This window comes from Lygodium microphyllum, chromosome 17 (genome assembly GCF_053477565.2).
Source record: "Lygodium microphyllum isolate KBCC chromosome 17, Lygodium_microphyllum_v1.1.10, whole genome shotgun sequence".
Taxonomy (NCBI): domain Eukaryota; kingdom Viridiplantae; phylum Streptophyta; class Polypodiopsida; order Schizaeales; family Lygodiaceae; genus Lygodium; species Lygodium microphyllum.
The window spans coordinates 78,968,537-79,040,625 of record NC_141151.1 but is presented as its reverse complement, the minus strand read 5'-3'; the positions used below and the strand labels follow the sequence as shown (position 1 = coordinate 79,040,625).

At 40.6% G+C, this 72,089-nt stretch overlaps 1 protein-coding gene across 1 annotated transcript; it reads right to left on the bottom strand.

The window, feature by feature from the left end:
• Positions 1 to 22,836: 22,836 nt before the first annotated feature.
• Positions 22,837 to 46,815, bottom strand: LOC148022074 (C18orf8). The gene is made up of 15 exons (XM_087697685.1): positions 46,694 to 46,815; positions 46,436 to 46,537; positions 29,161 to 29,256; positions 28,829 to 29,028; positions 28,471 to 28,730; positions 28,231 to 28,384; positions 25,873 to 25,982; positions 25,699 to 25,786; positions 25,257 to 25,595; positions 25,081 to 25,155; positions 24,600 to 24,962; positions 24,272 to 24,507; positions 23,666 to 23,774; positions 23,384 to 23,563; positions 22,837 to 23,264 (listed from the first exon to the last, which is right to left on the bottom strand). Exons 4-15 carry the CDS (start codon positions 29,000 to 29,002, stop codon positions 23,088 to 23,090), a joined length of 2,265 nt encoding a protein of 754 aa, XP_087553811.1. The 5' UTR covers positions 29,003 to 29,028; positions 29,161 to 29,256; positions 46,436 to 46,537; positions 46,694 to 46,815; the 3' UTR covers positions 22,837 to 23,087.
• Positions 46,816 to 72,089: the final 25,274 nt, after the last annotated feature.

Below are 72,089 nucleotides of genomic sequence, written 5' to 3'. Positions count from 1 at the left end.
TTCACCACTCTTTTCCAAAGTGCTATGTGCTTTAAAATTATACACATAAGTGGAACTTTTTGTTTCTTACTTAACCTAGCTTTGGTGGGAAATTTGTATGCAATCATTCATGATAGTTTCACATTCAACTTATAGGGTGTATTCAAAATCTATTGAGCATTGGGTTCTTCAAAGCCACTCTTCTTCAAAGCAACCCTTGATTTGCCACTCCATTTTCTTCCTACTCATCACCAACTGCAACCATTCTCTTTCTTTGGCATTCAGTGTTTCTTGTGGTGAAAATTGACCAGAAAGCCTCGAAACCAATTTTCCCCTTGGTTTGCTTGGGGATTGGCTTTCACCCTACTCCTTGAAAGACAAATTTAGCCCCAAATCTGATATTGGTTGTCTAGCCTCTTAAATCTCCCTGAAATTCCTCAATTTTAGCTATTGGAATTTAAGTCCTCGGCCCTCAAATCTGAGCATGCATCCTAAGGTGGCAGTCAAACCCTAATTTTTTCTATAAATTAGAGTTTGCAGTAGAGATTTTCCAATATCTCCACCTCTGATGACTCAAATGGCTAGATTTTGCTTAGATAACTTTAAAATGGCTCGGGGGTGAGAGAGAATCTTATAGAGAGAGGAAATTCAGAGTTTCATTGCAAGAAATGTTGAAAAAATGTTGTTGTCTTGCTTAAACAGCCATAGAAGCTGTCACCTATAGCTTAGGACCACTAGAAAGACTGCTACCCCATCCTATATGTTGTCATCTGCACTAGGAGGACCTTGGGTTGCTATCACCTGCTCCTAGAGGGCTCCAAATTGCTATCACATACTAAAGGACTGATCCTTGGTGGCTGTAAATCACATCACAGCCACTCCTTGTTCTCAAATAGCCTCCTTCTCTCTCACAATGGCTAGAATAGCCTCCTTCCCTCTCACAATGGTTGGAATAGACTTCCACCAGCCCCTAAAAACGTTTTCTCCTCTTGCATGGGCAAGTTTTACCAAGTGGCAACCTTCTAATTCTATTTTCAAGTATTATGCAGCTTATTAAATTAATTTTTTAATATTATTTTTAAAAATCAATTTAATAATTATTATAGTATTCAAAATTTTAATTTCACTAGCCAATTTGTCTTCCGAGTATCCATGAACAGTTATTAGCCCTTAGATCGGTATTAATTAATTATTTAATACCTAGTCTCTCTAATATCACCACCAACATTAGTGGCCAATAAATTGGTCTAGGCCAAAATTTGACACTGGGTACCACCTATTAATTGACATGCATAACTTATTTCAACTTTTTCCTTTGACACCCACTACATCGTTGGGGTCCTTGGCCTGTTACCATCATGAAATAACTACCATGTGCATCACATGTGCTAAACAAACTTGCACATTTGATTAATATCTTAATCAAATGTTATCGACAAGATTAGAGCATCTCAGAATTTCGCGTCCTTGTGATAGACCTCCCCCTTGAAATCCTTGCACAATCATCCTGGATTGAACCACATTGTGCCAAGGGAAAAGCATACTGCATTGGAATTTCCATAAGGCTTCATAGTCACAATATTGGGCATTGTTGTCCAACCATATCATATGTCCCAAACCTACTAAAAATTTCTAGCTAGCATATAAATAACATAAAACTAAAAATTAGCCTAGAATTATTGCTAGAGAACCATTGGATGCATGCATAACTCATGTTTCTTAACTATTCTGACTTCAAAACCATAGTAAAGCATATTCTCAACATAAATCATGGCTGAAATTGTCAATGGTATTTACTAACATGTTGTTGTCCATGGAACCAGCTGTAAACTAAGTATCAATTGATCATAAATTGATCACTTTCTGATCTAAGAACTGATCACAAACTAATTGCAAAAATGGATCAATAACTAATGCCAAAACTGATGCAAAACTAATCCCAAAGTGACCATAAACAGTTCTCAAACTAATATAAAACTGAGCTGAAACTAATCAAATTTTTTGTCTCAAAAATGAGGCAAAAACTCATACCAAATTGATCATAATCTAATGCAAAAGTATAGTTTTAGTACATGGGTAAAACATACTCATCTGCATACATCTCATTGTGACTAGTACACTGAGTAGTGACCTCATGGCAGACATACTGTCTCAACATAGTACCTTTGATGCATATTGAATACATCTGAGATCCACTACATTGAAAGTTATCCACAATTGGAGGAGTGGAAGTGCCACCTCCCCCTTGAGCATCAGGCAATACTTTGGAACCCTACTCTACTCAACCTAACTGAGAGTGAGCAACCCGACTGTAGGTCTAAACGGTGGGTCAAAGGGGATGGATAAGTGCATTCTTGGAACGTTAAATATATTGGCACTAAGAGGGGAGTTTGTTTTGAATGTGTCTATGTGTGGAAGCAGTGCATTGAGGGGCCAATCCACAAGATGTAGGAGAGCTGCAGTAGGGTCACGACAATCAGTCGGTGGGGTGCCCTTGTGTGTGTAATGTGTGGCACTTAATGCCGATATATGTATAATATCCCTCTGAGAAGATGGAAAAGGGAACATCCACTGGATTACAGACTATAAACGTGCAATAATTAGTGTTTAGGATAGTGTATTCCTCGACAGACGCTCTTGATCCGCGAGGCCGTGTGGTGGGGTTGTCTGTTGAGAGCATGAGGTCCGGCTAGTGCCTTAGCCAGTGTCGGCCCATTTTAGGTCCCATCATCATATCACCATTACCCGCAATATATCCCAAACTATCAGGTGCTCACACATTCACCCTCCAAGATCATAGACCAAAATGATAGACATTAGCATCATTATGTAAATTGAAAGGCGTCTAGGTAAAGCTACAACAACTGAGGATCATCTGCCAAGTCATCCTCTTCCATTCACTTTGCATATATTGGTGAAATAATGTTGAAGCTTCACCAAGAAGTATATGGAAACTTTACCTCTAAATTTACCCGCCTTGAAACCCCCACTAGGTTGCATATTTCTTCCCCTTAAGCATTGCAATGCTTTGCACTTTCACATTGTTGCAATTCCAACTTAACTATATATGCAACATTGCATCTAGTTGACTGGCCCCTCATGTGTACTTGACATGCTAGGAGCACCTGATGCATTAGGAAACATTATTTTTTGCATACTTTGGACCATTACAATGTGAATGTGCATGGGAATTTGCATATTACCAACCATACCAAGATACATTTTCCCATACATTGCATGCACTACTAGCTACATTTTTCTCATGACCAGCACTATACGAAGCATTTGCATGACCAACATCGATACCATGAGTCCCGAAGATATTGGTTGTTGCATACCATGAGAAATTTGTTGAAATGCATGGATCTAGAGCATGGCTATGGCGGATTGAACACAGACAATGTTCATGATGACATAGATTAGATAGACCGACTGTTACAAGTAAATTAGGTTCCAAGATGGAAGCTTGGACTCATAAACACAATCTTGAATATGACACTAACTATGAATGAAATGACAAAGTACAATAGTATTCCACTATATTGCATACTAAATGAAAGGAAAGTGCAATGCTTTATAGCTTTAGGATAGGTCCACTTTTCTTATTTGTGCTTATGGGATTCTGGATAGCCTGCATATCCTTTACCCAAACTGCTCCATACAAAGAGGCTATAGTATGTGTGATTGCCTAAATCTCAACAAAATTGTGCCATACATCCTCATATGAGATCCCTGACCCACCATAGCATGGAAAATAGTGCCACCACCAAAGTAACCTAGCACCCCATAATTGCATGTACGCCCTGTTGTCCAAAAGGCTAAAATTCCTCAATTTCAGCTTGGAATTCAAGTTCTAGGCCCTCAATTTTGAGTACACATCCCGAGCTGGCTGTCCAATCCTAATTTCTATTGTAAATTAGAATTTACAACAAAGATTTTCCAATATCTCCACCTTTGATGACTCAAATGGCTAGATTTTGTTGAGATAACTTCAGAGATGGCTTAGGGTGAGAGATAATGTTGTAGAGAGAGAAAATTCATAGTTTCATTGCAAGAAATGCTGAAAAATTGTGGCTGCCCTTCTCAAATAGCCATGGAAGTTATCACCTACAGCTTAGGACCACCAGAAAGACTGCTACCCCATCCTATATGCAATCATTTGCACTAGAAGGACCTTGGGATGTTGTCACATACTCCTAAAGGGCTCCAAAGTGCTATCACATGCTGATGGACTGATCCCTATGGTGGCTTCAAATCACATCAGCAACCTCTCCTTGCTCTCTAGCTATCTCCTTCTCTCTCACAATGGTTGGAATAGACTTCCACCAACCCCTAAAAATATTTTTTCCACTTGCATGGGCAAGTTTTGCCAAGTGGCAGCATTCTAATCCCATTTTTCAACATTATTCAACTTATTAAATTATTTTTTTGAATATTAAATCTTAAAATTAATTCAATAATATCACCACCAACATTAGTGGCTAATAAATTAGTCTAGACCAAAATCTGACATCGGATACCACCTCCCTCGTGCGTTTGGACTCTTTTGTCTCATCGTCGCCAACACCACAATCTGCCTTCTCCAGCTTGCGTTTGGACACTCCTCCACCAGGTGACAGTTTTGGCAATGATCTCCCTCAACATCAAGCAACCTTTTGCTACTTGTGTTTGGCCCTCTTGCACCTGCAAGTGACATAGCTGGTTGTACTCTTCCTCCTCCATGTGGCCCTTCTACTACTGCATTTGTAGCTTTCTACTACCGCTCTCATCATCAACAATCATCTATAACTATGCTTCAGTTCCCTAACACTTTGGTTGATCAGTGTTTGGTGTTTTTTCCTCAACTTTTGCACTCGGACTGATGGTCACATCACTTAGGATTCATATTTTGTGGATGTCACTCTTCGAACACTGCATTGCTCTGCCCTTGGGCATTCTGTACACTCTTACATTCATTTACAATATTCATTCACTTCAAAGCTCTCTCTCTCTCTCTCTCTCTCTCTCTCTCTCTCTCTCTCTCTCTCTCTCTCTCTCTCTCTCTCTCTCTCTCTCTCTCTCTCTCTCTCTCTCTCTCTCTCTCTCATATAAGAGACGTCCTGCTGACAAGAGACTTCAACGCCTGCACAATGCAAAGCCAAGTCCCCTTCTTTGAGAGCGAAGGCCACATGTACCGAGAGCAGGCACCATAGGAGTTTGCTCCATTAAGTTCCCTTGTAATCTTTAGATCTCGTTGGTTCGCTCTGATACCAACTGTAACGTGTCCGAGACACAACTGAGTGCACAGAGTATGGAGACTATTTACTAGCACTAGGAGGGGCACATGGACTAGCCATCCTTAATGGCCTGGGTCTGATGCACTCACATGCTTTCCACTTAAGCATGCATCTAGAGGCTCGGGATGAGGCAGCACAGTGGACTACCTGTTAGGGCCGCATGCCCTGATCCCAAACATACAAGCCTTTAGCATCTCACCATTCCCACTAGCGGTAGCCACAGACCACGCATACCTCCAATTTAGCATTACATGCAGTTACAAGGGGACCCCCTAGTGAGCAGCCCTCAAAGATTCCCTAGATACCACTTCACCAGGACAACGACGAGTGCCTACTCAGATCATCTATACTGGAGCCTACATGAGATGGACCCACACACACCCTTGGAGGAGTTCATGACACAACTAGCTAGGATCCTTCACACATCAGTTGTCACGTACTTCCCCCACACATGCCCCCACTCCACCCCTCCTGGCAAGAATTCCCCACGGAATAGCTAGTACGACAAGGAATGCAAGGAAACCCGCCTCCGCCTCTCCAACAAGGGAAAGCCGAAGGAAAATACACACATCGCCAAGCTCGCACAATATTCCGTTGCCTAGTGCCAAGGAAGAAGCAGGCATATCTATCTAGGCTAGAGCATGAGTTTTATCAGCTATTCCTAAGGCAGCAGGACAGCAAGGAGGCGTGGAAGGCATTCCAAGCATCCTGAGTAGAGACACCCATTACCTCCCCATAGACGCGGCAAAGCTAGGCCACCTCACTGTACCACCTGCCAGGACAACCCCCCTACCTTGAGTGCTAGAGGACAAGCCAACTGCCTCCACCTTCTTCAGGACTGAAACGGTCTGTGATCCCATTAACAAACACCAAAATGGTCGGGCCCAAGGCCACACGGGACTAGTAGCAGAACACCTCTCATTGGCTAGAGAGAGCATTGCCCCCCTCTTAGCCCACCTATTCAACATGGCACTACATGTGAAGGTGTCCCAGTCAGTTGGTCTACTAATACAATAGTACCAATCCTAAAGGCCAAACTACCAGATGGTCATGGTTGGCCATGTGTTTGCTAAGCTCTAGGGATCCATCTTGGAGCATGAGCTAAGAAAATGGGTGGAGACACACCAATACCAGGCACGGGGGCAAGCTGGCTTTAGGAGAGGCTACTCTACACTTGACCACATCCTCACACTCCGAGCCATCATTAAAGAGATCAGGGCACAGGGAAAGCAAGTGTAATGCTACTTTGTGGACTTCTGTAAGGCCTTTGATACAGTTTCCCAAGCCAGACTCATGCAGAGACTGCAGGCACTCAAAGTCCTGACTGAGATGAGATGGGGAATCCTAGCTCTATACAAGACCGGATGGGTCCAAGCACTGGGAGGGATGTCAGAGGAGATTATTAGCACTATTGGGGTAAAGCAAGGATTCCCCCTCTCCCCCACCCTGTTTGGGCTCTACATCGACGAGATATCAGATTATGTGGACAAACTTGGAGGGGAGGGATCCTGCCTGGGGGGGACACTGATACCCATGCTACTATATGCAAATGATATAGTTCTCCTCTCTAGAACGCCGAAGGGATTGTAACGCCATGTAAGTGCATTATGCACCTTTTTCCAGGACAGGGACCTCACAATGAACCTGGGGAAAACCAAGATCATGGTATTCAACACATCCATGCAATGGATCCGTTGGCTAGTGCCCCACTTCAAATACAGAGAGGATATAGTTGAGGTGGTCCAAAAATATGTTTACCTGGGGATCACATTCTCAAGGCCGAGATTCACCCTGAGGAAGGCTGTGGCGGACAGATTGACACACGGCTACACTGTCCTAGGATCTATGGAAAGCCAATGTGCACATCTAACATTTCAGGAACCTTGGACGAAGTTATGGCTCTTTGAATACCTTGGTCACACCAGCACTTCTGTATGGGGTCTCGATATGGGGGTCTAGCCTCTACCATACATGGCAAATCACACAAGATCAGCCATTGCCCAAAGGGGAGGAGAGATACAAAGGATGGGAGCAGATGGAACTCCCCCTCGTGATGATGATCTCCCGGCTAATCAAGAGTAAACCATCAATACCACACGAGATCGTGAGGGTAGAATTGGGAGCACCACCTATAGTGGCAAAGGCCCTATCCCAGACGGTGACCTTCCTGCATAGGCTTTGGAGCCTACTGTGACATAGATACTCATGCCTCACACTAGAATCATCCAAACAACTTGCATCGCAAGGGGACACAGAATGTTGGTACGCCCGTACTCAGGCCTGCTGCAGATGCATGGGCTACACATAGACCACCTCCCGCACCTACAATATAGTCTGGACTGCCCCCACCTGAAAATTAGTTGGGAGGAGTTGAACCATGTCATCATCAGGGCAGCGGATATTATTCAGCTACACACAGCCAAGACATGGGTGTTATCAGCCGAGGATCTAGGGAAGAAGATGTCCTTCTACTGATAGCACCTCCTATGCCTCACACCTGATGGCTTCATTATACTCCCGAGATACATGGATGTACACCTATCCCACGAGGTCCAAAGTGCCATCGGGCAACTCTGTACGTCATCACACCAGCTACGAATCAAGACATGCACATATGGAGTGGACTCTCTCCTTCCAGAGGGGACAGGATCTGCCAACTCTGCCAGTTGGAGCCAAAGACAAAAGAACATTACATATGTAGATGCCCGGTGTACTAGGAGATCAGAGCCCGCTTCCACTGTGGATTCAGACCACTCTCCCAAACACTAGACTTCCCCAACCAAAAATGCATCGAGCTCTTCCTCCTGGAGCTACGCTGACATAGGGACCACCTTCTACGAGTCCGAGACCAAACAGACGAGAACATGTAGCAGCGCACCCTCCAAGAGTTCTACAGACCCTTGGCCATCCCCTCTACAATGAGGACTGCAGCCAACCAACCAATGGCCCCACCCCGAGGAGTCGCCTTGGATAGAGCTACAGAGAGAGGTAGAGCTCGCCGCACATACCCAGCAGGCCCATTCCCCTGTAGGAGACGTCACCTACAGATACAGCAGATACTACAGCGCCACCGAGGAGCCATACCTTGCCACTTCAGCCTCTCCATGTTAGACATGCCCATGCGGGACATCTTAAGATGACCACGCTCCATGAGCAATTCCACACTGCACTTGAAGTGCATCTAGATTGTATCGAGTCTGTATACCATTTTGTACCTAATCACCTAGTTCACCACAACACCAGATAGTAGCTTTACTGGGACTTAGAAAACTTCCCAGACATTTTGTATGTAACCTTTTGGTCGCATAGGCCAACTTGGCCTCTTGTAGACGTTAATATAACTTTCTTTCTTTCTCTCTCTATTTATCTCCATGTTTGAGTTTTGCTTGTCTCTGTTTGAGTCTTTGAGTTTCAATCTTGGCCATACATGTTGTGTTTCCTCAGCGCAAACCCTAGCATATCTTGACAACATGCTCACTGCTCACAAAGAATCTCAATAGCACATTTAAAAAAAGTACCTCCTAGGGAATTTCCAAATATATCTTGTACTAGGAGATCTCCCCATTAAGGTTCATCATCTATGTTGGAAGGGGTCGTCTCTCTAGTACCACGTACTTTCCAATTTGTGTGTCTACATTAACATATGGCTAAAGCAAGAGGGACTTGGAAGAGCAAGGTGGAAGTAACAAGGCTCTATCTAAGTTTATTATTAGCACCATATTCATCTTCAAGGACCCAAATCCTTTGCTTTTCTTTTCCCTAGGTGGCTTGTTGGGGTGTTGTTCCCCCAGTAGAAAGCCCACCGCAATAGAAAGGGAGAAGAAAGCTATTGAATTGGAGTAGAAGTGGGAAGATTGATCTATGAATTTCTGTTCTTCTCAACAATGTACATATCACACTCCTTTGGCTTTTTCAAATTGGTGGATTTGCTCCAAGACTTGATATTGGCATCTGACTATTATCGCATAGGTACAACTCAAACTCCATAGCTTGCTTGACAATAGGATGCAAGGGTGCAAGTAGGTCCACCTTGCACTCATATTCATGAGTGGAAATAGGACCCTCCTCACTCCAAATCTAGCGGTTTTGTCATTTTTTGGTAAGTGCTTCATATTAGCAACAAGTTCATTGGTCCAAGCATTATCCATTCATAACCACGACCATATATTGATCACAATCATTACCCTTGAATTGCACTCAATTAGCATGTGAAGGTGAGCTCAAAGTAAGTCTATAGCACTCAAGTTCCTTATGTGTATGAGCCCTAATGTGCAAGCACATTATGATTGGTTGGAATAGCAAACACAAGGTGATCTTTGAGTACTAGGGTGTCATGATCTAAGATGTGACTGGCTAATTATCTCTCATCACTCAAGTTGTTCCCAGCCAAAGTCTGTACACAATAGCAATTGCACCCATACAACATGATTGAGACTATCTCAACTCGGGAAACATCATTCACTTTTGAGCTTTCGATTGGGTATTAGAGCTGGGATCCTTGTTTTCACTAAGGGTAATGGCCTCCTCATGTGGGGACTATAGTATTTGCAATTGATTGCACAACATACCAAATTTTAGTGGTGGTGTTTTCTACCTAGTGTTGCATCCATAGGAAGTTTTAGACAAAGTCATAATATAATTTCCACATTGTGAATTCCAACAACATCACAAGCTTTCGTGAGGGGGGAACCACATACCTAGCCAGGTGAGGTTGGGGGCAAGGACCACATTGTTGTAAATTATGACAACATCATGAGCATGCTCAGGAGAGGAACTGCATACCTAGCTAGGTGTTGTTAGGGGCTAGGGGGTTGCTAGCCCAAGGTGTGGGCTAGCAGCCTGTTGCTCCCAACTGTATCGAACGAGGTATGGAGGACCTTGAGGTGTAGGACACTTTAGGAAAAAAATCACCAATAGTGCTCATTAGATAATTCGGTTAAATCACACATGCATAAATTCCAAGCAAGTATTTCGAGATTAAGTACGAAAAACAGATGTTTTTCCCACATGCAACATGGACAAATGTCAAAAACTTCTTGTAATCCTATACATAGATCAAGTCTGGGCTGCTAGAACCTTGGCTACCTATTCTTGCTCATCTTTAGCCTAAGGTTTGGTTGTTGCCTAGTGTCAAGAACCACAATTTGATCATACATCTCCTCTTTCTCCTACCTAAGTAAGCTAACTTGATTACTAAAGATAGGGATGTCTCCCATGGCATGATGATTCTAGAAGTAATTTATAAGGTATTGTCCCATCAATGTGGGCTGCATCCGCATTACATTCAAGGGAAAGAGTGATTAGAGACTTGAGAGAACTTAGTTGGTACACTCCTTGATAGAGAACCAAATAGTCGATGCATTGTAGCTACAAAAAGTGGAGAATAGACATTATTACAAGACGTGGTGAAGGGACATTACCTTTATCTCTCGAGTGCATAAATTGAGCTACAAGCTATGCATTAAGCTTGTAGGTCTTTTACCTAAGATTTATCGCATCATCAAGACTGGAGCTGTTTGATGAATGTGAATACCTCATATAATGAATATGAATGGATACCCTCTTAATTTTAAACCACATATATCCTATATGCGTAGTATCAGCCCTTATTAACAACCCCCCTTCTCCCTATCGCTTAAGGTTGTGCATTCTCGTTGGTAGGTTTGGAGTGCATTTTTTATGTATTTTTTTCTTCATAAAAGTAGTAAATACTCACTTTAACATTAAGATAGGGCTGAATTGAGGCTAAACCTCATGCTTCAGTCATATCATACATTCACAAACACAAATGTGATTTTTTTCCATTTTTTGGATGCAATATTTTTCTTTCTTTATTTATTGATAAATATTGATATTTTTGGATTTATTGATTTGGACTTATTAATCTTGCTGAGAAATCTTTTTCTATCACATTCCATCCCATGCAAACACCATACGCACAACAAAACCCCAAAACCCCATGATTTTTGTTAAAATCGCAATGTTGTGGGTTTTGCGTGTTTATAAAGAAATTATTAGATGACTAATTTTTCTTGATTTCCTTAACATTTCTGATCGATCGTAGTTTTGACAACCAAACACAACCATTTTCAACCATTCACCAATGGAATTTATCATAAAAGGATTGAATTTACGACTTATTCATAGACCGTGCCTTATATTATCGCACGCATCTCAAGGTTGGAAGCCCACTGATGCTTCCCAATAGCCACTGCTAACACTCCTTTCAACCTCGATCTATGCTCTACCATCATCCCATGATCAAAATCTCTCACCATGACCCATTCCCCTCTCTCATAGAATATGCATAAGAATAGACTGCAAAGAGGATAGAGAAACAAGAGAGAGAAAGATTAGAAATCAGCAATTTCATTTGCTACACCATATTTCATGGGAATACAGTCAAGACAAAGCTCTCTCTGTCTAGATTGGATCCATGGCATCATTCCTCGCTAATCTCCACCCATGAAGAGGCACAAATTTGAGGCAAGAAGAGGCACAAAAAATTTTGCACCCCCCGCCTTCGTGTCAGCTGATTTCTTGAGTTTTTTTAATCACTAACATTTGATTTCATGTCATTTGCATTCATTTATCAAACAACCGGTTCACTTCTTGCATGTTCACATTGTCGGCAAGTGGTTCCACCTCCATTGATGGTGCAAACGGCCTCAAAATCATGAACCAATTGGATGGCTGACTTCATAGGTCGAAATATATCAACTTGATCTCCGTTGCACACTTTCTAGCTCATGGATCACATAGCTACTTTAGAATGCCAAACCTTGTGGGGATTAAATGGGGGGTCAAATGGACTTCAATCAACGAACCAATACTTGTGTTGTGTTCTTGGCATCAAACTCTATCTAGAAAAACTCCAACTCGTCAATCCGCAACTGTTTCATTTTCCATGAAAATTGGTCTTTTAAGCCTCTCAGGTCACTTTTGCGCTTCAAAAACAAATCCTAAAATCCAGCTATCAGTCAACATTGCCTAGGCTAGTAAGTCAACTACGGCCTTTTTCTCCCATGCACAATCTAAAAGCTTTTGTGTGTTACCCAACAATTTGGAGTTGTTGGTCTCACAAACTTGTTCAAATTGCTCTACAAAGTTGTAAGGGTCATCTTCTGCCTTGTACTTTTCAACTCATTTTGTGACTATAAGGATTTTTGTTTGGGTCCTAGTATTGGGTGCTATTCCTAATCTAGCCAAGATCAAGGCAACTAATTAGATCCTCCACATTTGAACTTGAGGTTGACATGGTTTGGAACCCTAGGTCGTGTGCACTTGAATTCCCTAGGTTTGAGCCCTGGGCCATCCACGTTTGAACTCGAGGCTAACATGGTCACTTTTTCTTCTTGTGTGATTAAGGTTTCAATGGTGTGGATAAGATCAAGTAGTGTGGTAGGTGCCCTTGAAAAAGACAACTTTCCTTACTAGGTTACACTTTTTGGTTGATGAGTCTTGGGATCAAGGTAGTCACTGACTAACTATTCCTCATCAGCTAATGCAACATCCTGATGGCTAGGATCTCAATTTTTTGTTTCCCACGATTGCTTCCGAGGATCGGCTTGTGTTTCTTTATGTTTACCTTTTTGTCTTCTAGCTTCAAGGTTTTGTTTCTTTTCCACTTGGCCTCTCTCTCGTGCATATCTGTTTTGTTTTGTGGTTCAATTTTCTCATTATGTATTTCACACTTCGTTTAGTGGAAAAACAATCTCTTTCATATTTTGTGTAGTAGTTAGTGCCAAGTACACAAGGAGGCTTTCAATTTTCCACAAGCAATGTGATTGGATGCGATGCACTTTGTATGACAGTGTTGCTCAATCAGACTTTTATGTGCAATTCTCATACAAACATTGAAACAAAAAAAAACATGTGCTTTATAGTATCGAGACACTCAACATCAAACTTGAATTATTAATACACTTAAAATTATTGCATGAACCCAAGTCTTAACCCCCCCCCCCCCCCCTTTTTGGATTTAGTTGTCAACTGCATATGTTGTGGAATCGTCACACATTTCGTTTGCTCTTACTCTTGGCTCAAGTCTCTTAGAGTGATCTAATAGTGCTCACAAAGGTTGTTCTAATGAAGTTTGGCCTTTATTTGAGACTTCCTTAAGTGATTCTTTGTTGTCTTCTTTCATTGCATGTCACTTGGTTCCACCTAGAACTTTGCCATTGTAAGCAATGCCCTTGCCAACATAGTTGCTTACGTCTCTTCGTTATACAATGATACCACACATATCCCTCAAAATGTTGCTTTCAAGGTCTTAACTATGCTTCAATGGGACTACCTCTTCTCTTGAATCCTTCTTCAAGTCTCAAGATGGCTACCACTATTCCAAGGTGAGATATACACGAGGTTAAGTTTATGGCCTCAGGATCTAATCAAGAATTCAAGGATGGTTGAGTGAGTTAACAAGAACACTATGAGAGTACTAGTTCCTTTCCATGTTGTTATCTTGTTGCATCAAGGGTACTAGCTGCAATATTTATGGTAGCTCTCGGATGGCAATGGGAATAATAATCATGGTAGAGACTCAACAACTTCATGCATGGGTCCTCCTCCTAGTTCTATCTTAAGAGCCCTCTAGTAATTGTTGTATTAAGCTTGCAAGGCTTCCAGATATGGTTGATCCTTTGATCCTCCATTATAGATTGTAACTATTTCTCTTAACTAAGGAGTTTATCGATATATGATAAATAAGAGGAATGGGTGTTGTTGTATAATTTCATCCTTCATAGTAGACAATTGTAAATTTTTCTGTGTTTTTGTACAAGTTCGATTATACATACTCGTGTGCTGCAAATTCTAAATTTGGTCCTCACTTGGTTTGATAGGCCTCTTTGTTTCTAAGTTTGAAGGTAGTTACTTTCAACTTCAACCCACAAGACAAGTCATACACACATGGACAACTCAAAATATGCAGATTTTAACTATTCTTGGAATATTTTAAAGTTGCTTTTGTGTTAACCTTAAGTGTGTCAAATACAAACGATGTCATGCAATGCTTCATGCAATGATCTATAGCCAACATTCTAAGTTCTTAGTTGGAGAATTCATTATACAAAAATAAACCCATGTGTTATTTTAATCATGTTGATATAATTTGGTCTAGTTGAGGTGATGCTTTCCTTTCAGACACCTTCTAGTCACCTTCTGAATCTGTTTTTGTGATGGGTATCTCTCAAGCAAGCAAACATGAGACGGGGTCTTGTCATGTCTCACTGGACCTTGCAAATTTTGTGCACTAGAGGTGATGTTGAGTCCTAGAGGCGAGAATTTATCCACTTTTTAAACCAAGCAAGGTGATATATTACCTTTCAGATACCTTTTGGATGCTATTGAGTATATCTTCTACATGTTGCAAATATCCTCTAGATAGTTCTGCTCGCCTTTCAAATGGGGTGGAATACAATCAAGACAATGTTTGTGGGACTATGGAGGTATTCGAGTGCAATCTAGGTGATGCAATTGAGGTGAAAGAGGATCATCTTGGCTAGAAGAGGACAAGGTAATGCCAATCAAGGTGATGTTGATCACCCAAAGTGGTTTACTTTGAGGGAAAATGGTGTAATCCATTCAAGGTGACATTTACATTGAGTGGAGATGATAGGTTAACAGTGATCGATAATGGGTATCCACCTTTTGGATGGTAAGATTTAGCTTTGAGATCGTGGTGGAGCACAATTAAGATGATGATTACCTTGATTAGGTATGACCTAGTTGTAGTGGATGCAAGCAAAATGATATTCACCTTGAGTGGAGGTGATCTAGTCAAGATGAAAGGAAATGGTAGGTATGATCACCTTGAGTGGAGGTCATCTAGTCAAGGTGATGGGATGTAGTGAAGGTGAAAGGTTCAATTGAAGGTATGCCCACCTTGAGTGGAAACACTATCAATCAAGGTGATGATTAGTGAAAATGAAGACCACCTTGAGTTGATGTAAAGTCAATCAAGTTGAAGATCACATTGAGCAAGGTCATAAGTGGAATGCAATCAAGGTGATGGCCACCTTGAGTGAAAATGAAGTGTGGTGTAGTTGGTCAAGGTGATGCAGTAGAGGTGAGGCAATGGAGGTGAAGCAATGGGATGTTCCACTCTTATGAGTGAAATTACTTAAGGTGAAGCTCCATTCAACATTATGGTGAGCATAGTCAAGGGATCATTGCATATGAGTTTAGAATAGCTCATTGGTCCTTAAAGGTCCCCATTTGGTCAGCAATGCCAAGAGTATGCCTTTTATTTGTGACCCTTTACATTTGCAACTAGCTATGATTATCAAGATTTTAGGCCCCAAAGTTAGCAAACAAGGTGATCGTAGAATGCAATATTTTAGGCCCCAAAGTTAGCAAACAAGGTGATCATAGAATGCAATATAGGTGATGGTCTTTGGTTTTCATTTGGGCTCAACTAATTAAATAGTACTCTCCTAATGGAAACATAGTAGTAGTCTTTGTCTCAAACATGCCTCCTAGAGTGCTTTCATCCCCAAGTGTGATGAAGTGATTATTATAGTCAAAATACTAGTAGTTGAGGTGATGGTTACTATTAGTCATGGTGATGATATGGAACTTTCCAGTGGACAAGAAATATTTGACCCAAACCCCTCTTATATGCACAATGGTGAGAGCTAGTCCTTAGGTTTTCAATCATTTTGTTTTTGCCCCTAAATGTATGTTTTTCTAAGATTTGTGGCTGCAAAAGTAGCAATCAAGGTAATGGCTACTTTTGGTCAAGGTGATTGTGCAAAGTCTTTCCAAAGGTCAAGAGAAGCCCCTATGTTACTGATATGCAACCCTTATTCTCTATATGCTTGCAATGATGTTTCCCAATTTTAAAGCATGAATTGCATTATTTTTTAAGCATAAAATTTAATAGTCAAGGTGATGTCAAATCCAATCAAGATAATAAAGATTGCAATCACAATAGTGACCTCAACTATGCCCAACTGCTTAAACCGTTCATAGATCTTACTTTTCGAATGTCATGCATAATGTTTTTAGGCTCAAAATAAGAAAATATTTTATTTTTAGAAAAAACATGAAATAGCCAAGGTGACAAAGATTTTCGATCGAGGTGACGCAAAATTCTCCCAATTTCTCTCAAACGAATTCACAAAGCACCTAGATGAATGTCGGCATCAAGCAATCCCACTCTATTATACATCCACTTGATATGAAGCCGTTTTTGTACTATGTGATGCTCAAAGAAGCATAAACAATAGTATGCAAAGATGGTTCGATTATGTATGCTTCCATTTGTGTGCTCTAGAAAGCAAAGTATGGGATGAAATGCTTCAATCCATTTAGGCTCAGAGAAAATGCCTTTCAAGATTCTCAACCTCCTATTCCTCAACAATGGCTATCCTAAATTGGCTACATATATTTTGGATAAGCCATATCTTCCCTAACAGTATGGGACTTTGAGCAACCACTCAAGAGAGGATTCTACAATTGTCCCTGCAATTGAACCAAAAATATTGTCATTACACACAACATTTGGCAATTTGACAAACTCTTGTTCTTTCAAGAGTTCCCTTTCTTGAAGGGTTTTAAGTGACCTCTTACATGGTTGGCTCATACTCTAGCTCTAAATTGTCTATACCTCTCCACTCAATTTCATGAATGTTAGAAAGCATGAAAGACTCAAAGTTTGTCATAGACTCAACCAAACTCACCTTTCTTGTTATATTTTTGCCGCGTCAAAAGAGAGCTTGATGGTCTTATGATTTGAATGTGCCACCCCTTGAGCTCTCCAAACACCTATCTTCAACCAGTCCACTTTGCTTCAATGCTACCAAGGAAGATGAATAGTAGTAGAGAAGAACTTCCTCCTCAATCCATCTCTCTCAAGCATGTGGTGTGCAAATGGGAGGAAGAAGAAGAGGAAGAGCAGAGAAGCAAGTCCCTTATGCACACACACACACACACACACACTCTCTCTCTCTCTCTCTCTCTCTCTCTCTCTCTCTCTCTCTCTCTCTCTCTCTCTCTCTCTCTCTCTCTCTCTCTCTCTCTCTCTCTCTCTCTCTCTCTCTCTCTCTCTCTCTCTCTCTCTCTCTCTCTCTCTCTCTCTCTCTCTCTCTCTCTCTCTCTCTCTCTCTCTCTCTCTCTCTCTCTCTCTCTCTCTCTCTCTCTCTCTCTCTCTCTCTCTCTCTCTCTCTCTCAAAAGCTTGACTATGGTGAAAGCAAGAATGTAGAAAATGAAGTAAAAGTAGCTCAAAAATTGTATAGAGAATATTGAGCATTTATATCTATTTTATACATTGTTTATGTAAGTTTTCTAATGTAGGTAAACTCAATTCTTGGCCTCTCTCAAGTCTAGTCACCTCTCTTTTTATATGCTCATAACTCATAGATATGCGACACGGACTTATATTATGACAAACAAACTTATCCATGGATTTTCATGACTTATGGGCCTTTCATGCATATAGGAATAAAAATTGAAAAGAACATAAATGTGACTCTAGGAAAGATTACAATTTGCACAGGAGTAAGCCCCGCTCTCATTTATTTCAGAAAATGTATTGCAATAAGATAAAGTAAAATAATGTTATTTAAAATAAGTGTCATGCATATGGATTGCTAGTCCTAAGATCTAATAGTTCCAAAATTTACTATCACCCTTTTCGATATCCTTTTATGCTTTATCTAGGTCCATTGGTTGGCCTCTTTTGACACCTTAGCCATGTTTTGACTGTTGTAACCATCCTTGTAACTTTGGAATTTTGTCATCCTCTTACAACCTTCTCCATTTGCAATTAGCAATCAACCCAATCTAAGTGTGACCAATAAATAGCCTGCTATTAACTTGTTGTTAGAGATCTATGCTTTTAACAATGATGATCTATGGCTAATCATTGGTAATTATTTTAAATTGAGCAAACAATTTATCCACTTGTCTTTAAGTTCTTCAATTCCTACACCACCTCTCTACTCAACTCCAATTACTTCTGATGATACAAAGTGCCATTTGTTCTTGCCCTCCAAGTTCTAAACAAAATCCTAAAATGCCTTTTTCAAGGAGCTCCAAGCCACTTTATTGAATCTAAAAATTGAGGAAACACAAATCACCACACCCACAATCATTGATTTTATAATTACAACGTATCGAGTGTGAACCATCATTGTTCCATGGGCAAAAATGGTTTTGTGCACATCATTAGATCTCGCATCCAAATGCAAGTTAATGCTCTAATACCAATGGAACATCCCCCCAAGATCCAACTTGCACACAAGACACTATGCAAGCCAAACTCACAATAATAGGGACTAGATATCAAACTCACATCCCAACCATAGAGCCAAATGGGCTCACCCCCGAGCATAGCAGCTAACAGCACTCCAAGTCATGACTAGATTACAAGGGTTGGGATCCATACCACCAACCCACACCATCCCAATGTACGAATGTGTCAACCAATGGGCCAAGAGTTGAAGAGTGGTGATCATACAATGAATGTGCATAGTAGGGCATTGAGTCCTATAAATAAGACTCGACTACCCTGATCCCCAAGTGCCCTTAATGCATTTGCATTATGTCACTTCATGACCATTGTGACCAATGCTACTAGCACCCATCCGAATGTCCAGGAACATAACAGTGTGGAGCTGGCATAGTATGGCAATCGCCCTCTCTCCACCAGAAAGTAGGCATGCTATAAGATGAGCAAATGAATGTGTCATTTTGGTCAAAAATGACATTGAAATAAAAATGAGATGCACATTCAATGTGGTCTTGCCAACACCCAAAACATGTACACTATCACTCAAGCTGTGCGTATTTCTAAAACACTCTCAAATTATGGGTGATTAGTACAATAAAATATTCAATGATAAATAACTCAACATAATACATACAACAATGACAAATAAGACCACGGATACCCAAGAAGTGGGATATCAAGCCATAGCGAAGGTGCCATGGAAAGACACCAATGTCAATGTCAATTGTACCATTCCTTGACCACAAAGTAGAAAATAGTTGAATCTTGATTCCCATTTCAAACCAACTTTCGAAAAGAACATCATGATGCCATATTGCTGAAGTGACCCCCCATGTGAGAATAGAAAAAGGGCATGGACTACTCTCTATCAAACATCCCATCATGAATTTAAGGCAAACCACCTCTAGAGTTATCAATTTTCCAAACTTGGTCGATGTTGTGAAAACCCACAATTTAATTGCTCCACACTTGTAGGTGGATGAGGTGCCCCCTCCCCCCAACAAAATCACCCCCTTAAACTCCTCTTTGGCATTGGAGAGTCATGAGGGATGAGAACAACACTGGGGCAAGAAACTTGAAGAGGTTAGCATGGCCTTTGTCATTTGGCTTGAGTTGAAGTTTGAATCTGAAGACAACATGACTCATTGGAGTCATCTTTGTTAGAAGAGAAACACGTAGTAGAATAATGAAAGACACAATACTAATGAAAGAGACAATGCACAAGATGTAACCAACTGTAGGAATCCACTATGACAAGAGTACAATGGTTGAGTGCCAACTCACACAGTCTACAAGCTCCCTCTATCCACACCAAGAATCTACAAGTACTTGAATGGATAATGGACTATCGCCACACTCCCTCCTTTTATAGACAAAAGTAAAGTCCTACCACAAAATAGGTTGGCCAATTGCCAAATCAAGAATAAATAGAGCGCCCATAAATTAGGCCATGGGTGCTTGTAAACCTATAATATAACCACTTCTAACACCTTCTCTCAAAACATGAATACAAGCAATGAACAAGAACACCCAAGATACACCACGGATATTCTAGTAGCATGCACTCCACTCAATGCATCCTGAAGTAGTCCAAATGCCATAATCCCTCTCTAAAAGTAAAGTATCTCCTATAGTCACACAAGCTCCATGGATCACCCACCATGACACCAAGTTTCCTCCACTAGAGCATATATGCCCTTTGGGTCCCCTCATCATGCAAGACCACACAAACACATCATGCCACTCGTCCCAACATGAACTTGACACTAGACACACTAGTCCGAGGTTTGGATCACTAAAAGATATAAACTTGACAACACACATCAAATCCACCAATAACAAAAGAGCACTAGCATGCTCTCTTTGGCTAAGAGCATGAGGACATGCAACATCACTATAATAGAGAAGAGTCCACTCGAACCATCGATATGCCCCAAGTAAACCAAAATGATGGAGATATATACACTATCTTATGCTCCACCAAGCACAACCATGATATCCAACGCATGAAGCAACATGTCTTTTGTATCTTCATGCTCTTCAAATGTGACACTACATCACACCATTCTATCTCTTCACCTTCATGTAGACAACCGCCACTTTCCCACATTGTGATAGAAGCAAAGATTCCTCCTAAGACTAGTTCATTGGTGAGCACATGAACACTCAACCAAAGCATCATAAGATATGTTAGGAATAAGGAATAGCTCAATCACAAGGAAGCTAGCATGCTCATAAGTGAAATGTGAATGGGAAGTACTCACACATTACCTTGGTCGAGAGAGGGTAGCAAGGGGAGAGTGAACACCTACACAAACCTTTAGACCAAAAAGCCATTAAAAGAAAATGCAAATGCTAAAAAACCCACATATAAATGGCCTTTTATAACCAAGTTACAAGCATTCAATGTGAACTAGCATCAAGGAAACGACTACCAAGCATCAATGAACCGATCAACAATTCGTATCAAAGTGAATACCTACAAATAGGTTAAAAGCTGCAAGCTTACAGTATGCACAGCAATAGGCTTTATGGTACAATAGAACGCCATCTATAACATATCAACATTAGTTGCAATATTAGCCACTACATCTTTATGATATCAACATCAACTACAACAAGTCAACACAACACATGCCATCATTGCAATCAAATAGAGGATGCAAAATGTAGTCAGCGTCAAGGGATGTTCGTCAGAGACACTTGACATATGTCAAAATGTGGCGATGAGAGATACACATCGACCACAAGATCAACGCATGGCAAGCAACTACAAAACAACAGCAAGTTGATGCACACAAAGGGAGGATAGCAAGTAGGGTCAAATCGCAATGCAAGACCAACACACTTTTATGCTAACCGAGTCCATCTACAATGTGGAAAGTGATCACATGGTCACCAATGATACAACATAGTATGCCTGCAATAAAGTATAATCAAGCATAGAAAAACCAAATGCCCATTCCGACTAGTAGGAACAACCTAAAACATTCCAAACCCTCCCAAAAGTGAGATAGCCAAGAAAGGTTCATTGTTGTTCCCAAGCCTATTCCCGCGTGTTCCCTTTGCCATTCCTTGTTTGGAACAGCCGTTCCATGCCCACTAGCCAAAAATTGGTGTTTTTTCCTATTGTTTCTTCTTGCTTGTGTCATGCTTCTTCTCCTTCTACCACCTACTCATCCATCTTCATTGCCTAATGCTCACCCACTCACACAATCTCAATCTCAATCTCAATCTCAATCTCTCTCTCTCTCTCTCTCTCTCTCTCTCTCTCTCTCTCTCTCTCTCTCTCTCTCTCTACTCAAAGCGTCAAAACAAGTCATAAGCCAATCATGAGTCCATATAGGGTTCACATTCAATGCATCAACTCTTGCAAATCATAATTAGACATCACCTTGTCCTCAATTCTAAGGTAATCAACCATTTATATGTTCTAATTTGGAGCATGGGGATAATGGAGTCAATTTTGGGATATTTGGGGCATCTTGGAGCATTAAAGGTTATTGGAACAATTAGAAGAGCATTCGGAGCATTTGGGAATTTGTGGCATTTTTGGGGCATTGAGCAATTTGTGGCAATTTTGGGACATTCACGAAAATTTGGGCAATTTGTGGCATTGGGGGTCTATCAAGGAAATTCGTAGAAATTTGGGGCATGCAATGTATGTTTGGAGCATTTGGGTCCCATGTCTTAAGTGCCCCAAATGCTCCAAATATATCCCTTAATTGCTTTTCACCCCTAAAATGTGCACCTTCAAGAAGGTAGTCATAAAAAGAGATCTTGGAATTTTCCTCCTGAAAATTGAAAAAAGGGTGCTCCTCCCAGTTCTTAAATCGGTCCAACAATCTATTCAGAGACCTTCCAAAAATTTGCTAAGGTCTACTACACCAGGTAACCACACTTCAGACAGTCCACATGCTGCAGTCCAGTGCAAGAGAAAGCAATCAGGAACTGGAGCAGAACTTTGACCTGACCTGAGAAATATTTAGAACTGATTGTGACAGGGCTTGCACCCGTGTGACATTGGTACACAGCTTTTACCTTTTCGTTCCATTTATGGTCTCTTATCTACCCCCTTCACTACCTGCACACTGACAGCTGCCATATTTCCAATAAAGAGAGAAATCAACTGAGCATTCCACAGCTAACTGTGTTGAAGAGCAAGTCTCAAGAAAGCATACAAGTACCTTCAGTTATATAAATTGGGAAAATGGAAAGTAACTCCACTTAAACATAATTTTGGACTACTCGGTGCAGCACAAGCAGACATAAATAGCAGTTGGGAAAATGGAAAGTAACTCCACTTAAACACAATTTTGGACTACTCGGCTCAGTACAGGCAGATGTAAATAGCAATGACATTTACAGAAAAGCTAAGTAGCACGTTCACATATAGCCAGTTAGCTTCCAAAGATTGGCGAGAGGATGCAAGTACAATATATCATCTGTTAGCATACAATAACTTGGCTGTAGCGACACGTGCTAGGCCATCATGATTGAACTAATTGATTGGGCTTTCTTTTGGGATCCGCATAAGCCAAAAGCATGATTAATAGCCTGAGGACAAACTACAGCCAATCCATCCCTTTTACATGGGCTATGCTCTTACAGTCACAGTTCTCTGTTTCAGAATAGCAGAATAGGAGGAGTATTCTGATGTTTGCTCGAAATTTGGAACAAAATCAAGACAGAAACGTAGTACAGTAGCCAATTTCTCTGCATTTTCTGTAGCTGCAGCCGATTCCAGAAATGTAGAGGGTGGAACAGCCTCCACCTGCATTGAGGAAATTATGGAGAATTGGTGTCAACAAAATTCAAGGCTTTTTGTATGAAAAGAGCTTAAGAAGTAACTTTCACATCTACAATTGGAAAGACGGAATTTGTCATACATACCCGGTTTTGCCTAGCATATCTAAGGGCCTCCATCAGGCGGCTTTCCTGCAAAAGCACAGAAATATAATCTGCATGAGCAGATACCTGTTTCAGCATGTCCATGGCAATTTTGCGTGTGGGTGGATGTGTTTTCCCCACTTCCAGCAGTTGCAGTGCAGCTTCATGTGATGGTTCTATAATCTGATACACCAACAACAGATGGACAGCTAAATAATCTCTAACAAAGAAAAGAAGGCATTGACAAAGTCATGCAAAACATGAAAATGCTTTGCAACATCACACCTTGCTGTAGACAAACTGTGACAGTTCTGCATAACGTTCATCTCTGGCAAGTAGCTGTACTACTAATGCATGTAATCCAGGTGGAACCTTCAGTTTCTCTGCTGCAGCACTGAAGAAAATAAAAGCACAACATGAAACCAATTACAATGCCTTACAAGTCAATTGACATGAATCACATGCTGAAGTAGCAGATTGAAATAGCAGGCTAATAAAACTTGGGATGCATAAAAGGGGCACAGAGCCACTTCCTGAAAACCCCTTTTTATTTTTAAGATGCTTAAGAACCACCGATCACACTTGTCATTTCCAGCACAGCATGAAACATGGTTCCATATGAAAGGACTTCAAAAACTTGAATATACATGATGTGCCATTGACTCATCTAAACAGACTAAAGATGCAACATCAGCACATATGCAAAGGCACAAGGCTTTATAAACCACTTGGAAAAAAATCTTCAAACGTGTGCCTTTGATCCATTGAGCAATGTTATGGAAGAGAAGTATCGAGAATTTGCTTTGCTTAAATGAAAGCAGGATGCCAGCATTGCATGTGTAATATTTCTAAAACCTGATCTCTCTTCTATACGTAATTACTGAAAAGTACCTCCGCATATATTGAATTATTGTTGCTTCTAGAAAGGAAGAATCCACTGCCATTTCCTCATCTATCCTCGCAAAAATAAGTTGGTGCATTTCTTCTGGTGAAATTGCACTCACAACAGGAAGAAGTGTTTGAGAAACTGTCTCAACTGCTTTTTCAGCACTCTTAAATGAAGATTTCTGTGGAGAAAAAGAGCTTGGTGATTGAGCTTCACTGTCTATTGCCATCTTCCCTCCATCCTGCCAGATATATCACATAGCATCAAGTTTACAAAAACACACACACTACAAAAACCAAATATCCCCTTTGCTCTACTAAAAAGTCAAATCACCTCTACACTGATAGCATCATCTTGAACTTCCTGAGAAGCGAAATCTGCAACAATGGATGCTCCAGCCAAACTCCCAGCCCTACTGCTCCTTTGGTCTTCATCAGCTTTAGATCTCTCCTCCAAAATCTCTGTTGTCCCAGATATCGCTGTTGAATTATCAGCAATAACTGCATTCATACCACTGCTTGCCTGCTCGACAGAAACAGGCTGTGGCTGTCTTGCTGCAATCTGCCTTGCTGGTGGATTTCTTTTGATTGAATGAGAGTACGCTAATGTTATTACATCCATTGCTTCAGATATCAATGGCAGAGGTCGTTTTTCAACAATGGCAGAGTGCAGAACTGAGACAGAGAGCTGTTTTGCCTGTAGAGAGCATAAAACAAGATGAGAATATGCAAATGTTGAAGTTAAGATAGTTTTGAGTATACAAAAACCCAAAAACTCAAAAAAAACTAAAAATGGGAGTGTCCCACAAAGTCACCTTCACTGCATCTAGCCTTCTCCGCTGAAGAAATGCTAGCAATGAAGGGATATCGGATGCGCTAGCTGCGATAGCCTAAGCATGAGAAAAGCAAACACTTGCTTTAATTTGTACTCAAAGCAAAAGCTAACATGTCTTGTGTTGCCCTTGCCAGTTTGAAAGAAGATTGCACAGACCTCATAATCTAAAAGGATTCTCCATAGCAACCCATGCACATGGTCCAAAATAATGTCTGGCTTTACAAAAGCCCATCCATCTCCATAGATATAGCTCTCAGAGGGCGTTAGGTTTCCTGCATCTTCACTAATAGAACCAGGCAAATAGCTTGATTGTCCTTCATAATCAGTCAAACCGGAAGCCCCCCTAAGTAACAGAGGCAACGGTGCTGATATTGGAGTCTTTATGTCAGAAAGAATATCGTAAAGCAAAACCACCTTTGAGGATATTTGGTGAACTAAAAGGACGCCGTCCACAACACTGACTGCCACTTTCTCAGAGTATATGGGCAGTGTTCCCTGCAGCACAATCACCCAACAAATCAGCAAGTGCCTGTACCAGACCCCCGACTTCAATTGTGGACACATGTTGTGACCTTAAAGGAGACTCTTTCAAACTTACCTGAGGAACAACTGCATCACGATAAAATCTGTAGATATTCATCTCCATAGCCACCCTATCTACCTGTAGGCAGTAAAGTCTCCCATACCTGGTAACAAGCAAAGCACAAAATGTTTCAATGACAGCAGAAGAAGACAGGCAGAGAAAAAACTGCAATTACAGCTCATAAATTACATGGTCGCTATATGGACATCTTCAGGTGCCAATACTGGCTTCTTATTGACCTCTGCTTTAGTCAAACTGGCATCAAACTTTGGCAACCGGATAATCCCCCCTGCAGAGAACTAAACACACATAGAAATAGAGAGCATCAGAGTCAAAACTGTGAGCTTCTACCTTTCTGCAGATTCCACATGATATTATTCTAGCACATGATCAAAATGCATCTGAGAGAATACCAACAAAACATTTGAATAAGCTATGAACTAGCTGCATGCAGCTTGATCAGTTTTTTGTCAGCCTTTTCTGATGCTTGCAAAAACTGCAAGAACACTGGTAAGCAGATAATGCGGACACCCCCAGGCAGGAATCGAGTACTATCGATAGCATGCCCCACAAATTTGTTGCCATTGTTTGTGAGAATTAAAACTAGTGACAGAAACTTTAAGAGCTGGTTTTTACCCTTATAAATTCCCAAGGAGTAGATGTTAAAACCAGCATAAGCTACATAACAAACATATAATATCATTAATCAGTATAATAAAAGCACTGCACTGGCAAACAATTCGCAGCTAGGAACAAGGAGATTATGTAAGAAAGGCCCACCCATTTCATCAGTCAGGGACAAGTTTCTCCCAAAGGTCTCTAAACTAACATGACAGGCAGCTTTGTGCCAGAATCCTCAACAAAGACAAGCAGAGTAGAACAAGAGGATTTAATGATGATAGTCCTCCTCTAGTGAGCTCAACCTAAAAGACCAATCAAGCGCAACTCAAAATGAAGAGTTTTCCCTTTTGACAACTTCTGGACAGCATATGTCACAACAGAAAAGCGGGGATAGGCCAAAACCTATGAAGACCAAAGGTTGAATAACCTATGCTTAAACAAGCGTAGAAAACTGGGCAAAAGGATGCCTCGCCTAGCAAAAAGAAAGCTGTAATATGGCTGGTTTAAAAAAGCCAAGAAGAAGTCACTTCACGAAGGTGATGGCAGCTGCCCAGGCAATGAGAAGCACTATAGATAGCTTCACCCTGATCAGATGGAAGCTGTGTTGGCAGTTTTCAGCAAAAACAATATTACTAGTTCTGGGGGATCATACAAGAGCCCTGGTTCATTTTGTACTTGGATTTTTTTTTACCTTGAGTATTTTGTTTAGTTTCCTTTACTTTCATATTCAACACCAGATGACAAATGCCATGGACTAACTGACTTGTTGCCTGGATTGAAAAGCCGTTTCAAAACCAAAACAAGTTGCTTTGGGAGGATCCCGAGATACTCTGACAAATGCATTTGTTTCAGCGAAAAGAGAACCACTCATAAAGATGGTTGCACTTCCTCCAAATGATCAACAAAAGAAACGCAAATCGTTGCTCGGAAATTAAAGGAGAGAGTGCCTACTGATGAAATCTAACATTTTGATTATGAGAGATCTGCAAACTGAACTTAATTGCACAAGTCAGAGGCAGTGGCTTATTTATAACCCTAAACCACCAAAATTCTCTACAGCAGGTTGGCCCAGGGAAATGGTCAACCAAATACAATTAATTGCCTAAAAACGGGCCACTGCTGATCTGAACCTAAAAATGTTTAATGTCATCCGGCATTCAACTTTTTCTGTCCAATTGAAACACACCAATGAATGTAAGTCACACCATCCTGAGCCATACACATGACAGCCATGTGGACATCCTCCACTAGTTGAGAATTGAGATAGGTAAAGTTTTAGTGACACCTCTCAAACAAGTGGATGATCCAGAATGCCTTGGTAAATGATTGATCTGCATATTTCATGCAAACCAAAGTGTACCATGGTGATCACATGCTATCAGAGGCAATCATGAAATTAATGTCTGTCCAAGTAGAGACAAACTAGTGCTTCAATCAAAGTGCGTACATCAGCTATACCATTTCACGGAAAAAAGAGGCCAAGGTTTCTTTGGGCATTCAAATAACCTTATTAATTTTTCTAAGCACTATTAAAGATCATGCAATCTAAGAATTAATTTATGTTTAATATGTGATGCATCTTTCAGCTAATCAAAAACCTACTTACTTTGATCCACAAATGAATCCAAACCCCAGCAGAGATGTCCACATAGACCAGGCTGCTGAACATCGCACTCTAATTTCTAAACTTTCAGCTTTGTAACTGAAGCAAGCAGACAAGTAGCATGCCATGTGCTCCTATTGACCCACTTACTGATTGCATTAAAATATCAGCTTTCAAAATAATTTTGGGCCTAATGAGTACTAATACGTTTATAAGTTTGACCAGTAAACCACTATACAAGAGGATACATGGCAAAACTTAACAGCAAAGTCCTCTATGATGAAATAGAGATGAACAGACAGAAAGCAGGTGAATACTCATACCTGATAGCCAAAAAAGGTCTTACATTGGACCCCTGAAGCCAATAGTACGAGCCTGCTTTCATGTGTGTAGACATACCAGCTCACATTGGAAAGTTTCACATCAACTAGTTTTAGAGCATTCATTCCAGGTGTAAGGGCATAAAGTTCTAGTCCACTGGAAAAGAAAACAGAAAACAAGTGTTAATAAATGCCATGCTTCAACAACTCCATAATCCAGCACATTAAGGATTCAATTCACACCTGCTGGTCACACAAACGACATCACAAGTTGGACAATCTGTCCAGAAGAAACCCAGAATACGCTCTGTCCGTGTCCTGCATTGCTGACTGAATTTCGAACCATTTTCTCTATTGTAGTACACAATTTCATTTTCAGACCTTTGAATCGCCAAAATTTTGCCATCCAAAGAAAAGCGAACGGCCAAAACAGGTCCATCATCAACAGCAGTAATGTTTGGACCATCAGCACTTGGTTGCCGTGTCAGAGGCCATGAAAAAATCTGCCATCAGTATACATTAAAGTCAGTCAGAAGAAAGCTGCAAATTTTCTGGTATATGTGTAAATGTTAATTTTGCTCAAAACATGTTAAGTCTCTACCTTGCCAGGAGAGGGCACTAATAGAAGGCGATTACCATCATCATACATCATTCCAAAGGCTCCAGGAATATTGCATCTGAAAGGAGGATACTGGATGTAAACATGGGACAAGGCCCCTGATCCAGCCATGTTTGCTGCTGGTTTAGATGTTGATGCAGCTTGCAATGCTGACATTCAGGTAACAGAGAGCTGAAGAGCCACTAGACAAAGGGACAAAAACCAATCCTCACAGCTCCATTTGAAAATCACTAAAGGGAGAAGTGAAAAATGGGCAGGGCACACCTGTCCTTTATAAAGAAAATGTCCCTAAGGAGGTTTGTAACAAAGTGTACCTTGGCAGTTAAAAATACTTTGATATATGCAGAAAGCCCAATGTCTCTACAAAAGCCTGACTTCAAATACATACTTCATTGTTTTTGGTTTTTCATCTGCCATAACAGACCATCTCTCAAAGTAAGAGTTGATACATATTTGTTAACTATTCAATCCTTTGGCACAGCTCCTACCCACTGACCTAGGATTACAAAGATGCAAAAGCCATGAAAAAGACTTGCTATGCAAAACTCTGCTCAAAACATGAGGTTTAAAGAGTCAAAACATACTTGGCAAGTAAGATATTCTTTGGCACAGTCAATCTCCACTGACGTAATGCAAAAGCAACTAAAAAGACTCGGTACACAAAACTCAATGACACAAACAATACTTTTCTAAAACCACAGACCACCTTATTCATTAACAATAGAAGTTCTCAATGAGTGAAACCTCTAAAGGCAAGAACAAGCCTCCTGTGCTGGAGCATTGCCTGACAGTGTGCCTGCATGTGTGTGAGAAAGAGATCATACATTCTCAAACTATCATTATTGTAGAAAAAGGAAAATGTTACATTTTATTGTACCAGATTTCCAGCTCACTCTAGTTAAACTTGGGGTGATGTTTTAAAGGTTGAACAAGCAAGGTAAACTATTACCTAAGCATGCCTTCATTCAATGCTTGTTATGTGCACAAAGCCACTTTTGCTCATGGAACCGTGATGATTCATGCCTGACAAGTACACCTTTATCTCAATAAGGGTGGTATGGGACAATATTGGCGGGAGAGGCGTGCACAAGGGGCACATGTCACCGGTGGTAGGTATGAAAGCAAGGTATATTTCTTGTTTTGTACTCGTGCTCGGGTTTTGTTTTGGGATGATGCTTGTGCGCAAGGATTTTCAGTGGTTTTCACAATCAGAATCAAGGGGGCTGCTGCTCCAAGGTTAATGTTAGTGTTATTATTAATTTTAATGTTACTATAACATTAAATATTGGTCTAACATTAATATTAAATGGTTGCATTAGTATTATCATTAAATTTAGTGTTAACATTACGACACGACCCGACCCCGACACGGCGCGAAGCGCCACGTCCTCCCGGGCAAGTTTTCTATTGAAAATTGGAAGGGAGCCTGATGTGCCAACAAAGTTGAGAAGGAGCCGTGGCATGATAGGAACGCGCGGCATACCATTCAAAAATGCCTTGGAAGAGTTGAGGCTGTGGGAGGACACTTTCTTTGAAGAGGAAGATGGGCTATGTCACTGGCTCAAATTCACATACAAGAAGAAAGAGCTACAGCTCAAAATGATCGAACAGACAAGGAAAACCATCAAGATACTAAGGAAGACCCAACAAAGAGCCAATGTGCTAGACGACCTTGAAGAGAAGGCTGAAGAGTTGGATGAAGACCTGGAAGAGGTTGACTACCAGTTGATCATGGTGCAAGAGAGAGCCAAACTGTGGCAAGTGAAGACAATTTGAGACCTTGACACGAAGCTACAAGAGAAAATCATGTTGAGGTGGGACTGGGAGACTGCCTCTAGATCTGAAGAAGCCAAAGAGCGAGCTGAACCATACTTGAAGTGGATGCGGGCTGAAAGAGTCCAAGAGCTAAAGAATGGAGCAAAGCCAGTCAAAGAAAAACCAAAGAGCCAAGAGAAGTAGAAACACGTAAAAGAAGAAGAAGAAATATGGTCGAACGAAGACAAAGATGATGACAAGGGGGAGGATGAGCTCGACACAGATCCTAGAATACCTCACCCCCAAGAAGAAGCTGACGGCTACTACCCCGACTACTACCCGAAAGACTACTACCCTAAGGCTACCCTGGCGATCAATACTTCGACCACGAATACCCTCCTGAAGGAGATGAATACTGCTACCCTAAAGATGTTCTCATCGACTACCACCCAGAAGAAGAATACCTCTACACCGACTACCCCTATCCCAAAGAATGCCAAATCGAACAAGTTCTAGAAAAGGAAGAAATGATGGAGTATTATGTGAAGGGAGAAGGATGGAAAATAGATGTGAGTTCAAAGGTAGAAAATATTATGATGGAGTTAGGTTACAGAAAAGAAGAGGAAGCAAGGTGGGCATGTTAGAGGGGGGAACCACTGTACCCACAAGTTGCAGCCCAATTGGTTGAAGAACGAGTATTAGAAAAAGAGAAGGGGGAGGATGAGCTCAATCCTAATCTTGAAACACCTCTACCCATTGAGATTGAGGGTGAGGCTAGATTGGCACCCTCTTGTGAGGCACGAGATGCCTCTGATGAAAAAGAAGATGAAGAAGTAGATGAAGAGATAGAGTTAGAAGATGAGAATGGAGGGGTAAAAGCACCTGGGGTAGGGCATCCGCTACATGGAACCAACAATTCTACTTTAGATGATGATATAGTTGAAGAAAAAGAAAAGAGAGAGGAGTTAGAAGAGAAAAAAGAAGAAGAGGGGGAGGATGAGCTCAACCCAGATCTTGAAACACCTCGACACCAACAACCCCAACAACAAGAATCAACCAAACCCTCACAGTTCAAGGATGACAGCCTAGGAAAAGAGTTGAAGGAGAGAATCATGAAAATATGGGATGAGATAGAAGATTATAGGAAAGAAGAAGAAAAGGATTTGTTAGATGGAGCCATAGAGAAGATCAAGGAAAAGATGAGACAAGAAAATAGAAGAAAAGAGATAGCAGAACAAGTAGAGTAAGCTAGGAAGAAGCTAGAAGAAGAAGAGAAGCTAGACCATGATAACAAAAAACAAGTAAAAGAAAACAAGAAGAAGAAAGTTAGGAAAAAGATTGAGCAAGCAAGAAAAGACGAAGAGAGCAAAGCAAAAGAACAATTATGGAGAGCTAGGAAGCCAAAGGAAGAAGTTAGACTAGAGCAAGAAGAGCAAGAAAAGATAGATCAAGGCAGGAAGGCCAAAGAAAAAAAGATAGAAAACAAAAAAGAAGAAGAAGAGCAAAAGATAGAGAAGGAAAAGAACGAGAATGAGACGACGAAGAAGGTGAAACCAAATGCCAAGAAACGGAGGCAGGCCAACAAAGCCAGGATGAGAGATGAGAATGAAGATGCCTCTAGAAACCCCCAAACTCAACTCGTGGCTAAGGACGAAGCAACCCCAGCTTTTGATCCAAGGCCACATCCATCCTAGCCAAATCGGATCAAAGTAAGAACCAAGTGCACTTCAGCAATGGATACATTGGCTATGCCTTTGAGCCCGAAGCAAACCCTTATGAGCATGAATAGGAGTCAGAGGACAAAGCCTCAAAGAAGGGAGTGCTCGAAATATGGTCCAACCAAGGTAACTTAGTGCCATGGAAGGGAACCTTACTAGTTGAGCCTTGGAGAACTCTCACAATCACTCTTAAGGTGACTGTCTTTGGTCTATGGAATCCATTGGGACCATACTCAATGCTAACAAAGATAAAGATCTCAACATTTAGGCCGCAAGCAATGCAGGGAGTTGCCATCCCAATCCTATGGATCCGTGACACACCAAGCACCACACAGATGGTCGTCACCCCAAGAGCTTCAAGGATACCTCTGCTTCCGCAACCCAAAATCCGGCCTAAATGTGATGACTTAGTCTATTCCCTGCCAAGAACCTCAACTCCAAATGAGGCTAAGAAGAGCCAAAGAGGTGCCATGCACCAAGACCGCACCTTCCGTGAGAGAAGGCAAGCTAAACCAACCAGCTTGTCTAAGTACAAAGCAAGCAAAAAAGATCCGGCAAAGAGGCCAAAGAAAACAGCCTAAGTACTTGACTTGGCGATGAGGGCGAAGCATCTTGGCAAACGAACCAAGAGACCCAAGTCCCCAAGGCCCAAGGCGACGGCACGAAGAAAGGGAGGCCCGGTGCAAGGAGCAACTCAATGGATTGCCTCCCTTAAGACGCGGCACAACATGGCAACCATCGCGCCACCACGCCTTGACTCCAACAGTGCGACAACTTGGAATCTCACCTACAAAGCTTGGCATGCAAAGCCATAAGCACCAAGCCACCTCAAGTTAGGACTATGAAGCCCCACTCCTCAATTGTAATTGAGTCGAGGGTGGATTGGAACGCAAAAACAATAAAAGAACTAAGTCTAGATGGGTAGACCTTGGCCAGCTTGATAGCATAAGCTGTGTTAAGACCCCCAAGTCATGATACGGCAGACACTAACCAGCTTGATAGAAATGGGCTGCATTAAGACTCCGCTAAGGAGTCACTCCTAGTGCCACGAGGACGTGAAAATTTGATGCTTTACTTATGTTTAATTGACATTTGATTAAAGGATTAATCAAATGTGCAATTAAAAGATGCACATGTGTTGCACATGTGGGGTGCAAGCTACTTTTTCACAGTTGAAGGCTGAAGGACCCTGTGAAAAATATGGGTGTCAAAGGCAAAAGTTGTAACAAGTTACACTTGTTAGATTCTACGTGAATTTTGGTGTCGGTTTGCCCCTAGGACCATTAATTGGCCATTAAGTGTCAGTGGTGACACTAGGGACTAGGCATTAATTAATGGATTAATGCTTATCCAAGGGTCAATTAATACATGGGACCACTTTGGGTTGCAAATGGCCTAGCCAATTAATTTTTGGATGGGCAAGGTCAAGTTTCTGGGCATGGATTAAGGGCTGAATTAATTTTTAGAATTAATTAATTCTGAAAATTAATTAAATGGCTGGAAATTGCTGAAAATGGATTAAGAAAGCTGCCACTTGGCAAAACTTTCCCGTGTAAGTGGGGGAAAGGCTAAATAGGGCTGAAGGGAGAGGGAAATCTCGTTTTTTCATTTTGGAGCTATTGAAAAGAGGTGTTGGACTGTTGCTGCCAGCTTTTGGGGCCATTTCCCAACCACTGGAGACCATTTTGGTGATGGAGATTGCAAATTCTTGACCTTGGGAAGCTGGCAATTGCTGCTGATGCACTTTATCCTGAAGATCATAGTCTCTGATGCTCCTATTGTTGTTGGTGCATCCGTTTGGAGCTAGTACAGTAGGGTAGCAACTGATTTTGATCAGTTCTTTGCAACAAATCTCAGAATTTCTCTCTTTACAGCATTCTCTCATCTCCTTCAGCCTATGCTCAGCCATTCTCAACAATTCTCAGCCATTTGGGAGGAGATTTCAGCCATTTTTGGTGGGCTAATCTGTAATTTCTGCAATAAACCCTAATTTACAACAAAAATTATGGTTTAGCAACCACCTTGGGATCCGTGCCAAAGATTGAAAGCTCAAGGGACCGAAATCAGCAGCTGTTAATTGAAGATTATCAAGGGATTTCAGGAGCCAGCCCATCCCGAATTGATTTGGGCATTTGGCCAGCCAAGGGTCAAATTGGAGAAGAAGTCCTGGGTGAATCGAGGGGCAAATGACCCAAAAGGCTTGCTGGTCATTTATGACAGCAAGAGCAATTGGTTAGCAGGAGGAGATTGAAGAATCTCGAGTTGTACTCCTTCCAATTGAATGAAAGCTAAAGAAATACCGCAAGGGGCGCCAATTTTGGGGCCAACAGGGTGTCTACTGTCCAAGAATGTTATGGTAAAGTGTGTATTTCATTTCATGTGCATTTATTTATTGCTGTAATTAACTCTTAAATCAAGTTATCACCGCCCATTCCAAGAAGGAAGGCCGGTTTCACCTAGACCGACAGACATTGACAAGCTTGATAGTATAAGCTATGTTAAGAACCCGAAATGAGTCAAGAAAATACCCTTAATTGCTAAGGACAGCAATTCATTAAGCGGGGGTGAGTGTAAGGATATGGACTTTGTAGCTATACCATGGCGTAGGAGCCAAAAACACCTATATAGGGAGTAGTTGTGACTCTAAGCTCGGCTTGGTTTCCACTCTACGTGTGATTCCCTATATTCAGTGGTGAACCCTCATATGTGCGGTGTCACGAGGGTGTAGTCCTAAGATGTGTCTCAATGTTGTATCTTTCGATATCATGAATACAAAGATTCAGGGTTGGGGGGTTGGGGGGGTGGGGGGGTGGGGGTCGTCTCTCTACTAAAGTCACAGTGGGATAGGTGCTGCGACAATAAAAAGAGGGAGAGTAAGAGGCAATCAAAAGCTTGGGGAGAGACAATTGGAAGCTTCGCGAGACGAGCAAAATTAAAGAAAATGGCTAATGGACAAACAAGTTGTCCATGAAACAAACGAACCATCCCTCAAACTTGACCAATTGTCCGTAGGCCAATCAGACTATTGGCGCCTTACAAACGGGGATTGAGTAGCAGCAAGAGGAGACTAGTAAATCAATCTTCCTTTTATTAATCGAGCACCAATCTTTTTAGGACAGACTCGCAATAATAGGGATTGGACATCAAATTTACCTCCCCATCATAGAGCCACATGGGATTACCCCCGAGCCTGGGAGCTAGTAGCACTTCGGGTCATGACACATCCCAAGGGTTGGCATCCCATAGCACCAGTCCACACCATCCCCATATATAGATACATAGGCCAACATGTCAAGGGTCCAAGAGTGGTACACAATGAATGTGCTTTGAGCACAATAGGGCCTTGAGACCTATAAATAGGACTCGACTGCCCCAACCCCGAAGTGCACAATGCACAATGAATGTACATTGTGCACAATAGGGCCTTGAGACCTATAAATAAGACTCGACTGCCCTAACCCCGAAGTGCCCTTAAGTGCATTCGCACATTGTCACTTCATGACTACTATGAACAATGCTACTAGCACTCTTTCGAATGTCTAGGAATATAACATTGGTCATGAAATAAATTAGTGCAAACGCACTTAGGACACTTCGAGGTGGACATCCAAATGGGTACTAGTAGCATCGGTCACAATGGTTATGAAGTGACTTAGTGCGAATGCACTAAGCACACTTCATGGTCGGGGTAGTCGAGTCCTATTTATAGGACTCAAAAGTCAAGACCCTATTGTGCACATTTATTGTGTGATCATCACTCCTCGACTTTTGGCCCATTGGACAACATCCCTACACATATAAATGGGCACTAGTAGCATTGGTCACAACGGTCATGAAGTGACTTGGTGAGAATGCAATGATGGCATTTCAGGGTTAGGGTAGCCAACTCCTATTTATAGGACTCAAGGCCTTGTTGTGCACATTCATTATGTGATCAACATACTTGGACTAATGGGCCATTGGCCAATGCATCCGTACATCACAATGGCATTGACTAGTGAAACCAGCCTTCCTCCTTGAATAGGGTAGTAAGTAACCTAACAAAGCACTAATTACAACAAGCATAGAACTCACGTAACCAAAATGCACAATTTACCTTGATAATCTTGGATAGTAGACACCTTGATGGCCCCAAAATTGATGCCCCTTTCAGTATTTCTTTAACTTCAATTGCCAATGAATGTGTTACAAGCCAAGATTCCACGATCTCCTTGGCCGATCCAAAAGCCCCTTGCTGATCCAACAATCAACAAATAAATTGGGCAATTTGCCCCTCGATTTTCACCCAAAACTTGCTCTAACTAGACCCGAATTGACCCAATGCTACCCCAAATTTACAATGGATGGTTGTGCATCTGAAATCCCTAACAATACAACAAATCGCAAGTGCTAATTTTAGTGTACAATGCCTTATTCAGTTGACACGCGTCCCGAGGTGGCTACTAAACCCTAATTTCTGCAAAAATTTAGGATTTAAAACAGAAATTCCTCTATTGTCCACCAAAGTTGACTGAGATTTGCTCAAAATGGCCGAGAAATGCTAAGATCTCCTAAGAATGGGTTGGAGAAGGTAAGAGAAAGCCAAGATGAGAGAGAAATCTGATTTTCTTCCTGAGAAAACCCTAAAACCTGCCTACTGTCTACTCCAGCCTGCATTTAATCATTAATGCAATCACCTACTGCCAAGTGCCTCCAAAAATGCTATCACTTGATCAACAATACTATTACTATCCCCTAAAAGGTGTCTCACTGCTATCCCCTACCTATGTTGCGGCCCTTAGATGGCCGTCTTTTGCAGCAAATTGTTGTTCTCTAATCAGAAAATGAACTAGCATCACCCTCCCTCTCCCGAGCTGTAAATTGACTGAATAGTTAAGACCCAACCCCCAAAACGTTTTCTCAATTTGCATGGGCATTTTTACCAAGTGGTAGCCTTCTAAACCATTTTTCAAAATTATCCGGCCACCCTACCCAAAATTAAATGTGCCCATCCATAATTAAATTGGCTAGGCCATTTGCACCCTAGAGTAGTCCCCAACCTTTGTTGACCCTTAGACTAGCATTAATTAATTAATGCTAGTCCCTAGTATCACCACTAATACTATTGACCAAACAATTATCCTAGGGTCAAAACTAACACCAACTAACCACAAAAACCACGTTGACATTACTTATCACAACTTTTACCTTTGATACACACTGCATCCTCGAGGCCCTTGGCCTATTACAATAAAATAACTACCATGTGCATCACATGTGCTAAATAACCTTGAACATTTAATTAATATATTAATCAAATGTTATCAACAAGATTAAAGCATCTCAAAATTTCACGTCCTCATGACATACCTCCGCCTTGAAATCCCTACAATTGTCCTCAATTGCATTCCATTGTGCCAAAGGAGAAGCATACTACACTAGAATTTCCATAAGGCATCACACTCACAACACTGGCCATTGTTGTCTACTAACCATGCCACATGCCCCAAACCTGTTAAAAATTTCCAAGCAACATAAACATGATATATATCTAAAAAACAATCCAAAATTGTTGCTAGAAACCCATTGGATGCATCCATAACTCATGTTTCTCAACTATTCTCACTATCAACCATAGAAAAGTATTAATTCAACATAAACCATGGTTGAAATTGTCAATGGCATTTACTAACATGCTACTAGCCATGGGAACACCTGTAGACCATTGAAAACTGAGTATAAAATGATCATTAACTGATCACTTGCTGATTTGAGAACTAATGACAAACTGTTGCAAATGTGATCCCAAACTACTCACAAACTAATTGCAAAAACTGATACAAAACCGATCCCAAATGTGACCATAAACCGTTCTCAAATTGATCAAAAACTAAGCTAAAACTGATCAGAATTTTTGTCTCAAAACTGAGGCAAAAACTCATGCCAAAGTGATCATAAAACTAATACAAAAGTATAGTTTCAATGCCCGAGTCAAACTCATACCCATCTGCATACATCTCACAATGACTAGTACATTGTGTAGTAACCTCGTGGCAGACATACCATCAACACAATAGCTTAGATGCATGTTGACTACATCCAAGATCCACTACATATAGAGTTGTCCACATCTGGCGAAGTGAAAGTGCTACCTCCCTCTTGAGCATCAGGTAATACTCCGGACCCCTACTCTGCTAAACTTGATTGAGCCTGAATCAAAGTCGGCTCTAACTGAAAGGCATCTTAGTAAAGTTACAACAACTGAGGATAGTCTACCGAGTCATCCTCTTCCATCCACTTTGCATCTATTAGTGAAACAATGCTAAAGCTTCACCAAGAAGCATATGGAGACTTTACCTCTAACTTTACTCGCCTCGAAACCTCCACTAAGTTGTTTTCTTCCCCTTAAGCATTACAATGCTTTATACTTTCACATTATTGCAATTCCAACTTAAATAATACGCAACATTGCATCCAATTGACTAGCCCCTCGTGTGTATCTAACATGCTATAAGCACCAGATGCATTAGGCACCATTCTTATTTGCAGACTTAGGTACTATTCTGATTTACATACTTTGGACCATTGCAATGTGACTCTGCATGGAAATTTGCATACACTAGCCATACCAAGATATATTTTCCCATACATTGCATGCATTACTAGTTGCATTTTTCCTCATAACCAACACTAAACAAAGCATTGCAAGACCAGCATTAATATCATGAGTCCCAAACACAATGGGCTCCATACATGCATTGCCAAACTTGCCACTTTGCACCCTGGCATCATGCCAACATTGCTATACAGTGGGGTTATGAAAATTACCAACCATACCCGAAGACATTGGGCCTTGCACACCACACATTGGTTGCTACATATCATAAGGATGTGTGCCATACATCCCCATATGCAATCCCCAACCCACCATAGCATGGAAACTAGAATCGCTACCAAAGTAACATGGCTGCCCCATAATTAAATGCATACCCTATTGTATTGGCTCTTTCTTTGGTGCATCTTGTTGTCCCAAAGCTCTTGAAGACTTTCTTTTTCTTGCCTTTGCTACCCTCTGTCACGGGGGTGAAATTTTGAGATACTTTAATCTTGCTAGTAACATTTGATTAAGTTACTAATCAAATGTGCAAGGTTGTTTAGCACATGCGATGCACATGGCAGTTATTTCATGGGAACGAGCCAAGGACCCCGAGGATCGATGGGGTGTTAAAGGCAAAAGTTGTGTTAAGTTATGCCAACTAGGTTTTGGTGGTCAGTTGGTGCCAAGTTGGACCCTCAGACAATTGTTTGGCCATTAAGTGTCAATGATGACACTAGGGACTAGCATTAATTAATTAATTAATACTAGTCTAAGGGTCGGGAACCACTCCAAGTTGCAAATGGCCTAAACAATTTCATTACAAATGGGCATGTTTAATTTTGGGCAAAGGTCAAAAGGGTTGAAATTAATTTTCAGAATTAATTAATTCTGAAAAATTAATTTAATGGTTGAAAATGCATTAGAAAGGCTGCCACTTGGCAAAACTTTCCCATGCAACTAGGGAGAAGGCTGTTGGAAGGTGGTGGAAGCTGGATGGCAGCCATTCGAAGCTTGGTAAAGGGAGAAAAGGTGGTCAGATTTGGCTCTGAGAGGTGACGACGACTGATCACGCGCCGCAACAGGACAAGGGGCAGTAGGTTCTCTTCCACCTCAAGAGAGGCGGCGGTAGGAGAGGAGGGCTTGCCAACCGAGCTAGTGTTTTACCCCCCTTTTGAAGCGGTTGGTGCCATCAGATTTGTCATCAGAGCTACGAATCAAAAGATACATTTCAGCTGATTTTCTCTCTTTCTACAGCATTCTCTCATCTCCTCCAGTCTATGCTCAAGTATTCTCAGCAATTCTTGGCCATGGGTAGCAGAGTACAGCCAAATTTGGTGGACAGCAGAGAGTTTGCTGCTGTAAACCCTAAATTACAGCAGTAATTAGGGTTTAGCAGTCACCTTGGGACCCATGCCATCAGTTAAAGGCATTGTACATTGAAATCAGCACCGGAAATTCATGGAATTGTGAGGATTTTAGATGCCAGCCCATCTATTGTGAATTTGGGGCAGCATTTGACCAATTGGGGTTCCATTAGAGCAAGTCTTGGGTGAAAATCAAGGGGCAATTTGCCCGAATGCTTTGCTGATTATTGGAACAGCAAGAGGCTTTTGAATCAGCCAAGGAGATCGTGAAATCTCGGCTTGTAATTTATCCATCAGAAATTTTAATTAAAGAAATACCGAAAGGGGCACCAGTTTTGGGGCCAACAGGGTGTCCACTGTCCGAGTTTATGAAGGTAAAGTGAGCATTTCAGTTTATGTTCATTTGCTAATTGCTGTAATTAAGTGCTTAATCAGGTTAAACCACCCTATCCGAGAAGGAAGGCTGGTTTCACCCTCCTTTAAGGGGTTCAAAAAGTGCATGAATTGAAGATCATTTGCCAATTGCACAAACATTTCAGCTGTTGTCCTTAGCTGATATTTAAACTAGTCATCAAATTCCTCTTCTTCTTGCTGATCATCAGCTTCTAAAGGCCTAGAAGGATCCACATTTTGGTCTAAACCAACATTATCAACTTGCTGTCCATGCTGCATGCCTTGTCCAAGATTAGGCAATGCATTTCTCTGGACACTTTGTGAATTTTCAGATTGAGAGGCATCATCCCTACTTAACCCCATCTCACTCTCTAAAGACATTCTTGCTATAATGCTAAACTGAATTCAATTTCGGTACTAAAGCAAAGCTTCTAACCTTCAATTAGGTGCCTCTGGCCCACCAATTCAAGGGAATTGATGGTGTCCCACCAATGGAACCTTGAAACCAGCCTTCCTCCTCGGATAGGGTGGTAAATAACCTAATAAAGTACTAATTATAGCAAGCACAAAACTCACGTAACCAAAAATGCACAATTTACCTTAATAATATTGGACAGTAGACACCCTGCTGGCCCCAAAACCGGTGCCCCTTTCAGTATTTCTTAGACTTCAATCACCAATGGATGTATTACAAGCCGAGTTCCATGATCTCCTTGGCTGATCCAAAAGCCCCTTTGCTGATCCAACAACCAACAAATAAATTGGACAATTTGCCCCTTGATTTTTACCCAAAACTTGCTTTAATTGGACCCCAATTGACCAAATGCTACCCCAAATTTACAATGGATGGTTAGGCATATGGAATCCCTAACAATACAACAAATTGCACGTACTAATTTCAATGTACAATGCCTTATCTTGTTGGAACGCATCCCAAGGTGGTTGCTAAATCCTAATCTCTGCAAAAATTTAGAGTTTACAACAAAGATCCCTTTGTTGTCCACCAAATTTGGCTGAGATATGCTCAAAATGGCTGAGAAATGCTGAGATCTCCTGAGAATGGATTGGAGAAGGTGAGCGACAGCACAAATGAGAGAGAATTCATGAGAAAACCCTAAACTCTACCTGTTGCCTACTCCAGTCTACATTTAATGTAGTCACCTACTGCAAAGCACCTCCAAAATGTTGTCACTTGATCAGCAATGTTGTTGCCAGCCCCTTGAAGGTGTCTCCCTACTGTCCCCTACTTGTGCTGAGGCCCCCAAATAGCTGTCTTTTGCAACAAATTGCCATTCTCTGATCAAAAAATGGACCAACAGCTCCCTCTCTCTCCCCCCCAAGCTGTAAACTAACTGAATAGCTAAGACCCAGTCCCCAAAAACGTTTTCTTAGTTTGCATGGACATTTTTGCCAAGTGGCAATCTTCTAAGCTCATTTTTCAACATTATCTAGTCATTTGATTAATTTTAAAAATTCAATAATCTTGAAAATTAATTTCAACCCTTTTGACCCTACCCAAAATTAAATCTACCCATCCATAACTAGATTGACTAGGCCATTTGCAACCTAGAGTGATCCCCAACCTCTGTTGACCCTTAGACTGGCATTAATTAATTAAATAGTACTAGTCCCTAGCATCACCACTAACATTTATTGGTCAAACAACTATCCTAGGGTTAAAATTAACACCACCTAACCACCAAAATCCAATTGACATAACTTATCACAACTTTTACTTTTAATACCCACTACATCCTTAGGGCCCTTAGCCTGTTACAATGAAAAAATTGCCATGTGCATCACATGTGCTAGACAATCTTATACATCTTATTAATATCTTAATCAAATGTTATCAACAAGATTAGAGCATCTCAAAATTTCACGTCCCCGTGACAGCTGGTGGTATGGGATGCAAACCCTTGGGATGTGATCGTACCTTGAGTGCTGCTAGCTCCCAGGATCGAGGGTGAGCCCGTTTAGCTCTATGATTGGGAGGTGAGTTTGATGTCCAATCCCTATTATTGTGAGTTTGGCTACGATTCAACCACGGACATGTCAAGGCAGCAGACAATGCTTTTGTAGAGTCCTTGAGCTCTTTGCTCTCTTCTTCTTTTTCTCTTCGATTCTTCTCTTCAAGTTGTTATATCGAAGATGGGGAGATAAGCTGCAACAGATTGCATTTTCAACCTTCGAGTTCTCTATGCAACATGCAAATAGCTATCCTCTGCAACTGCTCGTCTGCTTCGTATGACTGTAGACGCTTTTCTTATTCTTAGCAGCTACAATCCTAGCAGCTTCCTACTTTTTCATTTTTAAAGCTTATTCTCTATCCGAGAGGAGTAAAATCCCAACAGCTTCATACAGACTTGTTTATCTTAATATTATTTTGTGGTTGTTTTCCTCCGTAGCATGCCCTTCAAATAGTAAGATCACTCAAGACCTTGCCTCGCAATGACTCAACTATTGTAGAGCTTAGAGGTGTGGATGTGTTTTGAAAGATAGCGGTTGGACACACAAAGTATCCAAAACTTGATGTAGTTCACCCTGATAAAGGTTGCTCTCCAACTACTCAGCTTTGTCACTTCAATGACCTATGGTGGATTTTAAGTGAAGAGAAGAATGAGAAAGATATGATATGAAGAATAAGCCTAAATATGGATATGGTAGAGGGCCTTAAGGTAGGTTCAACTCCTACTATCCATTGATAATAAAACAGGGCTAAAGAAGGTCTCTATGCTAATGAAGCTAGTCATAGCTCACCATGGCTTTGATACCATGTTGAAAAACACGGATCTAGAGCTATGCTAGCTATGGCGGATAGAGGTTATAACTTATAAACATAAAACATGATTGAGATAAATAATTGTAACTCAAGCGAATTAGGTTCCAAAATAGATTAACTTTGACTCATAAACACAATCTTGAGTAATACAGAATAATAGTACTATATCATTGAAATGAGTGTCAAGTACATGCTTATATAGCTTTTGGATAGTACCACTCTACCTCACTGTGCTTATGGAATTCTATCATCTCTTCCTAGAGCATACATTATATGTTTATCTTTCATACAAAGTCACTTATGGGCAAGATGTTGAGCTAAAATATGCATTACTTGCTGATTAGTCTCTTAAACAGCCCCAAAACACACTAAAAATGCTCTTTTAGAGTAAAACCCTAAAACGGGAATCGGTTTGAGAGAGTTCAGTGGAAACCCTAAAACGGGGAGCAGTTCAAGAGAGTTTAGTGGAAACCCTAATTTTTGAGGCACCCTTCCACATCTATAAATAGACAGACCACCCCCATTCAGCTATCATCCTTGTTTGCAGGTTACACCAACCCACACATCCTCTGCTGCTGTTGGCGCTCAGTTTCCAGCCTGCAGCCCGCCTCCATCTGCTGTCCAGCCATCATCGACTGCAACCACATTATCTTCAGTCTGTCCATTGCTGTAGACGAAAGCTCAACTCCTCCAAACTATCCCAGACTGCTGTTCAGCTTGCTGTCCATCATCTCCAGGGTCAGCCAGCCTACGTTTTTAGCATTACAGGCCCTGACACTCTCAGACACTGTTTCAACCTGCTATTTACAACAGACTGTGCACAATTTTCAGCCTCCGATCAGTGGTGCACTGCTGCATTTACCAGTTTCCAACCTCCAGACTACTGCGTTTTGGTGACCATTCTCCTGCCATTCACTATTCAGCACTACTACACTCCGACTAGTGGTCACAGACTTGGGATCCGTCTTCGGTGGACGTCACACTCCGACATTGCTCTGCCCTTGAGCACACTGTACACTCTTACATTCATTTACAGCATTCATTCACTTCAAAGTTGTGTTCTCTCTCTCCTTTCTTCTGTTTGTATTTGAGTTTTTGTGTTTGAGTTTTGAGTTTTGCGTTTAGGGTTTGAGTTTTGAGTTTTGCGTTTAGGGTTTGAGTTTTGCCCTCTGTGTCTGTGTCTGTCTCTTTGTGTTTCTATCGTGGTCGTACACTCTGTGTGTTCTCAGTGCAAACCCTAGCAGTTTCCTTCATACAAGCCTCTTTTGGACACACATCCAGCCTCTATGGGCATACATATCAAGCATCATTTGCTATTCTCAACACTAAGGCAATGCTTTGGATCTAGCATCCACCAACTGAGGTGAATCTACTAAGCACACTCTTCCATCCACTTCAGATCCCAAATGTCCATAGTTTTAAACTTCACCAGATGACAACTCCAAATTTGCATAGTTTTAAACTTCACCAAATAACAACAGAAACTTTACCTTTAACCTTTCTTTCAATATGTGTCAAAATCTATTCGGAAATGTGAATCTCATCCGATTCCTCAACTTCGAATTGAACCTCATCAATAGCATCCATAGGTACAGCCCCACAAAAACGTCTGAATAGACTCCCATGGAATGAGGAATATCAGTCCTTATGTCTGTTCTTTGAGCTTGTATCGTTTGTGTTCTTAGCAGTTCAGCCCTTGTTTGCATCAGTTTGACACAGTTTGGACAGCAGTTTAGGGCACGCAGGCAGCATTTATGAGCAGTCTGCCAGTTATTCAGGGAGGACAGATTGGCACGCAGCATTTCCATGATTATTATTTCCTCTTTCTGAACAGCAAGTCTGCCCATTTTGCAGGTCCAACCTATCTGATTATTCACTGTACTTATTGGCTGCATATGTGATTAGTCATTATTCAGACAAGTCTAAGAGATTCAGTCAGTGTAAGGTACACGAGCACTCTCTCTCTCTCTCTCTCTCTCTCTCTCTCTCTCTCTCTCTCTCCATATTCTGCTCTCTTTATTCAGTATTCAGCATTCATCTTCAGAGTTTCTCTGTCTCTCCCATTCTCTTTTTTTCTTGTAATGAAAAAAACATGTAAATTTCTGGTTGCATGAAAACTGTGGCACAATATAGACCCCAAAGATATTTGGCAACCTTTGCGAAGGCACTGCGAGTTGTTGGCAATGTAGGGGTTTCTTCTTTCTGCAGAAAAGTCCAAAAAAGCAAATGGCAGCACCAAATCCACTACCTCCTTAGTGCTACAAAAAGATTTGTTGTTACTCCACCATTCACGACAACTAATAGATAGGCAATAATGAGCCTTAAAAGGTGACTCTAATGCTTTGACTGCATAAGATGCAACTAGAAGGTTGCAAGTAGCAACTCAAATCATCTCCAGATATCTTAAACTGTATGTGTAGCTATCTGCATAAGCGTGTGAACTGACCCACATCGGCACTTCCTACATATACATAGTTATAATGACCTGGTCTGAATATGTAAATTGCGAGTTTTTATCATTCTTACTACGATGGTAAGGAATCGGCAAAATAGTGCTCGTGCTATTCACATCAGAAATACCACGAACAGTTCTTCCAAGGGGGTACAAATGGCATTTCACAAAAACATGTCTACGATAGACTCATCTTTGTTGATTTTGAGAACCCGAGCTGCCAAAATTGTAAGCCAATTCTTCCCCACAATTTCCAATTCAGGTAGCACTAATCCTCGGTTTATTTTCTCTCTGGGGGTTGTTTTTCTGTTTTCCCTCGGCAGTGGAGTTGTTGGGTTTGTTGGGTTTGGGACACACCGATCAGAGACCCGACTCTGACAGGCGACTGACAGCAGATGCCATTCAGTTATTGTGGAACTCAATCAATTTGCTGCAGCTCCCTTTCGAATAGGACGCAGCCTACTTAGGACCAAAATCACGTGCATCAATGAAACAAACAGGGAGGGTTAAAGTCAAATCGAATGACAGAGACTGAAGATCAGGGTTACCAATTCCAGTATGCATTTGTTGAGAGCCAGAAACTCCTGGGAGCACATGCCCTGTTCGATGGCAGGAACCTTGCTGGCCAAGCACTGTCCGTAGGCTTTGAGCTACAGTATGGAAGACAGAAGTTTCAGCTTAATAGAAACGGAAAAGGGGGTAAAAAACCAAAGTTAAGTCAACTGCAGATGCACGTGTGTGTGTGTGTGTGTGTGTGTGTGTGTGAGAGAGAGAGAGAGAGAGAGAGAGAGAGAGAGAGACAGAACCTCGCAAGAGCATGTAGTGAAAACACGCCTGAAGGTGGATGGGATGGTGGGTCGGTCTGGTCTAGGTTTCGCCATCACCCTCCCTCTCTCTCTCTCGATCTTGTTACTGCGCCTAAGTTTATTTGCTTTTAGCAAAGATCAATTACGGAATTATAATATATATCCCACTCAAACCAACAATAATTATTTAGTGCCAGCTACTAGGCTGGCATTTCACATGACATGTTTTAATGCGAGTTATTAATATTATATTAATCAAAAAGGTTAGAGATAGTCACAACAGCAAATACTCCATCAAAGCGAATGCCTAGGAGCATACTTCTTGTAGCTTATTGAGAAACAGCCTAAAATCCCAGTGAGACTTTCTAGAATTGTTTTCCCCACAGGGGGGAATTTTGGTTTCCTAGCAAAATTAAGCTAGGCATTCGAAACAACTCAAAGGCTATGTTCCAAGCCGAAACCTCCTCCATCTTTGGTAAATTTCCATGTGGATTATCATGCACATGCCTATTTTTGGGCTATGAATACCATTGTGAGCCCCACCTAAATATTTTGCATTAGTGCACTCAACGGCATTGCAGCGGCCCTCCCCACCTTCCCTAGCTTACAAATTCAAGCAATGGAACCTTGCCACCTCCTTCTCCTACATTTATTGTTCTCGCCTCCTCCTCATCCATTTTGAGGTAGTGTGCCTCCTCCTCCTCCTCCTCCTGTGAAGGCTCTCATTACAATCTTCAAACCCCCCCCCCCCCTTTGACCTACACAACTACACCTGGGGTTGTCGCCTCATCCAAAATTGAGTCTGTTGCAACCTGTGTATCATTCCCTGGTAAGCACTTTGTCTTGGTGCAAACCAATTTTCAATTTTTGTCCGTGAGCATTTGTGCCGTTGAGCCTCAGTCTTCCTTTGTACCTTTGCTTCTCCCTTACACCGGTCTTCTTCTTCCGACTTGCAGTGAACCCCCTATATCTGCACCATTCATCACCAAGGCTCTAGTGCAAGGTATCAAATCGACCAATAGCAAGGACTAGATACACATGAGCAAGGTAACATGGTTTGAGAATATGCATGTGTTGCTACAATTTGATGAATGTTGATTCTTTTGTTTAAAGGGATAAATGATACGATCCAGTTTGTGTGACTCAATGACTGCAATCTAAAAGCAATTGCTGTTGGTGTTGATTTCTTCTATTTGAATCTATAGTTCTTGTAAGTTGGGTATGTTGTGGTCAATTGTCAATTCGACTTATTCTCTCTCGATGTAGAAGGGAAAGCCAGAGGCTATCACCCTCTCCCCATCAATTTGAAGAAGTAGGTGAAAGTGCATCCACATCGACCTTATGTAACAAGTATTGAAGAACCGATCAATTGACCACTTTGGTCAATAAACATGCCATGTCTATGGATTGATGATTAGGTTACTAGCAAGTGCAATGACACTCTAGTTGTCACAGTAGAGGACAATCGTTGAAGAACATAAAAACTAAAGAATTTCTAGTAATCCCCTCAAGTAGACAGCCTCTCTAGTGCCATCAAAGAGGGCACGATACCCTACCTTAGTTGTGGAAGAAACCACCATCTCTTGCTTATGGCTTGACCAAGAAACGGAGCCATGCCTAAAGAAATATATGTAACAATCATGAGAATATCAGGTGTTGGGATCTCCAACCTAATCCGAATTAGCGTACCCTTGCAAATGCAAAACCATGACCATATGTCAAACCATAATAAAAAATACACTGAACATATCTCAACACATGCATATAAGTAATTCAATGCCACGTTTTAGATGCATTGAAATATTGATTGAGTAATGAGATAAGACATACAAGGTCTAGCCTAGTATAAATCAATCAAATAAGTTTCCCTACAATAGATCCATAGGTATTCTCATCAAAGGGCTAACTTGGGGAATCCTTGAAAGTTTAGTAGTGGGATCAAGAGGCATGGCCATAGGTTGTCTGATGAGTGCAATAGTAAACTAATTGAATGGCATAATTTTGATGTGAGACAAAAGAGCTATCCTTAGGTTAAACTACCTCCATCCTTAAGAAATAGGGACAACTAACTAAGATCAGTCATCTCAAATGTGAAACAAAGCTAGGTCTTTATATCTGCAATGTGATAAGTAAAACATCAATGTAGTTCACCCCCTATGAAGTGGTTTTAACATATAGGTTTGGGTTATAAGGGGTAGAATGATAACCATGAGCTCTAAGGAACTCATCCCTCCTATGGAGCCAGGAACATGGTGCTTGCTTCACCCCACCAAAGAAAGGCCTTGTCTTTATGATCCCAAGAAGGCTCCTCCACATAGACTTGATCCTACAAATAACCATTGACTTTTGAGATCCATTTAATAGAGCAGCCAACCATGGTGAGTAGTTAGTGCAACTAACAAACAAAATCACATCAACTGCATTGCAAGTGCAAAGGTCTCCTCACAATCAATACCATGTTTCTATCAAAAACCTTGCACTACAAGGTGAGCCTTATGTTTATCTAAGGTCCCATCATCTTTCGATTTGGTCCTAAGGATCCACTTGGTACCGTATGACTTTCTTACGGCTCGGACAATTCACCAAGGTCCAAGGCTCATTTTGGTCAATGCTCTCAAACTCCTTTTGCATGACTTCTCACCATTGGGGATGCTTTAAAGCCTCATGTATATACTCTACCATGAAGATAGATGTAAATGGTATACTATGTGCAAGATGGGCAGATTTTCTAGGACCCTTCAAAGTGGAATCTGATGTGGAAGGATCCTTGAATCTTCCATGGTCTACTAGTACCAACAAGGTAACAGGTCTTGTGAGACAAAGGCTTGGGGACCAAAGACTCTACAAGTGGGACAAAAGTAGGTAGCAAGCCAGCCACTATCTCTGAAATGGAAGGAGGCATTGGCACAAAGGCTAGTGCATTGCTATGTACAATATCCCTCTCATAAAAAATGGCATCTCTTCGAGCAATCACCTTGTTAGTCTGTGGTTTGAACAAAGGACAAGGTTTCGTCTTGGAGGAGTAGCCTACCAAAAAAAGAACTTGGATTTTTGTTGTCATGTGGGTAACATTCCAATGTAAAATCAAACAAATCTTTCAAATTTGTAATGTTGTTCTTCAAATTTGAATACTGAAAAATCTCAAGAAGTTGCATGTGTGATGTGAGTAGGAGGGCATGGAGGAGTGGATGTGGTTATGAAGATTCACTTTCCCCATTTATTAAAAGGTCACAAGGCCTATTACTACATTGTTAAAATTTAAATTATCGAGTCCTCTAATAGGCTAACTATAAAGAATGCCAAAAGAGCACCCATGCACAATTCAAGACTAGAATTGTCGAGCACAAAGAAGTTGACGAAAGCAATGTGATTGCATACAATGCTATATAGTATGGCATAGTTTTGAGAATTTTGTATGCTCTAATGTTTTTTCTCATGTTTTGGTGAGAGAGAGAGAGAGAGAGAGAGAGAGAGAGAGAGAGAGAGAGAGAGAGAGAGAGAGAGAGAGAGAGAGAGAGAGAGAGAGAGAGAGAGAGAGGGGGGGGGAGGGAGGGAGGGAGGGAGAGGGAGAGAGAGCCTTCTCATCTTGTCAAAGAGATAACATGCATGATGAGCATACTATTTCTTTAGATTTCACCTTAATACAATCACAATATGGGAAAAGAGTTAGTAAGGTTATGGAAGGTGAGTGTACTACTTTCATGACCTTACTTAGAGCTTGTGCCTCTTTGAAGACAATTGAAAGTGGGAGCACAAGGAATTTCTACTCATGCTTGTGGCTTGTTTGTTAACTAAGAGGTTTATGAGGGATACATCATAGTAATGTACCAGCAAGGTCGAACTTGGCCACCTAAACTTTAAGCAAAATGCCATGAAGGAGTTTGTGTGGATTACTAGTTGCTACAACCCTTCTCATTTGGTCAAATAGCTTAGAAAAAAACAACACTATTTCTAATGAAAAGGCAATATCTAACATGCATAATGAGCACATTGCTTCTTTGGATTTGGCCTTAATACAATCACAAGATGGGAAAAGAATTGGTCAATGATGTAAGATACATGCGCTAATTTTGTGGCCTTAGTAAGAGTTGTGAGAGTGCACAAGAGAAGAGGAACACGAACATGAAGAGAAAAAAAGAAGAGAGAATATAGCAGGAATGAATGAGAAATATAGAATGAATTTGGAAATAATGATAAATACAATAATGGATTGATTAATCTATGCACGTAGCCCAAAGCATCGGTGAGGGCATTGGATCAGGCTAGAAAATGGTGATAGCATCGAAGACAATGATGGAGACAGAGACAGACTATGCAACCAATAGTACTTGCAGATGACAGAGAAGGACACTACAATCTTGTTACATTGTCCCCTGTGAAACAATAGGCCACCACTAACTCAAAATCTATCATCCAGTTTTAGGCATAATGGTACTACTCAACCTATATGTGCTTCATGTGAGCATGAAACATAGGGTTCTTTCCTAGATTGGGGCACTCTAGTTATCCATGCACAACTGAGTAGGTTCTATCTATGGAAATCCAATCTCTACTAATATGATAAAGCCAAATGGCCTCCATAAAACAAAGTGCTCGTAGAGGATGACGCCATGGTAGGCTAGTTCTTATTGCTCCATGAGATAGCTCTTGATCCAAGGGAGAAAGCATAACCTTTAGTGGATCCTCTAGACTCCACATCACTTGCTCAATCTGAGTCACTCCATCTAGTAAGAGTGGCCCCCTCACCATGCACTATCTCATAGGATTGAGTCTGACCACAAAAGTGATGTCTACCCTAGTATGGATAAGCCAAATTAATGATCCAACAAGACACATAGGCCTAGTAGCATCAAGAAGGGGGTATCTTATAGTAACCAACTTGGACTCAAGGTCCACGGGGCAAGAAATAAGTTGACACTTGGCCATACCAAACTCCAAAAGAAGCTGGAAGATATACTTGTGTTGAGCTGAAGATGCTCTATGCCATTTGATAGATATCTAGACCAAGGAAGAAGTCAAGGATCCTAAGGTCCATTATGTTGAACTCCTACTACAAGATCTCATGTGGCAGATCAACTTCCTATGAGTCACTCCCTGTGATAATCAAGTCTTCCACATATGAGAAGTCTAAAACACACATGTCACCCCCAACCTTATAATAAAGGTTGAGGTCATGTTCTGAGTGATAGAAGCCACTATGTAAGAAGAATCAATCAATCATCTGGCACTAAGCTGTAGGAGCTTACTTCAAGCCATAAAGGGCCTTCCATGATCTATAAACATGGTTCTCCTTCCCCTACATAAGAAAACAAGGAGGCTATGAGACATAAATCTCCTCCTCTAGGATGCTGTTAAAAAAGGTAGACTTGACGTCCATCTAAAAGATAGGCCAATGGTGATGGGTTGTAAGAGCCAAGATAGCTCGAATAGTAGACATCTAAGCTAAAAGTGCACAAGTCTCTGAATAATCCAACCCTACCCTTTATGCAAATCCCTTGGCCCCAAGCCTAGCTTTGTGCTTGTCCAAGGATCCATCAATGAAATACTTGGTCTTCAAGACTCGAGGAGAGTCCTCAACAATCACAACATCTTGGGTAAAGATCACTAGAGTACCTAGCTACATCAAACCATGTACAGAAAGAAGGTTAAAGCTCAAATGTGAAACATAAAGGACTTTGGGCACTGAGGCATGACAATCAAGCAAAAGGAGAATGGTTCCCACTTCGTGCACTAGCACAAAAGAGTTGTCACAAATGGTGACCAAACTCCCTCTGGAATGAAGATCCTGAAAACCCCACTATTAATGAGCCATGGTTGCTCCTTAGGGGAGGACCATTCTTTGGCTTCAAATGGGGGCACTTTTACCAACACTTCTCCTCGAGATGAGTACCATTTTCATGGTGTGGGCACTAGGGCTTAGACTTCTTCTCATCCTTCTTGCCATCATATTTCTAGGGCTTAGACTTCTTCTCATCCCTCATATCCTCTAGCTTGTTGATGTGGTCCTTCATGGAGAGTCATCAACCAAGAGCATGTGGAGTTTCTTCTCCAAGGTGGTACAATGGGCAAATGTCTTCAGATGATAAACAGAAGAAAGCTTTGTCCACACTTTTATTATTGTCTTTAACCTACACACATGAACAAGGATAGAGTCCTACATGCTCATAAAGAGAAAAGACCAGGCTTGAGAATCAAGCTTATCCCAAAGGGCTGCATGATCCATAGATGAGCCAATAGTAAGATCCTCCATGGGTTGAGGAGGAACAGGGGTAGTGACAAGAGCCCAAAGATCAAAGATATCAAGAATACACTCCACTTTGCAAGACCAAAGGGAATAGTTTGATCTGTCCAACCAATCTTCCTTGGGTAGAGAAGAAAGAATGGGCACCTAAATAGAAGGTGCCATCATAGGCATCATAGGGCTAGAAGGATGGGCCCTATGGGAGACATGAAGAGAGGGAGGAGGAGATGGTTGCTCTGATCTATGTGAGGTAGTTCGATCCATCCAACTAGCCTTCTTTGGGTAGAGAAGGAAGAACGAGCACCTAGATAGAAGGTGTCATCATAAGCATCCTAGGGCAAGGACAAGCCCTATGGGAGACATAAAGAGAGGGAGGAGAAGATGGGAGGAGATGGTTGCTCTGATTTATGTGATCAATCAAGAGAGGGTTCCCATTCAAAACGAGGCTAGGATCTCCGATCTTTGTGATGATCACACTATCTCTCGAAGGGAGTAGGAATAGACTCCTTAGTTGAGCCATCAAAGCCTTGCAATTCATGATATTCCAAAGAAGCACTTTTTTCCAACAATTTCCACCTTAGCATTTTCATTGCCAAGATTGGAAGTCCGATTGCATTTAATACAGTTGACTAGCTTGCAATAGTTGACTAGTTGTTGTTGGCCTACCAATTTTCATCATTTTTAGCTATTTATAGCCATGGGATGGTTGGGAAAGGTTATCACTTTTCTGTCTCTACAAGTTTTTAGTAAGATTGCAACATTCTTCTATGTCATCTATAAGGATTACTAGCTACATACTTTATCTTCGTCATCATCACCATCTCCGTCTCACTGCCTCCAGTATTGTCATCGTTTTCCAACCCGATTCAGTGCCCTCACTGGTGCTTTGGGCTATGTGCAAGGACTAATTTGTCTATTATTGTATTCATCATTCTTTCTAGGCTTAGTGCAGATTTCTCTTTCATTCCGGCTATCTTTTGTATTGTCCTTTTATCTCCATATTTGTGTTTCTCTTTCATTCTGTTGAAAACACAAATTTTCAACCTATAGTTTGATGTAGAAAATGTAGATCTTTTGTGTTTTACAAGTGCTTTTGACAAAGACAAGACATCTACAACTATCTTCTCATAGCTAGTTATAGATTGTGTCTAGGGGGGAAAATGCACACAAGACTGAATGACAAATACAGTTAAAGCTCCTCTATCTCTGTTAGACTAATAGAGCTCACAACAAGGAGATGATAGGCTGATGATAGAATAAAATGGTAGGCTAATAAGAGCTTGTGCAATATATATCTATGCTAAGGCACTGAGTTTCATGATGAGATCTTCAAATTGTGCTTTAGAGTCACAAGCACATTGACACAATTTTGTGTTGCAATTTTTTGTCAAACTTGCTTAATCTTTGTTGCATCATGTCTTGAAGATTACAGAATGCAATAGATTTTTATTGCTGGGCATATCTAATGGACCTCTTTGCATATAGTTTGTGACTTTTTGCGCTTGCAATTAGATTTTAGCACTGTTTAGGTGAGATTGAAGAGTGTTGGGTGACTATGATATTGCATTGATGAGTAGACATAGTGGACATATGGTTAGTTGTCTTATGCTTAAAGCTTTGAGTGAATGGCAAACAATTTGATTAGTGAAGCAAAAACGGGACAAGTTTTAAGATTTATGGAAGGTTAGAACAAAGTGTGGTTTACCTTGATTGCCCTTTAGAAGTTGGAGAGATGTCTAGGTAGCACATGGATCTTTGGTAGGATGGAAGTTGCCATGCCAAAGGTTAGAGAATTGTAAGAGGCCAGGTCAAAGTTTCGATATCATGTGAGAGGCTCTTTTTGGACTCAAGGAGAGATATAGTCTCATTTTCCTCACCCACAAGGCCAAGACATGTTGGATTTGGAGTTAGGAGGCTAATGAGACTTGATAAGAACATAACAGAGGGGCCATGGAGGTGGCACAAATTGCTACATTTTTATCCATCCCTTCTTAGACACATCTCTAGGCTACCAAGTCAAACAAAGGTGAGGCAACAAGTTTGGAATTTCATGAGGAATAGTGTTGCAAAGATTGCCAAAGATCTTACAATGCCCTTATTAGAGGATGAGCTAGAGATGGCCTTACATACCTTACTGAAGGGAAAGTTCATATATATATGCACAATAACCGCACATTTGTTCAAAAAGTACATTGCACTAATTCATAGGAGGTACACTTAAAATAACCGATACATGATGGTATAGGGTGGTCAATTGACGCTTAATACTACTCATTAAATCAATTAGAGTTTCTTTGATGGTACAACTTATGGAGATTTTCTTTTTATACTTTTGGAAGCTCATAGACACATATTGATTTCAGGTTTTTAGGATGTCCTGTACACAAATTGCATGCCACCATGTCTCTTTAAGGGATTGATTCAATTCATGTTGAAAGGTGATGGTGATAGGTTGCAAATTTCATAATGGTGGCCAATCAACTTGTTAGGGATTGTCTACAAGATTTTGGCGAAGGCTTTCGACATCTACCTAACAACCTTTGTCCTAGCATTATACAACCTACCAAGACAGGCTTTATACAAGATTGGAGTATCTTCAATAACATTTCCAATTTTTGGGAGGTTTTGGTACTCCTCAACTTTGAGATGGCGAACAACAGAGTAGATTGGGAGTTTTTGGAGGGGACCATGCATGCTATGGGATTTCCATATGAAAAGATGAGGGGAGGGAGAGGAAGCTTGAGCTCTTGCAAGACATATAACACACAGAGAATGCACACATTATAGAAAGGTGAAAACTCTAGTCTTTCTTCTTCTTATTCTTTTTCTTCACTATATCTATCTACCAAGAATAAAGAGAGAGTATAACATACATAATATATAAGGGGTCCATAGTGTGAACATGCTAACTAGAAAGATGACTAGATAGATATCCTATAACTCGGGTAGGTGGACTAACTGCCAACTATAAAGTATTACTTGAATGATATGCCAATGTAGGTATCAACCATGCCAATGATATGAATGCAGACATAATCATCTACATGAGTGTCAACTTGTGTTGAGCTTGACATCTCAACACTCCCCCTTAAGCTCAACTCCATGACCCATACTCCAAGTAAGCTTTGAAATTGTCAAAGCTTTTCTACTCCCAGGGACTTGGTGAAAATATCTGCAACCTACTCCTCTGTGCTCACATATATGAGATTGATGTTACCTATCAAGACCCACTCTCAAATAAAATGGTGATGAATCTTAATGTGTTTTGTGTGTGCATGAAAAATTAGGTTCCTCACCAACAATTGTAAGTTGTTGTTGGCACAAAGATGGTACGGATTGGAGCAAAGAGACCTAATTATGTAGTTTACAAACCAATTTCTCAACCTCACTATGTATGTAGAGAGTATAAGTGATGAAGCCAAACTCCACAAGTATATGTGTGGTTTAGAACCTTCATTATCATTTGACGTTATGGTGCAAAACCCCACCCCACTACCCTCTTCAAGGCCATTGAGCTTGCGGAAAGGTATGGAAGGTGTTGGGAATAAAGGGCTGTCGTGCCCGTGCCTGCCCATTAAGGCACTATACTATCTCTCTCACACACACACACACACACACACACACACACACACACACACACACACACACACACACACACACATAAAACCTTAGCGGTACAATCTTTGTATCCACATATACAGTGTCACTATCTCTCCTCTCTCTCTCTCTTCCTCAACCTGCATTGCTGCATCCATAGAAGCTTCGTACTCCGTGGTCTGTGCATTTCAAACCGGTATCATAACTTGGCATTCTGGAGCAGGAGCTTGAGTAGGCAGTACATTTGTGTCTCTTGAGAAAGACATCGCATTCAACTCCATAGCAAGGTAGCCATTGCTCTTTGCTTTTTGGGAAGCATTGGCCACACCATTGCATTTGAGCTTCATCTAGGAGCTTGTTTGGATTCTTGAGGACCCTCCTCACCTTCCTCAACATCAAGAGCAGCTCCGAGTCCTCCTTATACCTATAGGCACAACCACGTGGATAGCACAACAGATTAGTTTATAGTAGGACATTCAGTTTCTATCAGCTTCCCTACTCCATATGGGCTTCATTAGCAACTCATTTGAGCATTCAAATGCTTGGTTTTATGCTTGTGCATTGGATATTCTCCTAGCATTGGCACTTGGGACTATTTTTCTTTAGATTTGGATTGTTGCAACAATCCATAGAGAGTGTAAAATAGGACAACAATATTAACATTTGATGTTATGCTTATAGGCATTGACATTTGATGCCTATTGGTCACCAATTGATGCCTAAATGCTAAGAGATGCTATGCATATGTTATGGGATTGGTTTGGAGCCAATTTTGCCACTAAAATAGCTTCATTTGACAGTGAATTCATTGCTATATAGCAATGAGTCTATGATTGACATGTTTGAGAAGTCATCTGCTTCATTGTTTGAGCTCACATATGCTTCCTAGGATGAGTGAATGGTCATGTATTGGTGCTACTACATTGGAAGATGATATGCCTTGGTCTAAGATGCATTTGGCTTGGTTTTAATAAATATTATGCTTAGTTACTATCATTTTTACTACCATTTATAGCAGTCTTGAATGTACTTGGCAGAGGTTTGTGGTATGCCTATTGCATTTGGGTCATCTCTCGAGTATTAGTGAAACAATGTACATGCATACCATGAATGCTAATCACTTGGAAGTGATTTTGGAGATGTTTTATGCTTGATTTGGAGCTCAGGAAAGGTTGTCTTGGCTATAAGAAATTGTAGACAGCATGTGCTATATCTGCAAGTGATTTTGACAGGGTTGTATGCTTCCACTGAAGCTCATAAGCACGATTTTGGTACTAACATGAGCAATGATTGAATATGTGTTATGCCTCATTTTTTGAGTTGAAAATAGATCAGTTTGTGCAGACATATTACCATTGTATATTGTGAATAACAAAGACTATTTACATGCAGTTTGTACCTAGACTTGTCTATGCTATTTGTTGATGTTTATATGCATGCTACTAGTCTGAGATGCCACTGCCATGCTAAAATATGATCAGTAAACCAGAACTGAGATTTTGGAAGTATACTACAAGTTGGTTTTTTTCACCTCTTGTGTGACAAATTAGGCTTGTTCTCTTGTCATTTTGAGCTGCAATCATGGCTAGCAACAGTGATAGCAAGTCATCTTATGTACATCAAGAAGCTTGAAGGGGAACATAACTTTGCAGTTCGGCAAAAGCAATGCTACAATATCTTGGTGCAGAAGAGGCAAGTGAAGCCTATCAAGATGAAGGGGGCAAGACCAAAGGACATGGAATAAGAGGATTGGGATAAGCTCAATGAACTTGCTCATTCAACCATTGAACTTTTAGTTTCTAATGCCTTGTTGTTTAACATAGAAGGATTGGATTCTGCCTATGCCATTTGGAAAAGACTTGAGGAGTTTTATGCTCAGAAAAGTGTTGCAAAGTAAAGTTTACTGGTTGAAGAAGTTAATCTACTTTCTTGTTATGTACTCTACTTGAAAGATGGGATACTTTTAGGACAACCATGAGCAACTTAAATGCCATGTTGATGTATTCCAATGTAGAGAGTGCTCTGCTTATGGAAGAGATGAATTGACAAAACAATGCATCAAACAAGTCTTCCAGTGCTTTGCATATTGGAGGCAAGTCTCAACAAAAGGGGAAATGTGAAAGCAAAGGACGCAGTAAATCTCATGGGAAAGATGTAGAGTGCCATCATTGTAGCAAGAAGGGTCATCTCAAGTGTCATTGCTATAAATGGAAGAAAGAGAAAGGGAAGGGTAAGAAGACTAATGATAGCAAGGATGAGAAGAAGGATAGTCAACCAGCAAAGAAGAGTAGTGTCAAGATAGAAGAAGTATATGTAGTCAACCATGAGAGTGATAGTGGTAATGACATACTCTTTGTCTCTTCTTGCTTTAGTGCACATGCCTTGGTAGCAGATACAAATGATGACATGCATACTTAGATCTTGGATTCAAGTGCCTCATTTCATATTGCTCCTCATCGTGAGTGGTTCTGTGATTACATTGGGGATAGACATGGTGTTGTCCACTTGGGGGAAACTATGCATGCGATATTTTAGGCATTGGTAGTGTGCAACTGCTATTTCAACAAGGTTCAATCTTTACTCTTCAAAATTTAAGGCATGTATCCCAACTCGAGAAGAGCTTGATTACCACATGGCAGTTAGATGATGATGGTTATTATACCACATTTGGTGATGAAAAATGGAAGATATGTAAGGGATCTAGGATCATTGCTAGAGGTTCAAAGAGTGATACTTTGTATCCATTACATGTATCGAGTGTGCATGATCATGTTATTACCGTAACTAAGCAACCAAGTGTTTCTTTGTTGCATGGCCAGTCGGGACACATGAGTCAAGTTGGAATGAAAGTGCTCTCTTGTTTGGGTTATTTGCCTTGTTTGCGGTATGTTGATTTTCATCATTGTGATTATTGTGTCTATGGTAAGCATGCTTAGACTTCACATAAAAAGTCATTTTCATTGAAATCTTCTCCTTTAGAGTTGGCACACTTAAATGTGTGTTAGATTTAAGGGCTATCTCTAGGGGGAAAGAAATACTTTATCATCTTTATCGATGATGCTACACACAAAGTCTGGGTGTATCCTATTCATAGCAAGGACGAGGCTGTAGATAAGTTTAAGAAATTCATGGCATCGCTATGAAAATATGATTGGCAAGACACTTAAGTGTCTTTGCTTTGACGATGGTGGGAAATATGTGTCCAAAGCATTTGAGTACTTTTGTGATAGTAAAGGGATAAAGAGGGAGCTCACTGCCCCTCATAATCCACCCCAAAATGGAGTTTTAGAGCTTATGAATCAAACCATTCAGGATAAGGTTCTCACTATGCTCTCTCATGCTGCATTACCCCATGGCTTTTGGGTAGAGGTTGTTATGACAACAATTCACTTGATCAATCAGTCACACATAATAGGTCTTTGGAGGGGAGAATCCCTATATGCTCACTTGAGAGTGTTTGGCTATGAGGCTTTTGTACACATTTGTAAAGAGAAACGTAGCCTCAGCATAGCAAACTTGAGCTAAACTCATGTAAATGCATTTTCCTAGGATATGCTAACAAGGGTAAAATGGGGTAGAGATTATGGGATCTTGAGAAAAATAAAGAAGTATGCAGTAGTGATGTTATCTTCTATGAAGATCACATGCATAAGCAACCTGAAAATGCAGAGGAAGTCAGAAGGGTTGTTTTTAGGGAAGATATACTTGTTGGATAGTAGATTGTGTCCAATAGTGTGGACATCAGGGAGAATACTTGCTATAAATACTCTTGACAATGCACGAAATGATGCTGAAAATGGTCAGCAAGGTGTTTCCCATGATGCACCATAGTCTTAGCAAGATAAGATGCAATTAGGATAGCCAGATGTGGCAGGACAGTAAGCTAAAATTTCAGGACAGCAAGTTGTAAATGCAGATTTGTGGGCCCCACAACACACAAATGTTGAACCTTTGCTTCGTAAGAGGTCGACCCAACCTTCATGGCCACTTGATAAGTTTTTTCCTAGTGCTTAGTATGTTGCTGATTATGTCATGGTGACTGACAGTGGTGAGCCATCATGCTTCAAGGAAGCAATGAACAGATAGGATAACAAGAAGTGGTTGTTTAAGGCTAGTCTATCAGAGATGGAATTTATTGAAAAGAATGGTACTTGGGATTTGGTGCATCTGCCTAAAGGTCAGAAGATTCTTCCATGCAAGTGGGTTTAAGATGAAAGTCACTTTTGGTTCCTTGCCAAAGTACAAAGCATGGCTAGTTGCAAAGGAATACAAGTAGAAACATGGGATTGAAGTCTTCTCTCCTATAGCCAAAACGGCTACTTTGAGAACCATCTTGGGCTTGGTTGCAATTGAAGATATGAAACTCATGTAGGTGGATGTAAAGATTGCATTCTTACATAGTGATATATATGCGGCAACCTGAGGGTTTTGTGGCAAAGGGCAAAGAGAAGATGGTATGTAAACTCAAGAGGAGTTTTTATGGGCTAAAATAGGCACCTCAAGAATGGTATCCCAAGTTTGATACATTCATGCAGTCATAGGGCTTTCACAAGAGTTAAGTGGATCACTACTTATACACTAAGAAGGTGGCAGATGGCAGTCTAATTATCTTGGTCTTGTATGTCAATGACATGCTAATTGTAGGCGAGGATGTTCATACCTTGGACTCTTTAAAGCAAAGCCTACATGGAAACTTTGACATGAAGGATCTTGGTGATGTAAATCATATTCTTGGAATTCAGATACTCAAGGATAGATCAAAGGGCCTTCTCTATCTATCCCGACAAGAGTATGTATCCAAGATTTTGCATCGTTTTAATATGGAGGGGGGGAAAGTGTTGAGATGGCAAGCTCAACAAGTGCGGACATTGATGATGGACCACTTGGCTAGATGGGTTTGCAAATCTATACTTATCACGTTGGTGGTCATTATGATACTCACATGGCACTGACTTATCACTTATTATATTTAGTTTGTTACACCTACCTATAGCTGGCAAAGATATAGCACTAGTTGATTAGTGTAGTCTGTTATGCATTGTTTGACTTAGTATGCCACTTTCCTTTATGTTGTATCTTATTTATACTTTGTGTACATTGTATAGTGAGTGGAAAAAGAAGAAGAAATCAACAAGAAAACGTTTTGGCCTCCATCTCTCTCCTTGTGTTCTTAAGTGGGCTTCCTCTTGCGTATACAGTGTGTGTTTAGCGTAGTAGCTTAAGCAAGTTCCCCACCATACGATTCTTGACATGGTATCACAACTGCGCCATTAAGAGAGGCTAATTTTGAAGGATGAAGTGAAGGAAAAGAAGCAAGGTTCGAGCAAGCAAGCAACGGATAAGAAGCTCTCCCATTCTTTCACTTTTTCTCTTAGATAGTGCCTGTGGAGGCACTGGAAGTAGGGTAGAGTGAAAATCTCAAATTTTTGTGAGATTTGCTATATGAGCAAAGCACTGTATATTCTGTACTTAAGACCTTTAGGGCTTTCATGTAGTTTTTTTGGGCATTTGAGGTCATTTTAGGCCCCGTTTTAGAGCCGCAAGGTTGCGGGCAACAGTTTTAGGGTACATTGTGATTTCGGCTGTATTGATCGAATGTGGGTGCACATGTTACAGATTTCAAGTATGTAATTTTAGAGGTGTTTTCCAGGAAGCAAACATAAGGTTTATCTGTAAAAATATTGCAGATTACATATATTATTGAGTAAGCAGCGAAAAAGGTTGCTTGGTGTATTGCTGTGCAGTTGTTGTGAAAGGCTGCAGAAGACTAGCTTGTTGTGTTGTATCCTTTTTTGTGATAATGGCAGAGAACAGTGGAAATTCCATTATTGAGAAGCTCGACAAGAATAATTACCCTTCATGGAAGTTCTGTGTGATGAATTTTCTCATTGGAAAGAGCCTTTATGAGTTTGTTTTAGGTGAAGAAAAGGAGCCAGAGCTATTTATCCCTCCGGCTGTAGATGAATTAAAGGCATGGAAAGAATGGAATGTAAAAGGCAAAAAGGTGACGTACTAGCTATCTACAGTCATTGATAATACTATGCTAGGACATATCAGGAATGCAGAAACTTCACATATAGCTTGGACAATTTTTGAGAACATGTTTTCAGTAAATACAAAGGCACGAAAGATTCGACTCAAGCAAGAGTTGAATACCTTGAAGAAAGGGAAAATGTCTATTAATGAATATGTTTTGAAGGTGAGAAGCATTGCAGATGCTTTAGTAGCAATTGATGCAATGCATGATGATGATGATTTGGTTTCATCCACTTTAAGTAGCCTTAATAATGAAAAGGCATGGAAATCATTTGTTACTTCAGTATATGTATGGAAGCCATTTCTAGATTTTGATGAGCTAGTCTCTCTTATGATTACTGAATAGATCAATATGCAGGGTGACTCGTCTAAAAGAAATGGGAAACAGGTCCAAGCATTTTACTCAAGTTTAGGAAGGAGACATGGTAGATTCTCTTTGAGAGGTTGTGGTATGGGATGTGTTGGTAATAACCAACAAAACATGTTCAATCAACAATTTAGTGAAATGCAAGTTTCAGGAGGCCAAGGAGACTTTAAAGACAAGGGGAGCTCTAGAGGAAGAGGTGGATGACAGAACAGAGGTTTTGAAAATTCTGCTATTGTTTGCCATTATTGTGGTAAAACAGGTCATATTGCAGTCCATTATTATGCTAAGAAGGATGATATTTGCAATGGTAAATTGTAGCAAGGAAACTATGCATTGTCTTCACGACAGAATGAAGACAAAAATGAGTATTTGTTTGCTATGCAGCATATGATGAATGCAGTTACAGGAAAGGGGACACATGATGATATATTGTATATGGATTCAGGTGCATCTAATCATATGACCAGTCATGTTGAATGGTTTGGAGAGATGCAGGACTTACAAAATCGAGGTTATGTGCAAACGGGTGATGATTCATGCCACCCAATTTCACATATTGGAAAGGTTCCCTTGTTCTTACATGATGGCCAAGCAAAGAGTCTGACAAATGCATTACATGTGCCTTCAATCACAAAGAATCTAGTGTCTCTTGGCCAAATGGTAGAGTAAGGGTTGCAGGTTTGATTCAATGTAAAAGGTTGTTTTGTAGAAGTCTTTAATGATAAGTGCAGGTTGGTCGCAAAAAGAAGTAGAGTTGGCACTTTAAATGTTGGAATTCCTGCAATGGATGTTGCTATGTATGCTAAAGGAAAATGAGTGGTTGCAAACATTGAGATATGGAATAAACATATTGGACATGCAAATGTGCAAAGATTGAAATTAATGTAGTCCAGAGGATTGGTTATAAGGTTACCTTCCTTTAGAGTTGCAGAATTTCATAAAGTTTGTGCCAGTTTGGTAAGCAGGCAAGACATCCCTTCTCGCATGATAGAGAAGTGAGCATAAAAATACTTGATGTAGTGCATACAGTTGTTTGGGGGATCTACACAAAATGTATCTCTTGGTGGTAGCAAATACTTTGCCACATTTATTGATGACTATTCAAGGAAGCTATGGGTATATTTCATGAAGGAAAAGAGTGATGTATTTGAGCGCTTCAAATCTTTCAAGGTAGCTTTTAAAACAGAAACATGCTTGAAAGTGAAGTGCTTGAGATCAGATGGAGGGGGAGAGTACCTCTCTAATGAGTTTACTGGCTTCTTGAGGACTCATGGGATAAAGAGGCAATTTACTTGTAGGTATACCCCACAGCAAAATGGGATTGCAGAAAGAAAAAATAGGCATATTGCAGAAGTTGCACGGGCATTAATGTATGAAAAGAATATGCCAAAACATTTTTGGTTTGAAGCTGTCCATATTGCTCTCTATATTATGAATAGAACCCCCACAGCTGCAGTTCATGGGATGACTCTCGAAGAATGTTTTACTGACAAGAAGCTCGATGTATCACACTTGAAGGTATTTGGCTGCGTTGCATATGTTCATGTGCCAGATGAGCTACGGAAGAAGCTTAATACAAAGGCTGAAAAATGTATTTTTATTGGATACTCTTTAGAGTAGAAAGGGTATCGTTGTTATAACCCTGTCACAGGGTGAGTTTAGAGTGAGCATGGATGTTATTTTTTATGAGATGAGCAGTTGGTATGCACCTGCTAGTGATGTATTAGATGATGATAATGATCATGATAGCCATGTGCAGAAAGAAAAGCAAGAATTGCGGAGTCTTAGTGGACCAAAAACATCATTTGGTACTGCACCTACAGTGAGCCCTTGGTCTAGGAGACTAAGGAGTAGCCCCACATCTTCAGGTGGATCTATAAGTGTTGCAGGCAAAGACAAAGGATAGAAGAAAGTGTTGGATGGTAATGATGCATCTACTAGTAATTTGGGATTTAATGAAGATTCCAGTGGTTCAGAGAGTTTGGATGATGAGCTTGGTATTCCTTCAGTCAGGACACTAGGTGTACAAAGAGCTCATAGTAATGTAAAGGCTCCATTAAGTGATCTGGTGGTACATAGGTCTAGCATGGTCAGATACCCTGTTAAAAGATTTGGTTTTGAAGGTTATGCAGCTCACCATTATGCTTACATGGTGAAACTATTTGAGGATGTTGAGCCCACTTTTTTTAAGGATGTTGTTGATCATGCTCATTGAGATGCAACAATGGATGAGGAGATGGCTGCATTAGAAGCCAATAAGACTTGGGATTTGGTACCCTTGCCTAAGGGTAAGAAAGTTGTTGGCTGTAATTAGGTTTACAAAGTCAAGCATAATGCAGATGGTTCCGTTAGCATGTATAAGGCTAAGTTGGTTGCAAAAGGCTATGCTCAAACATATGGCATAGATTATGAAGAGACATTAAGTCCAGTTTCTAGGATGGCAATTGTTAGATGCATGATTGCCTTGGCCGCAGCCAAAGGCTGGAATTTGCAGTAAATGGATGTTAAGAATGCCTTCTTGCATGCTGAATTGCAAGAAGAAGGTATATGGAGCAGCCAGCAAGCTATGAGGATTTAGAGCATCCCACATATGTGTGCAGGTTAAAGAAGGCGCTCTATGGATTGAAGCAAGCACCTAGAGCATGGTCTGACAAGATTGGAGAGTATCTTGTCAATATTGGATTTTGTATTTCTGATGCTGATCACTCACTTTATGTAAGAAGGGGAGATGCATGTTTGGTCATCATAATCATTTATGTGGATGACTTGATTATTACTGGTGACAATGACAATGGGATTGCTGAAGTTAAGGACTTCTTGAAGAAGAAGTTTGAGATGAAGGATTTGGGTGAGCTGAGATACTTTCTTGGTATTGAGGTGATCATATGTGATGATGGTATATGGCTATCCCAAAGGCAGTATGGCTTGGATATGTTATCCAAGCATGGTATGACAGCATGTAAGCCTCTTTCAGTACCATTGGAGCAAAATGTGAAGTTGAGTGCCGACATTGGGGATGAGATAGAAGACCCTACTATGTTCAGGAGGATAGTAGGGAGTTTGATTTACATGACCATCACAAGGCTAGACTTGAGCTAGGATGTTGGCTTTGTCAGTTATTTTATGTAGTTGCCTAGAAAGCCTCATTTGGATGCAGTTAGAAGTATATTGAGATATGTGAAGTCCACTTTACATTATGGACTTTTTTATAAGGTAGGTAAGGATGTATAGGTCTTTGGATACACAAATGCAGATTGGACCGATAGCATGTTAGATAGAAGATCTACTAGTGGATTTATGTTTTCCCTTGGTAGTGCAGTAGTTACATGGAGCAACAAAAAGCAACCTACAGTTGCTTTATCGAGACAGAGGCTGAGTATAGAGGTGTTGTTATGGCAGCATGTGAGGTGGTATGGCTGCAAAAGTTATTAGTGATTTGGATGTGCAAGGAGATGGTCCAGTTGTCATTCATTGTGACAACATGAGCAACATATAACTAGCTAGGAATCCAATGTTCCATGCTAGGACAAAACACAGTGAGGTGCACTACCACTTTATGAGAGAGAAGGCACTTGTGGGAGAGATTGACTTGGTATATATCAGCACATAGGATCAGATAGCTGACATTTTCATAAAGGCATCGGGCGCAAAGAAGCTTTAAAAGATCCGAAGCTTACTTGGAGTGGCAGAGATAGAGTTGAGCTTGAGGGGGAGTGTTGAGATGGCAAGCTCAACATGTGTGGACATTGATGATGGACTGCCTGGCTAGATGGGTCCGCACGTCTATACTTAGCACATTGGTGGTCATTATGATACTCACATGGCCACTGACTTTTAGTTTATTACACCTATCTACATCTGGCAAAGATATAGGGCCAATCAATTAGTGTAGTCTGTTATGCATTGTTTGACTTAGTAGGCCACTTTCCTTTATATTGTATCTTATCTATACTTTCTGTACATTGTATAGTGAGTGGAAGAAGAAAAAGAAATCAACAAGAACATGTTTTGGCCTCCATCTCTCTTCTTGTGTTCTTGAGTGAGCTTCCTCTTGTGTATACAGTGTGTGTTTGGCATAGCAGCTCAAGCAAGTCCCCCCACCACATGATTCTTGACAGAAAGCAATTGGTGTTCCATTGCCTCGATATGTGAAACTTAGTGTAGAGGATAGCCCTACATCTGATGATGAGAAGGTTGAAATGGCCAAGATTTCGTATGCTTTAGCAGTTGTTGGTAGCTTGATGTATGCTATGGTTGCTACACATCTTGACATTGCTTTTGCAATGTGAGTGGTTAGCAGGTATATGGCAAACCCTGGCAAGAAGCATTGGGAAGCACTGAAAGGTATCATGACATACCTCAAGGACACAAAGGATTTGTGCATCTGCTTTGGAAAGCAAAAGGCATCTATCATTGGCTTTATGAATGCAGATTGCTAGACATGTAGACTATAGGAAATCTACTTTAGGGTATGTATTTACCTTTATAAGGGGATTAGTCTCTTGGATATCCAAGCTACAGAAGTGTGTTGCATTGTCTACTACAAAGGCAGAGTACGTGGCTGGCACTAAGGTATGCAAGAGGCCTTATGGCTTTCACATTTGGTTGGAGAGCTTGGTATTATAGAAGTTCCTATCCTCCACGATGATAGTCAAAGTGCTATCATGTTAGCATGGAATCTTGTCTTTCATGCAAAGAAAAAGCACGTACAGATGAAGTATCATTTCGTCAAGGAAGTAGTTGACAACAAGAGCATTGAGCTAGTCAAGGTACATACTAATAATAACCCTGTAGACCTTCTCACGAAAGGTCTTCTATCAAAGTCGTTTGCTCATTGTGCCAATGGATGATGGGAGTTGGATAGGTATATGTTTTTAGATTTATACATACTTAGACTTAGGTGATTATTTTTCTCTACCTTTAGGCATGTTGCCTTTAGGAGGGAGGTTGTTGGGAATAAAGGGCCACCATGCCCATGCCCACCCATTAGGGCACTATACTATGTCACACACACACACACACACACACACACACACACACACACACACACACACACACACACACACATCTAAAACCTCAACAGTACAATCTTTGTACCCACATATACAATGTCACTATCTCTCTCTGTCTCTGTCTCCCTCAACCTGCATTGCTACATCCATAGAAGCTTCGTACTTCGTGGTCCGTGCACTTCAGAAGGAAGTATAGAAAAGAATCCACATTTCAACCTACTTTTGTACAACCAAGGACTATTTTAAAATAGGGGCAAGTTGGCAATGTTTATGGCAGCAATTATGCATCAAGTGGGGGCTCTAAAGTGCCAACTTATCCATAACTTAATGTTATAAGGCCTTAAGGCTATTCCAAGATAGCAAACAATCCAAGAGTGGATTATAAACAAGGGAATAACAAGTCTAGAAATATTTCACCCAATGGTAATTCAAAATCTATCCCTATGGATTTATATAAAGAAAGGAAGAAAAAATGCTTGTGTTTTAAATGTGGTGAGAAGTATACAACTGACCATGTAACAAAGTGTGTGTATAAGAATGCAAAAGCCAAGGTCCATAGCATGTTAGTTTTTGAAGATTTAGAAGATGATAATGATGAGGGAAATGCATTTACGGCTGCTATTGAAAATGATGAGGCAAATACATTTATGGCTGCCACTAAAAATGAGGATTTGAGGAGAATGTTGGGCAAGAACACTTCTATGATCGTGTTGATACTTTTCCTTTTGATCATGGTGGTAGTATTCCTTTCGATTTGGGAGGGATCCATGGTGGTAGTATTCCTTTCTATGATCGTGTTGATACTTTTCCTTTTGATCATGGTGGTAGTATTCCTTTCAATTTGGGAGGGATCCATGATGAGACACATGTTGCCACTATTTGTCCCATCTCAATGGATGCTTGGACCATTCACAGAAAGGATGTGTTTATCTTGATAAGACAGAGGCAATATGGATGGTTTTGTGAATAAGTTAGTTGTGGATAGGTTACATTGTTTTCCCACTGATTTATGACAATCTATAAGAGTTCAAGTAGCTAATAGTGAAGAAGAGATCAACACTCAAATATGTCCATGGATTTCCTTACGATTGGCTAAAAATTACGAAGAAAAGGTGAACAAGATTTTTTTGGAGATAGGATCCATACATGTTGTACTTGGGTGTGATTAGTTGGTGACCTTAGGGAAGATTACTATAGATTTATCCTAGTTGTACATGGAGTTTGCCATAGATGGGCAGTTTATCCATCTACAAGATATCCCTAATAAATCTAATTTTTAGCTTATTACCATAAAGCAACTGAAGAAGGAGTGTAAGAGATGCTCTCAGATTTTTGTTTTACATCTAAATAAAGATGTTGAAGATCAGTCCAGGAACTCAATTTAGCATTAGCTTTGAAAGCTCTACTTGAGGAGTACATGGATTCTTTTGAAGTGTCTACTTCATTAGCTCTTAAGAGAGTAGTGGTTCACCTTATATATTTGGAGTCACATTCAAAGCCAGCCAATAAGCCACCATATAGATTGTCTAAATGTGAGCGTGAAGAAGTGGCCATGCAAATCAAGGCACTTTTGGAGATGGGTTTCATTGAGCCTAGTTCTTCACCGTATGCTCCTCTAGTCTTGTTAGTGAAGAAGAAAGGTTGATCCTTTAGGATGTGTATTGACTACAATGATCTACACAAGATCATAGTGAAGAACATGTATCCAATTCCTAGAGTAGATGATTTGTTTGATGAGCTCAAGGGAGCTACGTTCTTTACCAAAATTGACATGAGATTAGGATATCATGAGATCCATATACGAGAGGGTGATGGAGCTAAAATAGAATTCAGCACCGATCATGGGTTATACTATTTCTTGGTGATGCCATTTGGGCTTGGTAATGCTCTACTAGCTACCTTCTAGAGTTTGCTAAATAAGATTTTATAGTCTTTCCTATTCAAATTTTCCTTGTTTCTTCAATGACATACTGATTTATAGAAAGACATTACATATCATTTGTTACATATAAGAAAGTTTTTTGATATATTGAGGCATCATAAACTCTTTGCTAAGGAGAAGAAGTGTTCTTTTATGCAGACAAAGGTGGAGTACTTGGGCCATATTGTTAGTGAGAAAGAGATACAAGTTGATTCTAAGAAGGTGCAATATGTTAGAGATTGGCTAACACCTACCACCACTACTTCACTTAGAGGATTTCTTAGTCTATTGTAATTCTATCATTGATTCATTAAGCATTATGTGGTTGTAGCAACTCCTTTGACTAATAGGTTGAGGAATTAAGCTTTCTTTTGGGATAATGTGAGTTTTTTAAAAAATAGCCTTGTCATTAGAATAAAGACAATACCTATAAACCAGATGGTTCATTACAACCATTACCTATTCTTGAAGGCAAATGGATGCATATCAGCATAGACTTCATTATTGGTTTATCTACTACTAAAAAGAGATAGAGTAGTATCTATATAGTAGTGGATAGATTCACCAAAGCAAGCCATTTCATTCCTACCAAGACATGGTTTACTGCTTCATAGGTATAAGCTAGTCAATTTATGGAGCAGATCTTTAGATTATATGGATTACCACAGTAATTGTGTATGACAGGGATATCAATTTCATGAGCAACTTTTGGCAGAGGGTATTCAGCTCAATTGGTACTAAATTAGCTCCTTTTATAGCCTATTGTCCACAAATTGATGGCCAGTTAGAGAGGGTAAATAAGTGGTTGGAGACTTATCTTCGCCATTTCTATCATGATATGCAACATGCCTGGGATTCATGGTTGTATTTGGCTGAGTTTTCTTATAATAACTCCACTCATGCTAGTATTGGAGTTTCATCCTTTGAGGCTCTATATGGTTACAAGGTGCCCTTACCCATAGTCATTTTCAATGAAGAAGATCAATTCTCATCGGAAAGAAGAATTGGAAAGATATAGACCCTTCATTAGTAGTGTAGGATGAATCTTAAGAAAGCCCAATATCAAATGAAGATGTATGATGATAAGAAGAGGTGACCTTTAGAGTTCTAGGAAGAAGAGCTAGTTTTGCTAAAAGTACCCAAGTCTCGTTACTCTACTTTGAAGGACGGATTGAGTAATAAACTTGCTCATAGGTTTTATGGACCCTATATGATCCTGAAGTGCATTGGAGACTTGGCATGTAGACTGGAACTATCCTCTTTTACTAAGATTCATAAATTTTTCCTATTATCTAGCTCAAGCCCTTTTAAGGTACTCATGTGGATACATTTGATGAGTTGCCTTTGGAAAGGGATGGATTGTAAGAAGATGGGAAGATATATTTTAGTGAGAGATTGTTAATAATACCTAGTCACATTGACATAGGTATAAAATATGTGATACATGTAAATTTTCATATATTTTGACAACAATACAATTATTATCTCTCATCTCACCTCCTTACTCCATAGCTTCCATGGCTTCTCTCTCTTCTTTCCTATTTTTCTAGTCTTTTTCTCTCTTATTACTCATTCTCTCTCCTCTTTTCTCTCTCCTATGCATTTTTTTATCTGGCTTCTTAGCCCTCTCCTTGATAGAGGGATCTTACTAACCTAACAATCTCTAACCATATTTTGGCACCCATTTAAGAAAATCATGTTGTAATAAGTCATGGATGAGAGTAGACTAATCACTCTACTTGGTTCAAAGAGAGTGAGAGATAAGGGGGAGCTAGGCTTGACCTCTCTGTGAATAAGGTAAAATCTTAGCTCCAACCCTAAGAAACACTGCTTAATTGAGATCTAAGACCTAACCCTAGGAAGTCATCGTTTGATTGTGGTCCTAATTTCCATTGGTTGGAAAACACTTGAACAATCATTCCATCCATCCATTGAGTATTTCATTGGGAAATTTTTGACCCACTTGCTATGCACCTACCCAAGCGTTCTTTAGTAATATACACAAAACATGCTATGCACATTCATGGTGTCTCTTTAAATAAGTTGATAAAATAATTTTATCATCAATTCAGCGAGTTAAAATGAATGTGCCATCATATGAGAGAGAGAGAGAGAGTGTGTGTGTTAACCATGATTCAAGACGAGAAAAATAAAATTAAAAAATATGAAATAATGTGAAAAAATGCAGCTAGACAAAGGAATAAGAGAAGAAAGGCCAAAAG

What these genes read in the sequence shown, in the direction of transcription:
- LOC148022074 (XM_087697685.1), bottom strand. Translation starts at nt 29,002, where the DNA reads ATGTCAGCATTGCAAGCTGCATCAACATCTAAACCAGCAGCAAACATG. An exon ending in TAGTGCCCTCTCCTGGCAAG is followed by an intron (nt 28,731 to 28,828) that starts GTAGAGACTTAA and finishes TACTGATGGCAG; the next exon opens with ATTTTTTCATGGCCTCTGAC. An exon ending in GAATCCTTTTAGATTATGAG is followed by an intron (nt 25,156 to 25,256) that starts GTCTGTGCAATC and finishes TCTCATGCTTAG; the next exon opens with GCTATCGCAGCTAGCGCATC.